The 69448-nt window shown below is 45.4% G+C and overlaps 4 protein-coding genes across 4 annotated transcripts in view; 2 read left to right on the top strand and 2 right to left on the bottom strand.

Annotated features, from left to right (window-relative positions):
* Nucleotides 1-6291: 6291 nt before the first annotated feature.
* On the top strand, nt 6292-43565 carry CMTM4 (CKLF like MARVEL transmembrane domain containing 4). The gene is made up of 4 exons (XM_017832283.1): nt 6292-6477; nt 24495-24671; nt 34196-34294; nt 35196-43565. The coding sequence occupies exons 1-4, from the start codon at nt 6292-6294 to the stop codon at nt 35364-35366; spliced, it is 633 nt and encodes a 210-aa protein (XP_017687772.1). The 3' UTR covers nt 35367-43565.
* A 3630-nt stretch (nt 43566-47195) lies between these two features.
* CMTM3 (CKLF like MARVEL transmembrane domain containing 3) lies at nt 47196-63285 on the bottom strand. Its single transcript, XM_017832269.1, has 5 exons — nt 63177-63285; nt 53750-53905; nt 51966-52061; nt 50628-50745; nt 47196-49066 (listed from the first exon to the last, which is right to left on the bottom strand). Exons 1-5 carry the CDS (start codon nt 63282-63284, stop codon nt 49038-49040), a joined length of 507 nt encoding a protein of 168 aa, XP_017687758.1. The 5' UTR covers nt 63285; the 3' UTR covers nt 47196-49037.
* Nucleotides 63286-63890: 605 nt separating this feature from the next.
* Nucleotides 63891-67264, bottom strand: LOC108505875 (chemokine-like factor). The gene is made up of 4 exons (XM_017832286.1): nt 67156-67264; nt 66796-66954; nt 65897-65992; nt 63891-64282 (listed from the first exon to the last, which is right to left on the bottom strand). Exons 1-4 carry the CDS (start codon nt 67222-67224, stop codon nt 64178-64180), a joined length of 429 nt encoding a protein of 142 aa, XP_017687775.1. The 5' UTR covers nt 67225-67264; the 3' UTR covers nt 63891-64177.
* Nucleotides 67265-67442: 178 nt separating this feature from the next.
* Nucleotides 67443-69448, top strand: part of TK2 (thymidine kinase 2, mitochondrial) — a 12715-nt gene continuing 10709 nt past the window's right edge. The window contains exons 1-3 of the mRNA XM_017832284.1: nt 67443-67563; nt 68623-68660; nt 69224-69298. Coding sequence (XP_017687773.1) covers nt 67443-67563; nt 68623-68660; nt 69224-69298 — 234 coding nt within the window. The remainder of the gene's footprint in view (nt 67564-68622; nt 68661-69223; nt 69299-69448) is intronic.

Consider the following 69448-nt stretch of genomic DNA (forward strand, 5'->3'; position numbering starts at 1 on the left):
CCCTGGGGAGGGTGCTGGGGCAGTGGGCTCAGTGGGAGGGGGGAGCTGGGAAGGTGGGAAGAGAAGACAGAAGTCTGCAAGGAATCAGGATTTATTAGTTCCGCTGCGGATGGCTTTGGAGAGCTGGGGCCATGTGCCTGCCTTGGGTTTATAGCCAGGAATGGAAGACTTGAAATTATTTTTCCTGTTTAAAAAAAAAAAAAAAGGGGGGAAAAAAAGAAAGTCCTTGCATGTAGAAGATCCATGTAACTAAAGAAATACTCTGTGAGAGAATGAGCCAAATTAGCTGAATACAAAGTCCTGTCCTAGGGAGAAATTAAGTGCTGAAAAAGGGAGTATTCTTTGAACTGCTGTTATGTTGGCTGATGGTAGCAATGAACTGCAGTTTAGCTGTAAGGAAAACAAATTCAGGAGGATAATTATGAACTGGCCTTCTCTCACACGTGCAGTTCCTGCAGCAGTGCAGGGCACTGCCTGGCTTGTGTAACAGCTCACACAGGACTCAAACAGTTGAGGTCAGTTGTTTTCGCTGGCCCGTTTCGGCCGTGGAAAGAAAGAATGTAGTGAGTGTACTTCATCTTTTTTTAAAGCCTGCTAAGGGACCTTTAAAACTTTGCTTATAAAACATGGTTTATACAATTTTTTCTTCCTCCCCTCAGTTTCCCACCTCCTCAAAAAAGAAAGACCAGCTCTTTCCCTGCAAAGGCCTGTTGTAGCCTGTGCTCCATCTCCTGCTGTAAAACTCCTGGGTGTTGCAGGGACAGCATCCCCTGCCCAGGCAGAGGGAACCAGTGTTTTCTGGCCTTCTGCTCTAGGCTTGTGTGTTTTCATGGCATTATTAGAAGACCACCACCTTTTTTCTCGGTTCAGGGCTTTTTTCCTCCCTCCCCGTTCCCTGAATAAATGTAGTGCCATGAATAAAATAAACACTGCTGTCAGTCTCTCTGCATATTTTTTCAGTGTACTTCATTATACAGGATTCTTTCAAAAGAAATATAACTCACAGTCTTGGCTGGTTCCCAGCACCATTAAAGGTCTGCTGGCACTTAAGAATCTGAGGTTTTGCTTCTATTTTTCATAGAAATTCGTTTCCCCTCACTGCTCTGTAGAAAGTCTGCTGCCCTTCAGCCCAGCTGTGCCTGCAAGGTAACCCCTCCCTGGCACTTGCAGATTGCAGATGCCCTTAAAAAGTCTTTGAAGGTGAAAGGAGTCAGTGACTACTTCATCAATGATGAAGGCGGGGGGAAAAAAGCCGACAAACTGAACCAGTAGATGATACTGAATGAGATGTCAGTCTTTAATTCTAGAGTAAAAAATTAAAATAAGTTGCTCTGTGAATGGCTCACTGTTAAAAGCACATAAGTCATGGTCATGTGTGCAAGGCAAGGTCTCACTGATTCTGAGACAACAACACTGGCAGTGTTGCCTTTCTTGATTTTGTGGGGTTTGGGTTGTTTTTTTTCTTTTTGGTTTGTTTTTGAAGGGGAAATACTGTTTCCTGATAGTGATAGTGAAGTTCCAGGAGTGACACTTTTGCCTGTGCCCTTAAAGGTGAAGCCAAGCCTGTACAGGTCCTTGGGACAGTCCTGGGGTGAGTTCAGCTCTGCCTGTGGTCCCTGGGAGAGCTGAGGCTGCCCCTGGGGCTGGGGTTGGAACATCAGGGACACGAGTGTCCCAGGCCTGCAGGCCCTTCCAGGGCTGCTCTGTTTCTTTTCCAAGAAGGGCTGGGATACAGGTGAGGGTGTTGACAGTGTGCACGGGTCAGTGCTGTCCTGGAGCTGAGGAGAGGAACAGACTCACTGACAGCTTTGGTCACTGCAGCTGCACTTCTCTGCCCAGAGTCCAGCCCGGGGATCCCTTTCTGTGCTGTGTCAGGTGTGCCCGAGGTGCCCTGGGCAAACCTGCCCCTCTGAGCAGGGCAGTGCTGTGAGCAGGGGCACTGCTGTGAGCAGGGGCACTGCTGCCTGCTCAGTGCAAGAAGCTCTCACAGGTTCCCATCAGTACCTTTCTGTTCCCCTCCGTGGCAGGACGTGTCTGACTCCAGGCTGAGCAGTTCAGGTCTCAGGCTGTTCTGAGGTGCCTTGGGCAGTGCTGTCCTGGGGAGCTGCTGGCACGTGGTGACACAGGAACCCTCTCACTGCCCAGCCACAGTTAGAACTCACTGCTCGACTCCCCACCATTCCCCACAGTGTCCCTTCTTCTTAAAGTCCATGTCACAACTTGCAGCTCATTCTTGTTGTATTAATTCCTAACTCTGACTCAGCAAAATGCTTTGCCCACTTCCCATGGCTGCAGACTCTGAGTGTTCGTGCCACACTCCCACACTGTGGAAAGGGACAATTCACTGCACTGAGGCACTCAAAGCTACCAGATGTTTTCCTAAAGCAAGTTCTTTATTAGCTTTTTAGGGTGGGGTTTGGGGGTTTTTTTTCCCCCATCTGAATAGCTGAGAAAGAGCTTCAGCATTTTTTACATTGAGAAATTCGAGGGGAAAAAAAGCCTCCTGTGTGATGCCAAAGTTAAACTCTAATCACTGCTCAGCTCTCTTGGAATTTGGCAGCAGACCAGTGCTCCTTCCCTTTGGTAGGTCATGTGGAAATACCGGAGCATTTCTTAAAGAACCTCTCAACTCTTTTCAGGTACTTGCACAGATGGAACTTTCCTGTTAGAATTCTAATGCCTTTTACATTCTTAACTACATTGAAACACTATTCCTAATAAGCACCATTCAGATCTACAAAATTTTATGTATAAGCATTAAAATACTTTTAAGTGTGTTAAAACTGCATAAATGCAGCTTTAAAAATCTGGTATTAAGTTGATATTCCTATTCAGCTGGAATAGAATCACACAGTTTTATCTTGGAAATAACACTTAATGAAATGAACCCACAAGTAGTTCAGAAGTTTGTGAGAAGCTGTTTATTAAAGGCTCTAGGAATAGCTGAGATGAAAGTTAAGAGTTCAGGGTTGCTTTGTTCAGTTTGATCAGTGAGAATACTTATGATTCTCTTTCCACTTCTTTTTACACCTGAATCACCACTTGCTTTTCATTTCTGACCACTGTCCTGGAGATTCTTTCTGATGGGGGATTTTTATTTTTGTCAGAGCTGGCCTAACCATTCAGTAAAAACCCAGATCTCAGCTCATTTAATTACAGTGTCTATGAACAGCATCCTTGGATTCCCCCTCTCTGCTGTTTCTGCCTTGTTTTCACTCTTTAGCCCTAATTTAGCTGGATGTGAAGTCCTCTGTGATGAATTCCATGACCTGATTAGCTCGATGTGGTGTCTGGAGTGGTGATCACTGACCTGGTTGCCCACTTTCCTTGTCTCTGTAGGCACACAGTGGAATGCCAGGCTGTGCTTGGAGAGCTCAGGAACTTGTGATAGGATCTGCCTTGGCTGAATGCAGTGACCTTTCCACCGGATCAATACTTTCATTTACATACTAAACACAGAGGTTTTTTCCCTGGGAGTGCTGCAGGGCTGACAAGGTGCCGCATCAGGCAGGAATGTGTATAAAGGATTCTTTTGTTAAATGTTGGCAGGAACCTCTGGAGGCCTTGCCAAGTGTGTCCAGCCCACCCACCCATCCAGGAGGACTCCAGAAGCCCCTGGTTTGGCTCAGGTTGGAGCTGTGTCCTCTCTAGAGGGTCCCTGACTGTGCCCACCTGGTGCCAAGGGGGCACCGTGGCCTCCTCTGGGAGCTGGGACAGTCTCCCAGGTGTCCAAACAACCCCTGAGAGCACAGGGAACACTCACTGTGCTTCCCTGCCGGGGCAGTTGGCTCCCTAAGGAACAGGGGGTTTGGTGTGTCTGCACTTCCCAGAACCCTCAAACTGCTCTGGGGATTTTAAATACATTTGAACTTTGTGTCCTCCATGAGAAAGGAAGAAGAAAACGAAGCTAAGAAAATGAAGAGAAGGAAGAAAACCAAGCTAACAGGAGGTTTGCTGAAGGGTGTGCAGGAGGCAGTGGCTGAGCCAAACCCCAGAATCAAGATCTCTTATCAGCCTGCCTTTTGTTTAAATCACTCAACCCTCTCTCCCTTTGTCCTTCCTTTGCCTCCTGCAACACTGCCTTTTGATTCTCTTTGAACATACTGATATGTTGTGGTTAGAACTGCAAAAGAATCACCAAAATAATATTCACTGCATGTTTAAAAAATGTTTTCTTTATTTTGGTGAGGATAATTTTCTACAAGAGCCACAGCAGTACCTCAAAACAAATGCTAAATGTCTCTAGGTAAATATACCTGTGTTCCTGAAACAGCTGTGCAGCCACAAGTTATAACCCAGAGGTGCTCTCAGAAGTGGCAACCACCTACTAATGATACTTCCTGCAAGAAGAGGAGCTTTGTGGGGCTTCTGATTTCCCCAGAGTTATACAAGAACTGAAATAAGTGACTGTAAAACCTGTTAGTCCATCGTGGCCAGCCCTGTGCCGGTGCAGGATTCCCCCCTCACATTTATGATTTCATCTTGGTAGGCTGGTTTCATGTGACCACCCCTCCTTCTCCATGCCTTCCTCATGCTTTATTTTATTTATCTTTTATTTCCCTGCCACTCACCCTTCACCAAAGGGCAATGGTTTCCCTTTCTTGGGCATGTCTCCTCTTTGTCTTGCTTCAGAATATTGGCCTCTTCCAGCACCAGGGAGGCTGTGAAAGGACTTGTGTTGGCTGCACAGTCAGCTGTGTCTCCAGTTAACCAAGCCATGACTGGGAATGGTGAACAAATCCCCAACTTTTTCCCTGGTGTGCTCTCCCAGGCTGTCCTCTTGCCCCTACTCCTTAGGGGCTTTTTATATAGAGGCCAAAGGAAAGAAGAAACACATACTGAAATTAAAAATCACATGTTTGGGGCAGAACCCATGAAAAGAAGGATTAAAGAAGCTTCAAGAGAACTGAAAGGGAGAGATGAAGTAACACAGAGGTAACTGGAAAGAAAGTTCCAACGTTGATAATCTGAGTGTTCATGGAAAACAGAAGAACCAAAGACAGACTCCTTCTGGGAGGCCAGAGGAAGGTGCTAGAAGAGATAAAGTCTTGTCATGGGGAAGAGAAAACAGTGTAGACTGTGAGGGACATGGACAGGAGCAGGGACCTGGCTGATAACCTGGCAGATCAGAGGACACAACACCGAGCGCTCTCATTTCAGCTCTGTCTGTGGCACAGCTGCATTTCACTCACCTGGATCTGCCAGGTCATGTTGCAATTTCTCCTCATTTGTGGTGACACAGCAAGAGAGAAAGTGCCTCCAAAAAGTGATTTAGAGCCATTAAAGACTGTTTACTTGGAAAACGTCACTATTTAGAAACATTTAAAGGTAACACTGGTGGAAGAATGCTCTGGAGGTTTCCGCTGTTGGAAGTTCTGCGGGTGCGGGTCAGTGTAGGAGAGAGGCAGTGCCGGGCAGGGCAGGGACGGCAGCTCGGGGCTGTGCTGGGGGCAGGGACTGGAGCTCGGCACTGGGACCGGAGCTCAGCCCTGTGCTCAGGACGAGCTGCGGGTGCATTTCGGGTGTGCCAGCAGCGTTGGCTTTCGCAGCCTCGGCACCACCATCAGCGCCTGCAGAGCCCCGGCAGTGCCCGAGGGCCGGGCGGACACCGGGACCGTCCCCAGCCCCGGTCCTGTCGCTGTTCCCGGGTCAGGTGCGGTCCGGAGCGGTGCCGTCGCTGTTCCCGTTCCAGGTGCGGTCCCTGCCCGGTTCTCTGGTCAGGTGCGGTCCCCGCCCGGCCCCGATCCAGGTGCGGTCCCCGCCCGGCCCCGATCCAGGTGCGGTCCCTGCCCGGTTCTCTGGTCAGGTGCGGTCCCTGCCCGGCCCCGATCCAGGTGCGGTCCCCGCGGGGCGGTCGCAGCTCAGGCCCCGCCCGGCCCCGCGCCCTCCGGGCCGGCTCTGCCCGCCCTTTCCGCTCAGCGCAGGGGGAGGAGCGGCCGCGGCGGCGCCGCTCGGAGCGGGGTGTGCTGTGGGGTCGGGACCGGGCTCTGGAGCGGGACCGGCATTAGGAGCGGGACCGGGACCGGCGGAGCCGGGCGCGCCCCCGAGCGGCGGGGCGGGGGCGGCGGGCAGGGCTCCGGGACATCGCTCCGCTCCGGGGCACCCCCGGGCACCGCTCGGCTGCTCTCGCCGCCCCGGGACCCCGCCCCGCCCGGCTCGGGGCACGGCGGCAGCGCCCGGCCCGGCCCCGCTCGGCCCGGCCCGGCCCGGCTCGGGGCGGCCATGCAGCGCCCGCGGCCGTAGCTGAGCGCGGCGCTGGGCCGGGCCCGCGGCCCCGGCGGCCCCGGCACCATGAGGAACGGCGAGGACCTGGAGGGCTTCGACGGCGAGGCGTCCAGCGCCTCCATGATCTCGGCCGCCAGCAGCCCCTACCAGCCCACCACCGAGCCCGTCAGCCAGCGCCGCGGGCTGGGCGGCCTCCGCTGCGACCTGGACTACCTGCGGGGCACCCTGGGCAGGATGAAGGTGGCCGAGGTGGTGAGTACGGCCCTGGCGCCGGGCACCCTGGGCAGGGGGAAGGTGCCCGAGGTGGTGGGTACGGCCCGGGCAGCGGGAGGGCCCCGGGAAGGGGAGATGCGAGAACTCCCCTCAGGGACCCGCCCGGGCGGGTCGGGTCTGCCCGGGGTCTGCCCGGGGTCTGCCCGGGGTCTGCCCGGGGTCGGCCCGGGGTCGGTCCGGGGTCGGTCCGGGGTCGGTCCGGGGTCGGTCCGGGGTCTGCCCGGGGTCGGTCCGGGGTCGGTCCGGGGTCTGCCCGGGGTCTGCCCGGGGTCTGCCCGAGGTCGGTCCGGCCCTGCCGCGGGTCCGGGTGCGGGTCAGGCCCGGGGTGCGGGTCAGGCCCAGCCCCTCGGCCGGGCTGCAGGAACACCCCGCACACCGTGTGTGCCCCTGCTCACGGGCGTGCTACACGGGGGTTGTACAGGGCAGGGAACTGCAGAGGCAACTTCTCGGCAGTAAATACTGACCCTTCTCGCACTGTGGACGGGCGTCGCGGTGTCCGGAGGCACCTCCCGGCCCTGCCCGGGTGAGGGTCCCCGGGTGAGGGTCCCCGGGTCCCCGCGGCGGGCGCGGGTTGTCCCTGGATCCACTTGGAGCTCACACGGCACTCGCTTCCCTGCTGCCGTAACAGGCTGGAGTTCTCTTAAGTGCGCCGAGTAAAAGGAAAGAAACCCTTAAAAAAACCCCGAACATGAGACGTGCGTGTTCGTATTGTGAAATGAGCCGTGAGCCGTGTTCGTTCCTGTCCTTCGGGACACCTGAGCTGGTCAGTTCGAGGGAGCCCCTGCAGGTCTGGCAGCAGCAAAACGTCCAGTGACACCCAAGTGTTTCGGCAGTTTTCGTGGTGCTGATGCTGATGTTTGCCTTTATCTGATCCGCTTTCCGAGTCACTTTGATGTTAATATTTTTCAAATCAACAAAGATGTTGTTCGGGATATTTGAAAACTGGTCTTTCGTGAAAATGGCAGTAAGTTTGAAATAAATTTTTAAGTAACTTCTTGCAGTTTTAACTTAAAATGGATGAGTTCTTTGAGGACTGTGATGGCAGAAACATTTTAATATTTCATGCATGTAACTCCAGCATTTAAAACCACAGCTGGTTAGCACAAGGCAAAGCTTGCACATGCAGGTTTGGTGTAAAACACATTGAAAATATCCTTGCTTCAGCTGTGCCACAAGGTTATAGGGGACTGTGGTGATGAATGTGTGATCAGTTTTTATGAATGCCCAGTCGAATCCAGGATCTGAAAGTGTGATTTGTTTTCTTCTCATCTCCTCAGTGGAGAATAGAATCTATGGTCTGCAAGTGGTAGCAACGAGCGTGTTACCCCAGTAGTCAAACAACAGGGAACAGCAGTGTTTGCATTGTGTGTGTTCAGGACTGGAGCCAAAGGATCTGTCATCACTGTGCAACATCTACCTGTCTTTGAACTGTGAAAAACTGGCCATGTGGTAGAAATCCTGGGGTGGTGCTGCCTAATACACTGAAATAATCTGCCCTGGGGATTTTTGTTTCAGTTCCTACTGCAGATCCTTTTTGTAGTAACACTAATAACTGTGGCAAGTCATGTTGAAAACTTGTCATTAAAATGAGCAATTACTGATTGTAAGTGAATCCTGTATTGTTAAACTCTGACTTGCTTGGAACAAATTCCAAAGATGCACGGAGTAGACCTTATAAGTTTTTAAGTAATGTAAGGAAAGACAAAGGGGAAAGCACAGTGTGCTGGAGTTACAGAGGTTTTCTTCTCTTTGGACAAAGACTTTGCTGCTCCCAGGACGTTGTTAGGAAGATAATGAGTGCACAGCAGTGTCTTCAGGGGAACTGAGTCATGTTTTGTGCCCTGTTATTAAAGTGAGCTGAGCTATTGCACATGGTTCCTGTGGAGCAGACGAGTCCAGAGGGTCAGAAGTTAATGAGAAATTAAATTAGCTACTGTAGGGTGGAAGCCTGTGCACCAACTCAACACCTTTAGTTTCTGCACAGTTGTCCTCAAAAGCAGCCCCATCCAATTCCTGGTAATGACTGGTAGAGCAGCAAACCAATAGAAAACTGAGCAGTGCTGGAAAAGAAAGAAGAGGGAGCACGTTCCACAGTTGCTTATTTGCCAAGTATAATTATTTTAATTATAATGTTTAATAATACCTTTGCAAAAATACTGTGTAGGAACTAAAATGTATCAAAGTCCATTGTGTAGAACTCTATCTCTTAAGAACAAGGAGGAACTCCCTTTGTTGCACACAAAGAAAAAAAGACAAGTATTGGTTGGGATAAAAGGGCTCTAAATATATTCTAGTAAAAAGAATGTTACAGGAAAGATTACAGTGCATGTGCTTCATTTAGCATCAGGATTTGTCTTAAAATACATACATGATTGGCAGGCAAAAGTATCAGCTCGAGGCAAACATTGCAGTTTGTTCTAATCTTGGGTTGAAGGGCTTTCCACAAACTGGCCAGTGGTGCTGTGTGTGAAGGATAACTCTTGGGCATTGTGGCTTGGATGGCTCTTCTTCCAGAGGCCCATGTTTGACTGTCAAAAGTGGAAGGAACAGGGAATGGGGGAAAACCCACGTCATTGAAAATAGGAAAATAGGTGTAGGGTTCTTTTATTTTGTTGTAGATTTTTCTTCATTGGTTCAAATAAAGGAGCTGTTACAAGAGGGAAAGCAGTATGACATTTGAGGTGTATGGAGTAATTTAAGTGCTGCTGGAGGGGACAGTAGTTTAAACTCATTTATTAACATTTCAACAGAACATGCCCTAAAGTGTCCTTTAAAGGGGCACCAGCATAATGGGTTATGATAATGTTTCATGTGTAGTATTGTGCAGGTTATTTCTGAGCCTGGTTTGCCTTGCTTTCCATTGACTCCCAGGAAGGTTGAACAGCATTCTGGTTTTTGTTTAGATTGGGTCTGCAGACTGAGAAAACTATGATTTAGGGCTTCTTACTCCTCTTCATGGCCAAGCTGAACAGTTCATAGTCCTTGGATGTGCCTGCCAGTGGTCAGGAATAGCAATGTGAGGGACACTGAGGGAAAGGGCCATGTGGAACAGCTTAGTGTTGAACCCTTTCCCTCTTTTTGAAAATGTTATATTTAGGTGGGTGAGCTTTTTGAGAAGGAGCTCTCTTGCCTTATCTTGCTGTTGTGTTGAAATAGTTGTGTGTGTGTTTATTGGGATCTACTGGAACTGGGCATGCAGCCTCTTTTAAAGCAGCAGCTTGAAGGAAGATGGTGAGTGTTGGACCATCTCAGAAGAGGAGTGTTCAGGGCCCTGGGGTGGCTGAGACACCTGATGGGGGCCATTGGACAGGTGGGAAGTGAGCAACACAAAGGGAAATGAAGGATGGGGAAGACTTAAAGTAGCTTGGAGCTCTCCTGTTTGTTTTGTGCCTTTTTATTTTAATGAGAGTCTGAACTAGCAATGAAAATCAGGGAGAAGCCAGTCCACTTGTGTGCTGACCAAAGAGGTGTTTTTCCTTTGGGGAAACTGTCTCAGCTGACTTTCCAGCATTTAAATGGAGTAGTACCTTGCCCTGTGGAAGGTGTGAGAGAGCAGACAGCTGCCCTTGGGGAGCAGAGCAGGAATGCTCTTTAGAGTTTATTCTTATTACTCTCTGGCATGAATTTGTTTCTCATGCTTTTGATGGCTTTAATACTTCCCATGGAGACTATTACACAATAATCAAATGGATATCACTGGAACTTTGCTATGAATATTCTCAAATGATTTCTTTTATTTCAGTACTTTTCCCCCATTCCCTTGAACTTCCTAAGGACAGTCTCTCCCTTTCCTTAGTGGTCTTGCTGAAGAAAGGTGTTTGCTGTGTGAGAAATCAGGAGGGGCCCATTGCTGTCATACAAAAGAGAGGCTGGTTGGCAGGTACCTCCTCTTTGCTGGGAATAGTTTCACTTTAGATGAGATTGCCTGCTTTCTTTTTTCCCTCTCTTCATTTTAGTTTTCTCTTCAGCTTTTCTAGATGCATTATTGTTTTTTTTCTTGACTGTTGTAATTCTGCACCTTCAAGGGTCTTAATGTCATTAAAATTGGTTCTAGATGTATTTCCCACTGGAATTCCCATGGTGAGCCATGAGAGTATTCCCTGCTGCCAGTTTCTCTGGGAGCTGTAGCTGCAGGTGGGCTGTTCCTGAGGACACCAGGTGAGTTATGAGGAAACCAGGCAGGATCCTGTTGGGAGCCCCATTGGTTCTCACCAGGATCCTGCCAGGTTTGCACAGACACTTGATTTAAAGTAACATGTATCACCTTTAACAGCTGGGCCAGTTAATGTGGAAGGTTGTCCTGGCCAGTTCCTGCAGTGGTGGGGGTGAGGGGTGGTTCAACTGGAGCAGTGGCATCACAGAGCAACCTCCTGGTGGCAGGAGCAGAAGATGGAAAACCTGTAGCCTGTATGCGGTGGTTAGTGATGGCTGCTGGGGCTCAGACAGCCCCAGACACTGTTGTCTGCAAGTGTTTGCTCCAAATGCTGCAGAAATCCATCTGAGATTCCTTTTAAAGAAGATAATTCTGCAGCCTGGGAGGTCTGTGAGCTGCTGCTGAGTGCCCTGGGAAGGATCACTCTGTGCTTGCTCTCGTCCTGTTGTCTATAGCATATGATACTGCCTGTCAGGGGAGGCAGGAGTCTGAGCTGAGTGAAATCTGGTGGGAATAACAGTTCATATGTTCACAATTTTCAGAATAAAAAGTTCCATCTTCATTGGTGGAGACTTGGAAAAAGTTGTTTTGTGGCTTACTGTCATTATACATTTCCAGATTCAAAAGTTGGTTGCTGAGGCCAGGACTACAGTAAAACTCTTTGCTATCAGGTTCTGTTGCAATGGAGAAAACAAAATTCAAAAGCCAGCAATAGACCTCTACATGGGTTATAAGACTATTGAGAATTCTCATTGTTAATTATATTAGAAAATTAGAGTAATAACATCTATGTTCCAAGGAGTAAGCTAATTGCTAACTGGTAGAATCTGGTTGAAAGCTACTATGAGGTGTTCAGTAATCTCATATTTAATTATCTCTGCCTTCTGGTGCCTTCAGCTCAGCATCTCACTCTGATCACGTGTGGAGGGGAGGGTTAGATGGAGCCCCCAAGCTTGCTCCCATGTCTGATGTGTCACATTGTAGGGCATGTCTGACTTCCTTGCTCCATTCCGCTGGGTCTCCCAGCATTGTGATTCCTGACTGGGAATGGTGGCTGGAGCAGGGAGCTGGGTGCATTCTGTAAATCAGAGAAGTGCCAGCTGGCCACTGAATCGGTGTGAGTAAAGTGAGATTGCTTTTGCACTGGTTGCTGTGAGCTTTGGGTTTGTGTCAGTGGGGTGTTACCTGGGCTGCAGGGGTTTGGTCTGGGTGTGTGACAGAGGGCAGGAGGGGACAGTCTGTGCTCAGTCAGCCCAGGGCAGTCAGTGGGTCCTGGCTGTGAAGCTCTTGGTGCAGGCAGAGCACTGCAGGACGTCTGAGCTTCTAGGGCAGCTTTGGGCCCCAGGCAGCCCTGTACCTGCCCTTTTCATCCACAGGTGTCACCTTACAGTTAGCTTTTGTCCATTTATTCTGCACTTTGGAGGTACAGAAACCTTCCTGGTTTTTGGTGTGAACTTAGTTCTAGCAAATTTATAGATATTTGTTCTTGTGCTGACATTGCCACTTCCATGCCTGCTCCTTACTTCCTTGAGCCTTGGAAGCAGTGTTTGCCCTCAGCCTTCACGTTGCTGCACAAGGCAGGACAGAGTGATTCGGACTCTGCTGTGAGAGGCACTCTGCTCTTGGGACCATCGAGATGCCCTTCCTTGCCCCACCACCTGACTGAGGGGATGGTTTCTCAGCAGGAGGAGACCTTTCAGGTGTGTCTTACCCGTGTGGATGATATTGTCACTTCTCAAGCCTCCTCTTTCATCCTAGGATTGCATTGGTAATTTATAGTCATTCTGTGATTAACTGTGTCATCCTTCTTTTATTCTTTTATAGATTCCAAACAATAAATGTGTGTTTATGTGAGAAATCCTTGTGATTTTTGTGTGTCATATACTGAGCTTTGATTCTCAGTGGTATTTGTAGGTGCCTGTTAAGATGATGCTGAGTGTGACAGCAGATACAGGTGAGCTTTGGCATTTGGCCTTAGAAAAAGGCTGTTATAATATAGGATTAAAAGGATCACATTGGTAATGCACAAATATGCTTAGAAATCCTCTAGAGGTAACCCATGTCCCTTCAGTGTCTCTGAAACTCATGATTTCCCTTCAGAAAGGTTTCTCTTTAAGTGTTGTGGGTCTGCTTTGCTGTGTGGTGGTATTTTTATCCTGCCATTTGCCAAGGAAGAATGAAGAGATTATTCTGTTTGGCTTTGCTTTTTATTGTTTCTGTGTACAACTAAAGAAATGACTGTGGTTGTCTTCCCACAGAAAGGTGATTAGGTTTTGGTTTCTTTCATGATGTCTCTTAACTACCATCTGGCCATGGGCTGGTGTTCTACTGTCAGTAAACTCCAAATTCCTGGTAGAAATTTTTCTCTAAGATGGTGAAATGTTTCAAATTCTGCTTTCAGAAGAAAGTTCTATGATTTCTGTACAAAGTATGCTGTATTTTTTTCCTCCCATTATGAACCAATGTAATGGTAATAGATGCACTACACTAATCTAGTTCTAATGGTGTTAATATTTGGAAAACTTCCTTCATCGCTTGTAATCTTTCTGGTGATGTCCTCTGTTGTTGAGGCTCCCTAGTGGTTTAATTATCGTCTTGAGATAAGTAGACAAGGACTAGAAATCTAAGAGGTTGTGTTTTGCTTGTAATGTTACCAGTATAGGAGGAATCTGTGACTTCTGATGAGAGTTTTGTCAAATCAACTTGCACCCTTTTCAACAGCCATCCATCATCCTGTGCTCAGAATTGCATTTCAGAAACATCTGCCTAGACCTCAGCAGATATTGTTGTACTGAAATTTTGTATACAAAGAGAATGAGGTGCACAATGAAGAGGCATTTTAACAGTGGGTCAGCTGCTGTTCCTCTCTGCCACTTATTAGAGCTGCATTAAAAAAGTGCTTTCTCCTTTAAAACAACAGTCACCTAATTCTCAGATGATCTGTGCAGTCAGTTGCTTCCAAACCATGGAAATAATGTTTAGGTTTCTCTGGAACTTGGACCGTCAGCTCCAGGATGGGGTTAGAAGAGAAGCAAGGGGTGGATAACACCAACTTGTAGAATAGGTGCAAGAACATACAATCATGAGTAGAGAAAAGATGGGTCAGAAATATTACTGACTATGGGCAAAGAGGTGTTAGAGCTGGTGTAGCCCAAACTGTCCCCAAGGTGGGTTCAGGAAAGCAGAGGAACTTCTGCTGTTCTAATCTCACTCAGTGCAAATTAAACTGGAAGCTGTACCTCAGAGTGTCAGATTTCTGACTGTTCTGTTTAATGAATTGTAATTGAGGCTCTGGTGCTTAATGTCTTAGCTTGGGGAAGAAGTGTTTTTACCTAGACAAGTGTTTCAGTTAAACTTTTTTTAATGTGTAACTTGATATTCAGGTGTTGACGCTTGACACATCTTTAAGTTTTCTGTAGCTGGTGTGTACATTGACAGTGTTCAGGTTGAAGGTGAGCTGAACTGGATTGTGGTTGTTTCTTTAATTACAGGACAGTTTGAAAGCCCAGTATCCCCATGGCCAGTGTAGAAACACGTCCTGTGCTGTGTCTGGAGCTGCATATGGTGATGCTTCTGCTGGAACTTCCACTGAAGCCAAACGTTGTTATTTTCAGACTGTAAATGTGCCAGTGATACAGCACTGCTCAGAACAGGTCTGGCAGGTTTTTTCCAAATTACTTTATGAATTGACTACAACCATTTCCATATTAGGAAGTTTCTCTACTTTTGTACATTTTTAAATTGAAATGCTCATGCAGGAAAGCAACGAGCGTGGTTGGGAATGTTATGAAATGCTTAAGCTCTACAAGTCTTTCATAAGCTCGAGTAATTTCTGTCTTAGGAAATTATTTTCATGCTAGAAGCTGAAATTGCCACTTGAATATTGTGAAGAAATTCAGTTATTTGGTTACATGCTCTCCTAAAAGAAATTAATTGTTGCATTTAGAAACTTTTTATCTAATGTAGATTAAACCTTTTATTAAGCACTGCAATACTTAAATTTTATATGCCATTATCGCTTAGTAACATTTTAAAGTTATTTTGGGAGAAGTGCAGTTCCAGGAGTCCTTGGGGTGCTGAGTTCCTGGTGGCTGTGCAGGGGGAGCAGTGATGAGGAGGTGAGGGCAGAGGCTTTTGTGGTGTTAACAACCTTTTACAGCCCCGTGTGCAGCCTGCCCGGTTTGTTTGCAGTCTGCAGAGCTGTTGTGGAGTTATAAAATCCGAGTAGGTGGGTTGGCAGTTATGCAATGAGGGTTTGGGAGCTCTTTCTCCCTTGGTTGGGTTCCTGCTGTATCTCCCTTCTCAGAGTGTGTAAACAGGGCTGGAGGTTTCACTATTCCCCGGGACAGCTGGCAGGGCTGTTTCATGTGCTGGCCTACATCTCTTTTTTTAATGTTCTGTTTTACCAGCATGTCTAGACTCTTTTTGCCTTTTAAGGCATGGCATCTAAGGGGGCCTTCGGATTGCAATCTTGGGAACGTTGGGATTGCAAGGACATTTTGCACCATTTCCTTCCAACAAAAACCTGAAAAACTTCCATGGATTCCTCAGGACTACTTTAGGTTCTTGATTGTTTTCTCATTAAAATTCCTTTCTTGTTTTAGTATTTGTGGGATGTTTGATGTTTACTCATAATTGAGATTAAATGGGGTTTTAAAGGGTATGCACTGATTCTGATAGTGTTAAAATAGAACTTTTGCTTTTTAAAGGAGCCAAATAGGCTTGTTAACTCAGAGGCTGTGCAGATCAAGTACTTGACAAATTGTGTGAGTACACATTTACTTCTTAAAACTAATACATTATTTAATTTGTCTGACTACTTGTTACCAGATTTTCAGTCCTGTATTTTAATATTGTTTTGATTAGCCAGGTTTCCAGCACAGACTGGGCTGTGAACGTGAATGGGAACACAAAGCCAGATCAGAAGTGTTGATTTTTCTCTGTTTTTAAGAGCCGAGTAGAGAATTCTCATGAATGAAGCAATAGCTTTTTTTTATTATTATTTTATTTCAAAATCATCCCCACCCAATCTCAGTGACTTTGTGTGTTCCAGCAGAGAGCACGTGTGTGTCACACAGAACATGTGTCTGCAGCCTCAGGACAAAACAGGGTCACTGTATCTCCCCACTTTGGTTAAATAGCAAAGATATGGTGAGTTATGAGTTCTAACAACTTGATTTAATAGAAGATGCCAGGAAATGGACTGGAGGGGACACTTCACCCTTGCTGGAAGGTTGGGGATGGCAAGTTGGCTGTTGTACAGGGAGGCACCTCTCCTGGACACGAGCATCCCACAGAGTTGTTATCAACCAACTCCGAAGTGCTGATGCAGACCTGGTGACTTCAGTGACATGATTAAATCAGTCTGTAAGAGTAACAAGGCTTGCCAAGGATTTTTAGGGAAGCTGTTTTTTCCCCTGCCTTCATTACCAACTTGAACTCAGTAGTTAAGCAACATTTATTCCCCATTTTGCTGCCTATAGTCAGTGTTTACTCCATGTTACTGTTGTAGTAAAGCACGAGTAGGAATAGCAGCAAATGGGACTAATGGCAAAATGTTTTATTCTCCTTTCTGCCCCCACTACTTGCAGCAGTGGCTGAGGAAGATGCAGATGACTAAATATATACAAAATTATATTCAGTGCAGCACCAAAGGCATGATGGGTTTTTTGCCCTATTTTCCCCTATCTTGTCTAAGAACATGAGCTGCAAATGCTGATCAAATGGTGCTAAAATTGGACTTGAAGAAACTGAGCTGGGTAGTCTTACTGTTTAAGAATTTCCCCTGTTGTGTGACGTGCAGGGTTTAATGATGGTTTTCACCAGCACACCAGGGCACTGTTTGTATGGTGTGACCCCTGGGAGCTGCAGCTGCCTCTGAGGAACCTGCCATGGCTTGCACTGTTGGACAGATGAGCTCGTGGTGTTTGGGAATTAGAGGTGGCTGTAACACACTGTGCCTGCAGATGTCTGTCACAATGACTGAGACAATGGATGGGAGGATTAAGCCTCAAAAATCAGGATGTGGTGAAAAGGGGGGGAAGAACCATCTGCTTCCTATAGTTGTCTGCTGAGCAGTCGCTGTGCCATTGGCACAATTCAGTGTACTGTAGATACAGAGTAAACCTTTCCATTCATGAGCTCTTCATTTCACTGGGTTGCTCAGGAATGAAGTGATTCATGCAGCACATGAATGGGAAAGTTAGAAATGTGGAACTGGGTATGTTGGGATTCTGTTCATTATTGTCTTGAAGGACCTGCTGCTTATGAAAATACTTTGATTTATGCTGCACATGAATTGTAGTTTCTGGGGACTGGAGGCACAGGTTCCTGTGGAGAGGAATTGGTGGGAGAAACCAGTTTTGTTTTGCATGTTTTGCTTGCCTTTGTTTAAAGGATGGCTCTGTATGGTCTTCAGATGAACCTTCCTGTAGGGTGGGGTTGCTAAAAACTAACTGCTGGTGGTCTTTTGTTTATGGAACAGGTGGCATGTTACATTCTTTTTTTGTCTACTCTGGAAGGTATGTTTGAATGACCCTCAGGATTCTGTGAGGAAATGTCATGTGCCTAAAACAAATACCTCCTTGCAATGTGCCTTAGATTCTGTTCTGTAGCTCTTTTGGTCATCTGCTTGTTGGATAAAACCTGAAATACATGTCAATCAGAGTGAGATTTTTGTTTGGATTTTGTTTGTTTGATTGGGCTTTTTTTGTTAGGAAGAACTATGTTTTTTCTGTTAAAACTTACCATGTGTTTAATGATATTTGAAGTGCAATTGGTTTTACATTTATCTAGCAGATAAGAATGTTTGTTGTATAAGTGTGTCCAAGCAATAAGTGAAACTGCACTAGTGCATAGTTGGCAGGAAATAAGTCACCACCTTGTGTCTGTAGCTTTTTTTTTTGCTCTAGATCCTGTGATTAAGCTCACTTTTAGAATTGATGCATTTCTGTTTTAACCAATTGAGAATCTCTTCTGTTCAGTTCAGCCCAGGTAATTATTTTGGTTTTTAGAATAAGCGTGGGTTTTGGTGTCCGTAGTGCTTCAAAACAACTCTCATGCCATTGTGGGAGCTTTGAGTGTTGATTACCCTCATTCCCAAATAGGACCCTTTCTCCCAGTACGCCCTCAAACTGTTTCTGGGCTCAGCAGTATGTTCTGTGTTTAGAATTGGTCTTTTGCCTAAATTGACAGGCAGTAGCTGCATCTTTCAAGGCTTGTAGAAGACTGCTGGAGGTGGCTAAAGATCAGCTAATTTAGTAAGGATTCCACAATATTTAATGTGCCATGTTGCATGTCTTGCCATGTTACAGCCAAATGTGCACTAAGAAATAATGCACACTTTGCAGCTACATATAAGACACCAGAGGTGCAACGAAGAACTGAAATCCAAATTTTTTGCTGTTCCTTCTGCCATCACCACCAAAACTGGATGAGAGTTGGACTGGGAGGCCTGGTTGAATTTCTGTGGGTTTGTTCAGTGTTGTATTTGTGCCATTAGAGCGCAGTTTAGTTTATCCAGGGTGCTGAATCATGGATGGTGCTTAAGCTTCCCTCTCTGGTAAGCCTTGTTTTCCTAAACTTACTATCTTGTAAGGAAAGTTCAATGCTCCTTTGTGATTTAAGGCTCCTTGCAGTCCTATTACCAGAGTTAATAGCACATTTCATTTAGTCCTGAGGATGCAGACTGGGAGCAGGCGGGAAATCAGTCATTCTCCTGCTTGGGGTAAAGGATGGTTTCCTGCAGGAGGAGCAGGACTGTGCTTAAGCCATATGATCCCAAATACTCATATCTGTGCCAGCTGTTTTAGATGTGGGAAATGCGTGTGCTTTGCAAGGAATGAGACCCACTTGGTTTCATGCAGAAAGTTGGGACTGCTGGGCCAAGTAAATGAGAACAATAAATCTCGATTTTAATTCAAGAAAGTCCAATGTCTTCAGATACTTTAAGTGGTGTAAAAGCAATGTATTCCTTCCCTATTTTCTGCATGTGTATTCTGCTGTACCATTAATTTAAACAGTCTGGATGTAAAAATGTCTTGGTAGTGTGACATTCTTCCTAAAATTCTGTGGGTGTTTTTCAGGCAGAAAAAATGCTGACCATTTTGTGGTTTTTTGGAAATCATGCATAATTATGTCATTTAACCACACAATAAGGCTTTCTGTGGTAATGTTTTAGATAAACAGGAAAACTCATTTTTTACTTTGTTTTCATTGCAGAACTGTCTTTTTTTTTTGAGTGCAAAGTTCTTTGATTATTTTCTTCAAAAATATAACACAGCATATTCTGACAGGAAAAATACACCGTTAGCAACCTCCTAAAAGCTCTTTTTTCAGGGTTGGTGCCTGTCACAACACATTTTCTCCATTTTGGGGAGATATGGTGTTTTATGTCTGATGTGCCTGTGTTGCCAAGAAAGTGATGTAAATATGAGCCATTTACAGAGCCCTGGGGCAGATGATTTCTTCATTAAGGGCCCTTCTCCAGGGGAATTTGCAGGAAAGCTTAGATGGATACAGTCATGGTAGGAGTCTAATGTGGCTGACTTTAAGGACATTGGATCCCAGTGTAGAGGCTCTCTTTTAGGAATTCCATGGCCCCAAATTGTGGTCTCTTCCTCCCTTCCAGTGAGGGGCTGTTTCTCTCCTAGTGAGCTGCACTGGGGGCTCAGTGCTGTTTGATACAAGTGCCAGAGCCTTGCACTGTGCCTGAGTTACCTTGGCAGTGCCAGACATCCCAAACATAACACCGAGTGACAATTTGCCAGTTTATTCAAGGCTAAAACCACAGAAAGTCATTATTGGGAAATACATCTCATCCTTATTCCTCCACTTGGAGGTTTTTCCTTCTGCCTTTGGTTCTGTGGTGGTGGGAGGTGGTGGATGAAGGGCAGGATGTGTTTGCTCTGTCCCAGAGCTGGAGCTGCACTCACACACTGGGCACACCCAGCTCAGCTTATCCTGAGCTTACCCTGTTCTTTGGGGTCCTGCTTTGGTGACCACACTCCTGCATCTCTTTGTTCAGGACAAAGGTGACACTGCAGGGAGCCCGGGATGCCTCTGCATGGAGCTGAGCATCCAGTGCAGTGAGCAGATGTTTCCATCACAACAAAGTTGTGTTCTGATGCAATATCCACTGGAGTTACTTCAAGAAGAGTGGAAGTAGAAGAGAAACCAAAAGCAAATGTTAAAGAGAGAAATACAGTAATAAAAGAGTGCTATACAAATCTCAGGGTATTGGAAGAATTGGGGTGAAATAGAAAGCTCTCCAAAGTATTTGGTGTGGAGAAAAACCGATGAAAAGGTTTGTTTCATCCATCAGAGAAAACTAGCTTGGTTGCCTGGGCCCGAGAAAGCTGTAGCTGTGTTATTTGTGGGAGAGAGCAGTAATTCATGTAAGAGGAGACCTCCACCACATTCAACTTCTCGTTTTTCCTTGGTAAACCAACCTTGAAACTTCTGCTTGTGGAAAAACTTGTCAAATCTCGTCACTCTGAACTATGAAAAGACGTGTGATGTGAAAGTGGGGGGTTTGTCTCCTGTGTTGGACAAATGCCAGCGTTCTGTTGGCTGAGGCCTGTGCTCTGATACGATGCTGTTTCTTTGGTTTTCTGATTTTTTTAGCTAGTGTTGGAACTGCAGTGGTGGGAGGCAGACACAGGATCCTGGATCTTGGTTTCTTGAGTGTTCCAAAGCAAGGGCAGAGCTTTAGCAGTGGAGGGGTCTCTCTGGTGTAGCTCTGTGCCTGTCACCCGGGGCAGTGCCACTCTGGATGGAGCGTGGGGGCTTCCCAGGGGCTGGAGGGTCCTGGTCCTCCCTTGCTCTTCCCAGGGCAGTGTGTGTAGCCAGCGTGGCACCAGTTTTATCTTGGATGTGTGGTGTTGCAGAGGGAAGAGCGTAGGAAGCTCTGGAGAAGTGACTTTTTAGTTCTTTGAGCCTTGGTGAGATGTGAGCTGTGTGTAGATGAGTCTGTTTGGTGGGCACTGATGGGTGGTCAGACAGGGAGTGGAGATAAACATAGGGGAGAAAGAAGGTGTTTTCATTATAGTTACAAAGATCTGTGTGAGAACAGGAGAAAATGAGCACTGAATCTGTACTGAAATCCCTCAGAAAACAGAATGGGGGAGCTGAGCCCTAGCCTGAATTTTGGTGTGTCTGCAGTGGGCAACCTCAGTCTGCTGTGGCCGTGTCATAAGGGGTATCTGGGTGGCAGAACTGTGTTAATTCACTGCCTCATCTGTGTACCCTGTCTCATAATTGACTTGTTCCATAAATTTAAAAATACCGAGAAAATAAATGTTAACACATTGTTTTTTTCTTTTTTTTTCTTTTTTTTTTTTTCAATGAACTTGCTCACTGGCTGGGCTGTGACCTTTGACAAGCTGCTTTGGCTCAAGTGGCAGCATTTACACAACACTTCAGTGTTGTAGCTCTCTGAGTAAGCTGTGGGGTTGTAGAATCAACTCCATGTATTTCACTTTCATTTCATGTGTTCAGGGTGATTTACTTCTTTATTAAAAACAAAGTTAGATTCATCTCTGAGGGAATGGTCAGTGAAAGTGGAACTGGTATATTTTAATAGCAGATTCATATTACTTGTAGTTAATTGGAAGGCTGCTGCTGGCAAGTTCATAAATGTGTAGGAGAACAAGATTATCCTGATGTTTCAAAGAGAAAGGATTTTGTATTGAAGACTGGGATTTTTATTGTGATTAGGAAAAGGGAAGTTTCTGTGAGAAGGTGGCTTTTTTCTGATGTAGTGGTTAACTTGAATTTCATTTTTTTTCATAGCTTTTTTGTCAGACAAATAATGGGCAGGTAACAGAAAGCACCGTAGCACTGGCAGGGTGGATAATCTTTGAGAGGGGTGAGATGTATTTTTATTGCAAGAAAAACAGTAACACATTTAGTTGGACTCTTACTTGAAGTACAGAAGTGCTAGAAGCAAACTGTGTGTGTGGGAGTGTTGTCCCCTCCCTGTCCCCCGGCCAGGAGGTGTTCAGGTGCCAGTGCCCTCGGTGATAATGTTCTGTGCAGGGTCAGTCACTGCATATTCCAGAACAACCTCTGTTTGGAGCCAGGATCTCCAGCAGACACTGGAGAGTTGAGGTTTTCTTCCAGCCTCTGCTGAGCAGAGCAACAGACCCCAGACCTCTGTCCCCTGGTGCTGCTGGATGTGGTTAAACTGATGGCACATCTTTACTTCCATCAGAAGTGGTTTAATTAAGTCAAACCTAAGTGTACACAACCAGCAAGGGTGTGTCACAGGTAAATGTGTTTATAGTTTCTTAAGGGATAAAATGAACTCTAAAGGTAGAATTGCTCTGGAGTTTATTAATTCAGAGCCTGGGAATATGTAAATATCACATGATTATTAGAGTTCATTGCTCCAAGTGCCTCTTCAGCACATAATTAGTTTCTAATGCTGGATGCAAGAAACCCTTTGATCTTTTTTGAGCTTTGATAGCCACGATGGGTGTGTTGGCCTTGAAGAAGCAGTGCTGTCTGGGGTGGAGAAGAGTCAGGGTGGGACTTTGATCAGCAGAACACCAGAGACTCCACGTGCCGAGTTCCAGCTGCCCAGCACAGCCACTGGGGTGCCAGAGATTTTGGCCAACACAGCCTCGTGTTGGCAGCACAATTCAGAGCTGTTCATGTTTTGAGATAATGAACCTACTATTGTTGGGTCTTGTCCTACAGTATTTCTAGTGAATATTGCAGAAACATTTCTGCTAAAAGAATAAAAAGTTTACAAGTGTCATAATAGATCCAAAATAGTGGCAAGAAAAATAGAGACTTTATTATATTGGAACATCTGAAAGTTAAAGTTTTGCTGGCTAATATTTAGCATTAATACATGACATTGATCCTGCTTGGAACTGCTAAGATTGATTTTTAGAGCTTTACCTTTTGAAAATTGTATTCAGTGTCATCTTCAGTCATGAGGCTTGTGTTCACAGACATGCTAATTACATGCTAATATTATTACATGCTAATTACATGCTAATATTATTACATGCTAATACTTTAAAATCAGGCTGTGTTCTGAACAGGAGGTTTTTTTGTATGTGTGTCATTGCTGAAATCATACTTTGACTTTGATTCTGCTTTTCTGAATATTCCATTTCACTGCATGATCTTTTTTTCTGGAGCTATTCAGTGTCAAAGATTAAAATCTGAAGTGTTTACTCACTGGGTATACATTCAGAATTTGTTTGATGGGAATTGCCCTGCTCTGTTAGCTGACAGAAATTAGTATGGCATGTGCTCTCCTCATGAGCATGTGCCCAGTGAGCTAGGAGAGACTTTCCAACCAAGTGTGAGGTTTCTTATTAAAATTGTTTTGCTTTGTTTTAATCCATTTTTCAACTTAAATTTGCTACTGTATGTGGCAAATGAAGCAGGAGGGATATTATGCTTTAATTAGAATTACTGTTGGTGTTGGTGACAAAAATTGTAACTTCTTTCAAAATCCATCTTCATTTTGTTAGTTTTGTTGTAGGAATCAAAGACAAACTAATGGATGAAGCATACATTGAAATTGGCCAAGAAGGATTTAGCAGAAATTGATTTTTATTATGGTTTTTATCATCTTTTAAACTTTTATTTGTACAAAACATTTAAATTGCGGAATATTTAGCTCTGAGGAAACCATCTCCTTTTGTTTCACATCCTCAAATTGAAGTGACTTCTCCAGCCTCATTAGAATATTGTGGCAGAGCAAGAAGAGAATTCTTTCTGAAAAATGTAAGTGGGTGGGTGGGAGTGGTTGTCCTGAAACCCAGAGCAAAACAGTCTTAAGGACTTCTTTGCTTGCCCTGGAAAATGAAAAAAAACCCCAAACCCAAACAATAAACCCTAACCATCCATGGCACTGTTTTTGCTTTCCCAGTTGTATTTCAGGACTCTGACCCAGACTGTGTGAGTTGTGTGCTCTGTGGTGCTCTCAGGGGGATCTAATGGTGTCTCTGGGGTGGCTCTCAGTGGTAGCTCATATTGAGGTTTTATTTTTATATAGTTTAGTTTTGTCCACTGGGCAGACTTTTTTAAAGTATAGTGAGTTTGCATTTTATCCTAAATGGTGAATTAAACTCTTGTCTTGTCAAAGTCTGCATGTGTCAACTCTGCCAAGATATCTCCTGAATTTAGTGTCACCAACCATTATCTCAGTTACATGTTTGTGTTTGCAGCCCCAGGAGGTTTTCCTTCCTCTGTGAGCTGCTTGTTTTATTGTTGTATAAGGGAATGATAAAACATGTTTTTATATGAAATACAGCATACTGATGATGATAAACTTGAAAAAGGCAGGCATTTTTGGAGACTGGCGGAGATCCTGAATCTGTTCTATTTGGAATTGATTTAGATCTCAGCTGGTTGTGAATTATAAGTAATGTCTTCATGGAAATGTCTTTCACAATCACATGACATTGATATTATGTAATTGTGCTTGAGGTTGGCCCAGTAGACAAATGCATTCCATCTTCCAGTTCTGGAACAGCATATCACGAGTGGAAAATGGAATAAAATGTTTGAGGTGCTGTTTGCACGTTGAGCCAGTGGCCTGAAGGAGTTTCCTGCTTTTTGGGGTGTCTTGGCCATTTTGATGTTTTGCCTCCTTGTTAATTTTGCTAAAATGCCCTTTGTTGAACGGGACAAACCCACAGAGTCGTGCACTGATTTGCTTTTGTTTCTGCTCCTTAGACAGTGCCCTGTTGTAAACTAAAATCACGCATTCCTGAGTGCAAACTGATCGTGTTCCCAATGGAAATTTCAGGAATACTTGTGGCTACTTTCAAAACGCGGAAATCTATTTATTTTTTTTTCCACTTGTTTTTCTTCCCAGGTTTTGGCGCTGACGGCGTTCATCTGCATCGAGACCATCATGGAATGCTCCCCCTGCGAGGGCCTGTACTTCTTTGAGTTTGTGAGCTGCAGTGCCCTCGTGGTCACCGGGGCTCTCCTGCTTTTGTTCAGCCTAAACCTTCACACGAGGATACCACAGATCAACTGGAATCTCACTGTAAGTTCCTCCACTTCACTCTGTTAAAAATAGCTGCAAGTCTGGCTTGTTTGGTCTTTGAACTTTACTTTTTGCTGTTGCTTAAGGTTGTGTGAGTGTCCTTTGTGCTGAGTAAAGTATGCATTGTACTTAGATTTATTTTGAATCCAACAGCAGCATGAGCTTTGAAATGTAGCAAGATTAAACTACACTAAATAGAACTAAAATTGACTTCTGGTAGATTCTCTTTGGAAGGAAAAACTTCCTGCAACTGCCAGCAATTACCCTTTGTGGATGAAGTGGACAAAAATGCAGCCTGTGGTTATTTAACTTTGACAGATGCTGTATTTACAGTAGCCTGTTGTTCTCTTAACCTAGGGTTTTTTTATATTAGGACAAATGTGCTACATATATTTTCTTACACAGATTAATACAATCATCGGGCAGGAGTGTATAAAATGATGTGCTTTCTGTGAAAATCAGGTGTTTTGAATTGCTTACACACATGACTATTAAACATTGACTGCCAATGCTCTAATGTGTTCTCAGATCTGAGGAGGCTGAGGAGAACTGCTGGCAGTGCACATTCCTGTTGTACAAGTCTCTATTTTCATGCTGTATTAGGAGTTAAACTTTCAGATTGGGTTGCATAAACACAGGTCACAAAATCAACATGTTAAGTCACTCTAGCAAAAGATCTGTCAGCTTCAAGGACAATATATCAACTTCTCTGGACAGTATAGATACAGTTGTGCCAATGTTTTATTTTCTAACAGTAATTATATAAATACTGTTAGCATCTCAGACGTTTTTAGGCTTCTGTGTGATTTTTTTTTTTGGTTAATTTTTTTAATGTAATTTATTAATGTTGCAGTTTGCTTCATTTCTAAGCCTGAATGACTTGTCTAAAATGAGAGTGGAATGTGAAATTAAATGATCCTTTGTGCTCTAGGGCTGCATAATCTATTGATGAACTCCTAAGAGTCTTGGTGTATAGATCAGATGGACTGAGAGCTGTAGCTGGGGCTGTAGGTGGGGCAGATCCAGGTGGCTTGCAAAGCAAAACCAGTGGAACCCCTGGAATGTTCCTGGGTTGTCTTGCCCTTGTTCTTTTGGTTTTCATTCTGCCTCTGTTGGCACCACAGACCTTTGCAGCCAAGCTGAAGAGCAGCAGGGAGGAGGTGCTCTGTGTTTCTGTTGCCAGCCTGGGTGTGCATGAGCATCACAGCAGCTACTGCAGACCATCTTTTATGGCAAAAGTTCTGGACATGCTGGTAGGATTTTCAGGAGCAGAACAAGTGTGTGTGAGTGCAGCAGTGTCCATAAACCCATATTGTTCTTGCTGGTGTGATGGGAGTGGATCCACAGGGAATACATACCTGGCTTATGTGCAAAGTGAGTTTGACCAAGACCTTTTCAGTGCCCTCAGGGGTGGTGTGTGTGGTGTCCCTGCAGGAGCTGGAGCTGTGTCTCTGGATGTGCCCCCAGGGGTGGGGTGTCTGGTGTCCATGCAGGAGCTGGAGCTGTGTCTCTGGATGTGCCCCCAGGGGTGGGGTGTGTGGTGTCCATGCAGGAGCTGGAGCTGTGTCTCTGGATGTTCAGTGACTTCTCACACCCTCGGTTCTGTAGCTGTACCTGTGGCTCTGTTGTGGATCCCTGTGGCACAGTTACTGCCCAGCACATCTGGCAATGTGTGGGACATCCTTGAGTGCAGCAGCCTAAATGCAGCTCTGGGCCTCTCTCCTCAGAGGATGCAGCAGATCCCTTTGTGTCACTGCTAGGTCCTTCCAGCCTCTCTGACTTCTGATGGTACTTGAGAGGCAAGAATTGTCACTTTGAGGTGGTGTTACCTGTTTCTGCATAGCACTCTGTTAGGAGATTTTTAGGGAAAGGAGGGCTTAAAAATCCAACCAGTTGGAGTTTTTCTTTTTCTTTTTTTCCCCCTTTGTTTTAAAAGAGTATTTTGGTTTTTGGGCAGTGGTCATGCTCTGCCTAAGCAGCACAGTCAGAGTTCAACCCAAAGAGCACATGGAACACACTGCAAAGGCCTTTGCTTTAGTTCATATTCCCAGATCCACGGATGTGGAAGGGAATTGTCACAGTCTTGCAGGTCTCAATCTTTTATGAACTAGTGAAGGTGAAATGCTTCTTTCATCATGATACCAAAGCTGTCCACCAGCAGTGAGAAGGGAGCTGGAAGCTTGTGTCTTCCAGTAACTGATGAGAGCATCCTTCTTCCTGTATTTCTTATTGATTTAACAATCACTTGTGTGACAGGACTGTTACTCTGCCAGAGTGAAGGAATATCTTCATTAATCAGAAGGATTAAGGACCATTCTGTGATTCTGCAGCAGCTCTGCTGTTGAACACACGGAATGTGAGCTCAAAGGCTGCTGTGGGAGATCACTTCGGCCAAGTTAGTAGGAAATTTAAGAATGTAGGGTTGTGACTGATTTTTTGTTTGTTTGTTTTTACTTATTTTGGCATTTTATTCTTTACAATTTAGACCTATATTCATACATTTGCTTCTGGCAATATATATTCCTTTCCTGTGTTTGATGGTTACTTTTATAAATTTGCAACCTCTGTCTGTGGCACAGTTACTGCAGGAGTTGCTTTCTGAACAAGACTTTGAATGCTTTAGGAGGAAGTCACTCCTGCTTGTGTATAAATTCATCAACATACATGCTTTTAAAAATATATTTGACTTTGTAATGGAAAGTCTCAAATGTTGCTTTTAGAAGCTGTGTGAGAAGAGGCTGTTACAGTGCCTGAAGGAATTTAATAGTCTTGAATTTAGGAACACTTATTTCTTTTGCAACAGCACTTACTCCTAGGAACCATTTGAAACTATTTGCTTTCAAATGGTCCTACATATTAGAAAGTATGTGGCCATCAACTGCCATTGTCCAACACAGGATTGTTTCCTTTAAAAGCTGAGTAAAATTAGAATTCTTTCTGATGCCTTGTGGATATTGCCTGATGCCCACTGTTGGAATGAAAACATGGATCTGTATATGATCCTCTAATAGACAGGCTATTTTTTTTTAAACACATATTTTTAGCCATTTGGGGAAGAGAGATTGTTTTGATCCTAATTAGAGACTTGCCAGCGATTTTCCTGTTTTCCTGAGGCAAACATGCAAGAAACCTGGAGATGCTGGGGCCAGAAAAGAACCTTGCTTGGGTATGTTGGAAAGAGGCTGGTTTGTTCAGGAAGATGAAAGAACAGTCACTTGTCTGTGTTGTGCAGCACTGTCAATGTTATGCAAAAATGCAAAAGCTGGGGAACCTGTCAGTGGAAATTTCCATTTCCTTGATGCTCAAAGGGAGCCTATTCTGCAGGGAGACAGGGGTCAGGGGAATGGAGAGCACAGCACAGCAGAGGCTCCTGCTTAACCAGTTACTCAGCTAGTAACTAAAAACTGAACGTTTGATGTAATTTTGGCTTTGGCTAAATGATCTGTTCTCTCTAAAATTCACTCTTTGAATCTCATCTGATCTGCAGGGAGAGCTTAAGAAGTGGCAGCCAAGCTGTGTGCCGAGCTGGCCCTGCAGGATCAGCCAGTGCAATGAACTATTTGAGTGTAAGGGGAAAAAAAAACATCTTCCCAGAGATTTCTTACCATTGATTTTTTAATTTTGTTTTTTCATTTTTCTTTTTTTCTGAAGCACTCACTGGAACTCTGGTGGTGTATTTGGTGTGAATGTAGAGAGCATTTCAGCCTAGAGCAGCCTCAAAAGTGAGGCCTAAAGTGGGCACAGCACAAAATCGGAGTTCCACTGGGCTCGTTGGGCTGGACTCAGTGCCAGGGAGGACGCACAGGGACCCAGGTGTGTGTATGGGAACACACAGATCAGTCCTGGTGTTTTGTGCTGCCTCAGAACCCATTTCATCATCTCTGCAGGGTTGTTTTTTGCTGTTGTTGCAGCAGTGAAACCTTGTGTGCAAGCACTGACACTTGAAGGAGTTGGCAGAGAATTCCCCGTGGTGCCAGAATGACAAAGTGTCTCCTGCCAGCCTTGGCTCTGGAAGGTGGAATCACAAAGCTGTAGTTCATGGGCCTTCACAGGACAATCAGGATTTAGATTTTTATTTTTAGTTTATTTTTTTCCCCTTCTGTTTTGAAAAAAACAACTTGCTTTGGCTTGCTTAGCTGTTGAATGAAAAATTAAGTAAGTCACTCTTGACCTCTCTGTTTACTGCTGTCAAAATAGCAATACTTATTGAGGACAAAAATGCATATTTTATAAATTTTAAAAAATTGCCAAAATTAATTTCCTCTGGATTATTGCTCGGGATTACTGTGCTTTAACACAGGCTCCCACAGCTGGGTAAGCCTAAATAAATAAGGAAAAAAGGAGATGGGAATTCATGCTCATACTGTTAATTTGGTTCTTTCTACCTAGGACTTATTTTTGTTCGAGGAACCATGTTTAAATTTTTAATTGAAGTGCAAAATACTCAAAAAGTGTTTAATAATGTGATTTCAGAGCAAAATTGTGAGAGTTTCACCAGAAGTGATTGGTTTAGAGGACTGATTGGTGTGTTTGTGACCTTCAACCTGATAACTTCATATAGAAGCAAGGGGGAAGTTCCCCAACCTTGCAAGTGAGGCAGTGGTTGGAGGAAAAATGAGGGGCATTGTACAAAAAAAAAATATTAAAAATTCATAACCACACTCCCCCTTCCTTCCCCTGCCAACTGAAAAACAAACCACCAAACCCAAAGAGAACTAAAAGGAAATGTTACTTTGGGCTCTCCTGTGGAAGATAACCTGGACACCTTTTGTGGCACAATCAGGCTGCTGAAATGTGCAGGCTTCTTTTCCAGATTACATTGATTTAGCTGCTTTAAACTCCACCTAAATGTACACTTTTGGATTTCAGAAGGCAAATGACAAAAGCAGCCACCAGTTTAAATGACATACTTTTGTGTACAAGTTGTAATATGGCACTTTCTGCCTTTTAAATAGTGCCCAGTTGCTTATTTCACCACGAAATACAGAATACAAAGGCAGAGCATGCATTGTTATTGAATGTTTCTGAAAAGTTTGTGTGTGTGAAGCCATGGGGAGCTGTGGATAAAGGCATGTGGGTATTACTGGAGCCTCTGAGCATCAGAGCCCCTTCCTGGTGAAGCACCAACCTGGAAGGCTGAGCAGAAGCTTTCAAAGCTGAGGTGCCTTGGGTTTCATAAGTTACCTAATGAGGCTCTTCAGGTCTGTTAAGTTCTTAGCACCAATTCCTCTTTTCCATCCTCATTGATCAGGAACCAAAGCTGTCCAGATCCCTAAAAATGAAAGAATGTAGGATGGCCACAGACTCACAGAATGGAGTTTTCCCCCTTTACAGCAGAACAAAAGCATCCTGTTTTTTAGCATAAAACACTTACCTTGGCATCAGCCCATCTTCATCCACAAGTGATGACATCTCCTCTCCTTGTGCTCCTTCTGAGGGGGACAGACACCAGATATAGGGCCGAGGATCCCTCCTTTGGCCTGACAGGACCTTGGTGAGTGGACAGAATGACTCAGATGGGACTCGATGATCTCCAGCTCTTTTCCAGCCTCGGTGATTCTGTGATTCTGGGACTTGCAAGTGAGTTGTTCCTTTGAGATCATTTGGGACAGGAGAAAGGGAGCAGGAGCAGCCTGGAGTGGCTTTGATTCAGCTCCTGGGTCTGATTGTGTTGTGGCTGGCAGCTCTGCTCAGTGTTCCATGGCACAGCACACTGTCTCATGAGGTTGCTGCAATTTCAGCAGAAATTCTTCTACCTCTGTGATGTGGTTTTACTTTGTCTATAAATATAATAGCAAGAACTTCAGCTACATCGTGGCCAGATTTGAAACAGCTCATCTTTTTTCAATTAGTTTATTCTTCTTATTGTCACGATTGTTCATTTTCTCTTACGTGGAAAAAAGGAGTGTCCTTTACTTCTTGAATTCTTGCTGTAGTTTGTTTTCTTTTGTTTCTGCTCTGACTTTGTCCAAAACCATTGTGGGTTTTTTTTTAACTTTTCTTATCTTTCTGCTCAAATTTTGGATTAAAAACCTCCCCTGAAATTTGCATCTGTGATGTTCCCATTATATATCTGTAGGATAGTGTTGCTGGTAAGTGTCATTGCTCCTCAAGCTCTAAACAATCTGATCTGTGGATATAAAAGATCGTAGTGGTTTGAGCTTTTTAAGAAACCAGCCTTATTGTGCAAATGTGAATCAGTTGTTAATTGCATTAAAAAGGTTTGACCTTAATAGGAAAAATGGAGTTGCAGATATGAATAAATTGGAGCCTCAAGATCAGTTCTTTAGATTTGCATTGTTGAATTTTTTGCAAGGACAAACTTTATTCTTATGTAAAAAGTACCATCAAACACAATGCCAGTGATGATGACAAGTTTCTAATGTACTTATATCAAAGTACATTAGAAAAAGCATTTTATATTCAGTATTTTATATATTTTATATTCTGCAGTATCTCAGACTTCTCAGAGAAGCCTTCAGGTCAGTTTGTAGCCTGGAGATGGGTCACAATGTGTGTTGTGTTGTGGGGAGGCCTGATCATCTTGCTCATGCTTTGGAAAGGTGATCAGGCCGACAGACTCAAAAAGTTAGAGGTCATTAGGGTTAATTAATAAACATATCTGAGCTCATAAATCATGCAGCATTATGTGTCATCCACTTGGCCTTTAAATATGATACTAAGGAAGTCCAAAATGTGGCTCTGAAAAAGCACAGTCTGGATTAGAAGTGAAAAGATAGAATATTAAGCACGTCTTTGGCTACTTGTTCTGTTGGTTTGCTCCCTTAAATTAAAACTCACTTCATTTTGAACATGACTTGTGCCTTAACTTTGCAGCTCTTAATTTTTTTATGCTGTTAATTTTGTTGTGCTGTTTGATGTTAAGCTTTGAAAACAACTCGTATTTTTTGATTATTTGAACACTGGATTCTTCCTTTAACATTCAAATACTCAACATTCACATATTTTCTTTTGAAATTGTGAGAAATTTTCTCCTCCTTTCGAATAACTTCTGTGGCTTTTCTCTGCACTCTGTCCAATTTTTCAACATTCTTTTAAAACTGTGGATACTGGAGCAGGACTCAGTATTCCAGTATCCCTTGCAAAGGGGAGATTACCACTGTACACTCCTCGTGTCATGAGGAGTGTCTGATCATGTCACTCCAAAGGAGTGGACAAAGTGCTTTTTTCCCCCTTTTTTGGTCATGGCAACACATCTCAAGATGCTTGCCTACTGTAATTACTAAGTTCTGAGGTATTTTTTCGTAGGATTTTATTCTGTAGGTCCTTCCTGCAGATGCCAAATGTACTTTGGTTGTAAAATACACAGCCTGACTGAATTGAACTAATTAATTATTTTTAATTATCGAAGAGCACAGCTGCCCTCTCCTCAGTATTTAGTTTCAGAATTCTTGGTGACATACATAGAGACTTGATGGAAACGTTGAATACTGTTGAGTCTGAATCTGTTGTGTATAGTGAGACTTTCCCTCTAGTGGAAAAAAGGTTTGTGAGATGAGAACCACAGCTCTTGTTGGCAGCTGCAGGAGCACAGTTAGAGCCATCAGCTCAGAGCTGGAGAGGGGATACTTGGAGAAACTGTGAAATGACATTTGTTTTCTAATGCCTCTGTTTATGTAAAGGTTTTATCTCTGCAAACAAGAAGTTATATAATTAAAAGTGCCATAACCAGTTGATAGGATTCTAATTTGGTTTGGTGTCTTCAGTGCTAGATAACATCTGTCTCAGTGAGCTTGAACAGGGATAAAAGGTTGGTTGGAGTTTCTGAGACCCTCAGTTTGCTTTTGTTTCTTTACTGTTTGATAAGACAGGTTGGGTCTTGCTGGGCTCATGACATCTGGACATGTGAGTTGGAATAGCAATGAGCAGGGATTCCTCTCTGATTCCTTGGGAAAGTCCCCCTTTTAGTGAGGATCAGGCCCCAGTGATGCCTCACACATTCCCCAGGTACACTGAATTTTGATAACCAGCAGTTGCTGAGCCAGTACCCTCAAATAGTGGTTTTCTCTGTGAATAACACAGCACCAGGAACTTGCAGGTTTTGCACTTACTTTCTAAAGCATTGTCTGATCATGGCTGGAAAAACAGGTGTTTTGGGAGTGGATGGTTGACACTGGGCTTTTCCAAGGCTTTGTGCTGTGTAACTGGAACACAGCCATGGGATTCATAGCCAGGGAGTAAGTTTAGATTTCTGTCTTCAGTCTTCTGGCCTGACTTCTAAAATGATAAAAAACCATGAGTAAGTGAAGGAGCAGGATCAGGAAGTGAACCTACCTTGCATGTGTGAGAAGGGAGTCAAGTAGAACAGTTTGTCTTTGGATTGTAATTAATGTGATTTTTTTCATTTTATGGTGGGAGTTGGCATGTTCAGTGTGGTTTTGTTGTGTGTTTGGGTTTTTTCTTTAACTCAGGCCTGTAAGTTGCCCAGCAATCTTGTGTACAGGTTCTCTTTCCATCCCTTTTGGCTCTGATAATATTCACTTCTCCCTGATTTCGTGTTCCTCCAGGATGTTTGTGCTGAACTGCCATTTCTTGGTTCCTCCACCCCGACCTCACCTGTTATTCCATTCCCATGGTAGTCCTGTGTTGTGGTTTGGGAGTGGTATTCCCAGTTTAATGGCAGTGTGCAGATAGTGCAGTGTCCATCCAGACCAAATGTTTTAAACTTGTGAAGGATGCCCTGAGTAACACACTGAACATTCCCTAATGGATCTCCACTGTGTTTCTGCTATTATCTTAAACCCTTGATTTTTTTTTTCTCAAATCTGATCAGGTAAGTCTTGTATGATATAATTATTACTGTGCTAAGAGCTGCCATTCAGAATTCTTCCTTCTGTTAATGAGCCTGTTTTATGTAAGGCATGGTGGCATAATCACCTGAGCACCAGTGACATGTGCAGCACGTGGAGCACTGAATTGTGTGTAGCAAGTTGTTCTTCTCTGCTTGGAGCAAAACAAGAGTTTTCTGAATGTGTTGCTGTGCATATGTTCTAAAGTGTCTGCTTGAAACATCAGTTTTAGGCAGTGAATAGTAAAGATCTGTGTATTCTTACAATACAGGCAGCTGTTACTCATAGAAATGGCACAGGGTGTGCAGGTTTGTACAGTGAAGGGCTCAAAAATTTGTAGAAAAGCCCCTGAGTGCTGATGTGAGAGAGAACCAGGAGTTCCTGGAGTGCTCAAGTTTGACATTCAGGTTACTTCAGTGCCAGCTGAGGTAGAACAGCTTTAGTCAGTCTTTATGCTGCCAGTCCTTTAGTATGAACCCAGCAGAGATGGAATGATGTGTGCAGAGGCTGCCCTGCTGCTTTGTGTCTCAGGTCACAGCCCAGTGCACACTGATCCTGGGCAGTAATCTTGCCCTTCTTTTGTACAAGTGATCAACTCCATAGAAAGTGGGGAGGCATTGCTCTGGTTCTTGTTCTACCCTTCTGTGTTGTCACTTCTAATAAAAGGAAGCCAAGAATCATCATTTAGTAATGCTAATGATTTTATTTTTTTAGGATCTGGTCAACACTGGACTCAGCACTTTCTTCTTTTTCATTGCCTCTGTAGTACTTGCTGCTTTAAACCATAAAACTGGAGCAGAAATTGCTGCTGTGGTAAGAGTTTGAACTTCTTTATATCTAACTCATATCAAAACTAAAGATTAACTTTTACTCATTAATTGAATACACCTGTTGCCTTTGCCATCACAATTTACTTCTAATTTTACAGTTTGCTATAAGATAATTCTTATTTTAAGAGTATTAACGTCCTTTGAGCTGTTTATCTTAAGGCTTGAGGCAAGAACAAACAGAACAGTGGCTTGCAGAGAACACTTTACAGTTGAACTGGCCTTGCTTCTTTCTCTATAGCCAGCTTAGATGATCCTGCTCTGTTTTTTAAGCCTATGGAAAAGATAGACCCAAAAATTCAGAAGAAGTTGCAGTTGTTTACGCATAATTTGCTGAGTATTTGCTCACTACAGATGATTTTTTGTTTTGTGGAGTGAGTATAGAAGCCCTTCAAGGTTTTAAATCTACAGCAGTCAGTTCAAGCAAGTTAATTTTGTGCTTGAGATGGCAAGCTTTTTAATTTCCTTTTCAAACCTGGTTTTGAAAATCATACATCAGCTCTGCAGAAGCATAAAGGAAGAACTGCAGAGTAGCTCCTTCTCCAGGCCAGTGGCCTGGACTGGTCACCTCCTGTCGTTCCCTCACTGTTGTGCACCCTCAGGAATGAGCTGTTGGATGAAGAGCTGCTTCCTTTACAAGAGGGTCTTCCTCCAGGATTTAATTGTCATGTTGGTAGTCAGGGAACTTTGTTTCCTGGGATCCTTGATCTTAGTCACTTTGGCAGATTCTCTAGTTCACTGACGAAGAAAAGCATCAATTTTGCAGGCCGTGATGATTTGTCAGTGCAAATAATGCAGAAAACTAAACTTCTGAGGACTTGGTTGGGAAACTGCTTTTCTTCTTGTTCTCAAAAACCGTCTTTGACAAGTCTTTGTCCTTGCTGTAGGTGTTTGGTTTCCTGGCAATGGCAGTGTATGCTGTGAACACGTTCCTGGCTGTTAGGAAGTGGCGAGTGAACAGGCAGCAGAGCAGCCGACAGACCAGCGACTACATCCGTGCTCGGACAGAGTCCAGGGAGGTCGTTCATCGCCCGGAGATCCAGCGCCTGGACGCGTGACAGACCTTCCAGGGGGGCTGCAAAGGGAAAACAAGTGCTTGACTCCCTCATGGAATAAGGGTTTTTTCTGTATTTACGGAGGAAAAGGAAGATCAGAGGGTGGCAGAGGATGCCCAGCCCTGTGTGTGTGCCGTCGGGTCAGGAGCTGTTGGCTGGAGGCAGGAAATGGTCATTCAAAAGGAAGATCCGTTCAAGATCTCTACATATGTATATGCATATATTATATAGCTTATATAATATATTTTATATATATGTTTTGAAGTATGTTACTGTTCTGGATTGACTGCACAGTGGTTTCCTTCCCTCTCTGGAGCTCCGTGTTCTTCGTCTGCCGCAAACACTCGGGACCAGCACCCCCAGCACGCCTGGCTTGGCTCACACGGGAGAGGAACCCACCAGAAGTGATTTCATACCCCCAGGAGGAGGTGAGGGGCAAACAGCAATAACTTCAGCCACGTCCCCTGTCCAGCAAACTGTGTCTGCCCATCCCCACAGAGCCCCATCCGCAGGAGCTCCCGTGGCACACTCGGCTGGAGGAGCTGGAAAGCATTCCTGGTGTTTGGGGTGGGTCCTGTGCCCACTGCAGTTCCTGTGTGTTTGGGGTGGGTCCTGTGCCCACTGCAGTTCCTGTGTGCCCCTGGCCAGCTCTGAACTCGTGTGCAGTTGCTGGGGGTCCTTGGGATGCACCAGTGCAAGGAGGTGGTTCTGTGCTAATGGTGGGATATGTTCTCTTTTTCATTCCAAAATGGGAGACAGGTGGAGAAAAGGGGTTTGAAGGACACAGTAGAGAAAGAAAGGGTTGTCATCCAATAGACTTAATTCCAGCTATGGCTTTTTTTTTTTTTTTTCCCCCTTTTTTTTTTTTTATTTTAAGGTTCAACATTTCTAGAAGTTCTTGCTAGAGAACTTGCTTTCTCTTCAAGCCCAGGGTAAGCAAGAACTAGCAAAAAATTATGTGCTTATAAAGTGTTTCTAAGGTTGCAAAGTCGTGATTCATGTAAGAGAAATATTTCTTTTTGGAAGGATGGTGGTTCTAAAATTAAAACCATTGGTAGTAGGTAAACCTGATTTCATTTTTTTTGAAGTAGATGTTTCTGCAGATTTTTCCCCAAAATGTTTCTTTGGAAAATGAATTTAGCTAATTGGAAGATAATATGGTTGTATTGATTTGTTTAGAAATAGTTTTACCTAACTGAAATTTTCTTATTTTGATTGTACTTCCAGTGAATGAATTACATTTTTCTTTACTTAAACCTCAAATTCTGTTCCTAATAATACTGTAATATTATTAGGAAGACGTCTCTTGATATTTTTCTGTTTCTTTGCTTGGTGTTTTTGTCTGTGTAATTCATTATTTGGCATTTGCCTGCCTGCATGTCACATGAAGACATTGTGGGGGAGGAGATGTCTGGAGCTGAATTCCTTTCTGGTGTGAGGAATATGAAAATCCATGGGATTAGTGGGACTGAGTGACTGTCTGCCATGTATGCCTGAATCTGTGTTCTGATGTAGCTGTACTCTGCAGGTACCTGGAGCCTTAAGAAATAGGTTGTGTTTTAACCATGAAAACCAGGTTACACCAACCAGGAGATCAGTAGAGGTGCCTGGGATTTTTAATGCTGGAGGGAACTGGGGTAGGGACAGGTGTGACCCTAATTCTGCAGTGTTCAAATTGAGAGCAGAGATTTATCTTGATGTGTGGGGAAAAAAGGTGACAGAGGTGATGTCTTTGAATTTTCAGTGCACTGACATCTGCAATACATTTCACTTGGGTGGCTAAGATGGAGATTAAAATTCAGAGTTACTGATGGTTTTAAAGAAAATTTGTATTTTCTTAGTGAGCAGTGGTTTATCAGTTCTGTAGTAACATTTTATTGTGCTTTGTTGGAAGTTAATGCCAAAGGGGTCAGTTCAAAAGAAGATTGAATCCTGTAAGCCTGGTGCTGGGTTTAGAACAGAGGCATTTTATTGTGGGGGTGTCTCACCAGGGTTGCTGTGCATTCCTTGAGCAGGAAATGACAGTTCCATGTTCAGTGGTAAGAGTTTGTTATTGCCAGTGGAGTTGTTCCAGCCCTGTGTTTGTCAGCACTGCCTGGCACAGTTTGCAAGGAGAGCTTGGAGATACTTTTGTAGAGAGTTTGTGTGTAGAGATTTGGTCAATTTTTAATAACTGGCAGTAAAAAACCTAAAGAACCTTTTTAAAAGTAGCACAAGCATACCTGGACTGGAATTGTAAACTGGCATTAAAGCAGTTTGTATAAGGACTGTAAAAAACCCCAAACAAAACAAAAAAAAACAACCCAAAACATCCCCCACCAAATCCAAAAGTGAACCCAAACCACCTACTAAATACAAAATATCGTTCTCCAGAAAATCCATGTGTTTGGAGTGGAACTCCCACCTGAAATCAAGGAACACAAGTTGGGGGATGTGTGGCAAAGGCTTTTTGTCCCTTTGCTGGCTGATGGCAGTGATGGGATGGAGGATTCCTGGGTCCCCCCCTGTGCTCCCTGGGCTCATCCTGGTTGTGGCAGAGCTGTGGGAGGCCTTGTCCCTCTATAAATTTAGGAATTTGGTGTCTTTCAAATCCCTGCACGTTTCCTTGCCTAGAAAAGGGATGACTTCACTGAGTTTTCCTTGGAGTGAGGTCACAGTTACCTTTTAGCTGCAGTGACAAGTGCAGGAGTGGTACAGTTACACTTCCAATAAAGTGTAATCCTTGGGCACCTATTATAATATACTGGAATGGCTTTGAGGGCTTTTACATGTTTTCTTCAGCTGAAAATGCCATTATTTCCATCATGACTTGAGCTTAGCAGAGCATTAATTTTAAAATTACTGATTCACTTTGTAAAACAAAAGCAACTGTAAATCTGTAATTTCTTTATATTTGGGACCAAAGATGATTTTAGTATTGTACAGAATATACTTTCTAGAAGATCTTAAGCACTTATTACTCTGCAGAGACATTATTTTCTATTTGGATTATATAGAAGGGAAATAAAATAGCTGTGAGAGACAACTAAATTTGAAATATTAGGATCATTTGATGTATACATGGTTCATTCCTCCCTGACTTAATTTTACACAGAGGTACTATTTTAAGACTGTTGTCCAAACTGCAGTCATCACAAAAAATCTTATGAGAAGAAAATAGGATAGAAAGTTTTAATTTTTTTTTAACTTGTTTAGAAAAGTGACATTAAATTGCTTCTCTCAGCCAGTTAGTCTTGCTTATAATTGCTAGCACAGAGGGATAGATTTTTTTAATCCTTAAAAGTGCTGTTTATCTCCATAAAGGGACTCAAAACCCACTGTAAATAGAACTAAATCAGAGCTAAACAGTTGAACCTTGTAGGAACGGGCTGCTTGAGACTGTAGCGGTTCAGATCAGTCCTCTTTGGTCCAACCCAGCCCTCAGACAGGGAATCTCTGTATTTCTGGGTGTAGAACTGACTGGGAATTTTGCCACCTATGCACAGATATCAGAATATTAAACAATAGGATCTGACTGGAGCAAGAGCCTAGGAATGGTTGTACAGCATTGCAGGAATCTGTACTTTCCTGCTCTGTGTTCAGCTCAGCTCTGTCAGGCTCAGCTGTGTGTCACACGTCCTTGTGCTGTGCAAAGGCTGCACCAGGAATTCCTGAACCACAGGCAGGAGCTGAGGGAAGAGTCTCAGCAAAGCTGATTCCTTCCTCCTGCCCCCGTGTTCCCTGGATTTGTACATTGGTGCCTCATGGATCCAATGCTTTCATAACAATTCCTGTTCAGCCTTGTCGTTGCTCTGGGCAGGGTCTGTGTCAGGAGGAGCAGCACCCAGTGTCCCCATCCCTGTGACTCTGGGGCTCTTTCCTTTCCTGCTGGTTTGTGAGGCTGGCTGTGCTGGGGAAGTGTTCTCCATTCCCGTGGGATTGTGGAAGGGAGCTGGTGTTCTCCATGTGTTTAGGACTTCTGGTAGAAGCCACACACTTAGAGGTTGAGAGAATTAAAGATTCTCTCTCTGCCTTTTTTGTGAGACAAGGTCCCAGCTCCAGAGCTCCCATGTCTGTGTTTCATCCTGGGCTCTGTGTTGGGAAGCACAGCAGCAGCAGTGCTCTGTGCCTTGGAAGCAACTCCTCATCCTTCACCTGTAAGATGCCTCTTCCAAAGCATTTCAGTGAAAGGATCAGTGTGTGGTGCTGCTTCCCAGGCTCTGTCCCCTGTGTTGCCCTGTGCATCTCAGAGTTCTTCCCTTTGTCTGTGTTTCGTTGTTGATTCCACAGAGGAAGGGAAAGTTTCCACTCTTCCCTAAGATAATTGTTTAGTTTTCTTTCTTTCATGACTGTTGTCCCTTCCTAACACTTGGGGTTCTTGCCATGCTGTGGATCCCAGCAGCAGAACTGAAGAGCTCCAGGCTGCATTGGGACTGTTAGGAGGGAATGAACCACTAGTTTTTCATGAACTTTAATGTCCCTACATGAATTTGGTATTTGTCACCTCTGTGCTATTTAGGGCATGTGCAGGCACAGCAAATGCTTACCCAATATGTGGTTTTATTGATGCAACCTTTTCCCCCTCTTCCTTAGTCTTGTTCTATGTCTGTTGTTTTCTTGTCTCATGAGAACTTTGTAAACATTTCTTCTTGTTTTCTTTTGTGAGGAAAAACTCTCACCAAAAATCTAAAATAAGGAAGTTTTTAGGGCATAATTAAAAACCAAACCCAAACTTAATAGCAATTCAGATAGTGTAGAAAATAATATCCTGTGTCCTGCTCAGCTGAGACACTGAACAGCTTTGTGCATGAAAGAGTATAAAGAACAGTTCTTGTGCTGGAAGCTCTGGAGCCAAACATCCTCAGCAGGTATTTAGGGTAAATGAAAAGGTAGGGACCATCTGATTGGGAATATGAGATATGAGAATGACTCTTAGCAATCCAGTCCTTTCAAAGTGATATTTGAACAATAAAAATCCCAGCAGCAGAAGGAAAGATGCTTCTGCAGTTCTTAAAGGAGAGGCAGACCTTGGATCAGAGGTGTTTGCTCAGGAGGGCTCTGTCTGAGCAGACAGAGGTGTCCTGGGCATGGATTTTAATTTAAAAATGGTACTGAAATCAGTACAAAAATCAGAGGGATGTTTGAAAGTACTTTGTAGAAATGATGCCGTATTCCTCTCTGTGGTTTTGTATAAATTCATTTTAACCAAATACTCAGGAAATCTCTGAGTTTTTTCCTGGTATATCATTTTCCCTCTTAGCATCTTGGCCACCTTGATAGATCTGTTTGACCAAGTCAGAGTGGTGCTGCCAACCTGAAAGGGTTTCCTTGTTTTGGTTCTTTTTTTTTTTTGTGTTGTCTTTTTTAAATCTGTCTATAATTTAACCATTGTATGGTAAAAATAATCTTTAAAAAATCTGCTTACACTGTGATTTCTGATAGCCTTTAATCAACACAATCTCATTTTCTTTTGGGATATGCAGGTTTCAAAAGTGTTCTTATATATGCCCAGAAATTAAAGTTGTCTATTTATCATAGGAATGTGATTAGGTAAATCCAGAATCCCAGTACAGCTCTTTCATATGTGCTGGATAGATGAGTTAGTTAAATTGCCTTTTAATCTCTATGGGTTAATAAATATTTTTTTATAACTAGCCACAGATAGTCCTTTTTAAATTATACTTGGCAAACAGAAGATATTTAATTTTATATACAATATACATAGTTACCATGATTGACATATTTATAACGTAGAGCTTTGTGTTTACAATGAAGGTTTTATGGGGGTTTTTTTGGTTTTTTTTTTTTTTTTTTTTACCCATGGACTTCATGGGTGAAACTTTAAAAAGCCAGTTAGCATATATGGGAGGATATGGAAACTATTTCTTGGATTCAGGATGAGGACATAGGAGCATTTCAAAAAGCAGTGGCCAGATTGTAGTAACAGAGTATGTGGGGGGTTTCTTATTTTTTGGTTGGGGCTGGTCCCTACAGCTGTTTTAATAACATCTGGATGTGAGTAACAGAATGGAATATGACCATCTGCCTCTTCTGACTGTCCCAGGCTATTGTGTGGAGTACAGGAAATTTCAGGGTATTGTATTGTTTTGGACAAATGTCTCAATAGACATATTTAATTAAAACCTTCATGTGTTTGAAAGAAAACACCCTCTCTGAACTAGGCTGATTTACCACTTTTGGTAACCTTTTAATCCCAAAAGTAGTACTGTCTAAATACTTTTAGTAATGTTACATCTGTCCTGATGTCTACTGGTTTAAGTGGTTCTGGCACCCTTTTATTACAACAATTGCTACCTTCATTTTTCTACTGTTTATACTTTAATCTTGAATGTTTACTGGTTTCTACTTGTTGGATATTGTGGAGGGAGAGTGTACCTTAGCACTACAGATCATCCAGCTTTAACTCATTCATCACAGTTCTGGAGTAAGGAAATATTTTGATTTATATATTGTGGCCAATCGATTGCATTTTAAAATGATTTCTGTACTTTAGGCACAACATTTATGACATAACGAATGACTTAGCTGATCATTATATCTGTCTAGACTTACTCTCTTCTGTGTTAGTGTCATTTTGAAACTATTTGTATATGTTGAAGTTTGTAAGGGTTCAGGAACCCACAATAAAATAGTAAAGTATGTATTTATTTCTCATTATAACGCTCGATTTTGATTTGAAAGTTGACACTTTGTACGTCTTTTCACAGAATTGTAAACAAATACCGAAAAACTGCTTCACCTGGGGTGCCTTCCGTGTCTGGTGTGAACACTTGTCACTCACAGAAATAGAGATGTAAATTTATTAAACCAGTCAGCACTATTTTTGTACCATGGGTCCCTGATGCATCTCTGCCTTCCCTGTGCTTTGTTCCCACCACCCCCAGTCCGTGGCTGCTGCTCGTCCCTTCCCCGTGGGCACTCCCAGGGAATCTGATCCCAGGGTGTCCCTTTGCCCTGCCCTGCCCTCAGCTGCACTGGGGATGGAGATCAAGCACGTGGCTGCTGGAGGTGGAAGGTGCTCCAAATTCTGTCCTTGAGGCTTGGGAGAGATGCTCGGTGTGGGAAGTCTCCGTCCCTGGGACTGATTCTGGGTCCTCTGCAGAAACACTGCAGGCCCAGCCTAAACATTCTCCTTCTGCTATCAAGTCATGGTTTATGGCACCTGAGGAGCATCCAGGCCTGACCAAAAGGTTATGCCAGGGCTGTAGGTCCTGTCCTGACAGATCTGTAATTGCAAACAGCTCGGAAGGATTAGCTGAGACAGCAGGTTCCACTTTCTGGCCTGAGCAAAGGGGATGCAGTTCCTGTTCCCATGTGAGCACGATGTGCTGTGTAACACCCTTGGTGCTTTGCTGTGGCAGTAAAACCTGTCCTGTGGAGTCCCAGCAGCTCTCCCTGCACATCTGGGTGCACGTGCAGCACTGCCTGGTGTCTGGCCCTGGGCAGGTCCCCTTGGCCTCGGGGGCTGCAGCTCAGGGGTCCCTTTCTCACCAAGTCCTGAGCGAGGACTTCAGGATATCACAGGTTAGCACATGTTCACACAGGGACAATTTACAGCCCTGGGGGGTTTCCCACTGCTTTGGTGAGTTCTGGAGGTTCTCCAGGAGCACTTGGCCAGTTGGTGAAGCAGCTGTTTGTCACAGTGGTGCCTCCAGCTGTGCCCTCTGTGCCCAGTGGAAGTGCAGCATCTTCCAGCTCTGTGTGTGAAAGTTGTTCTCTTGATGCTTGACCAATCTCAATACAGGAAAACAGAACCTCCACCTTGTTCCTATGCCAGTAACAATTTTTCAGTCTGTTGGTGTTTCTTTCTGTTGGTGTCTGCTAATGAAAAACACGAGCTGGAGAATTGTAATGTCTTGCAATACAGAAAGCAGTCCTGTTTTTAAAATCCATTCTGTTATAGCATAATTTAAATGGTGTATTTATCAGTTTTAAATGTCATTTTGGTTTCCCAGTCTTTTGTATATGGGCACAATACTTTTTGTAAATTTTTTTTTTTAGTTGTCTTTCTGTCTTTTCTTTCTGGTCTTGGAAGATTTGGGTTTTCACGGTACTCTTCTGATCATTCTTCATAGTGGTAAAAGTCTGTATTTTTGTATGTAGGGAAAATGGTAGTTTTCTAACACTTAGCCCAATCAATATAGTATGGAATCATTTGTGAAGGACTTCCTGTTTAATAAATGGACATATTAAAGTACTAAAGCATTGTCTGCATCTGTAAAGGTGTGCTGGGCTGGGCTGGAGGTTCTTTTCTTCCCAGTGGCTGGTGTGGGGCTGTGTTTGGGTTTGTGTTGATGATATAGAGGTGTTCTTGTTATTCCTGAGCAGAGCCAAGGCCTTTCCTGCCCCGTGTAGGGCCCTGCTGGGGAGGGGTGGGGTGTGTGGGAGGCTGAGAGGGGACACAGCCAGGACAGGGGGCCCCAGCTGACCACAGGGATATTCCAGACCATGGGACATCGTGCTCAGTGTGTGAAGTGGGGGAAGGAGGAGGAAGGGAGGAAGTTTGGAGTGATGGAGTTTGTCTTCCCAAGTCACTGTTCCATGGGATGGGGCCCTGCTCTCCTGGAGGTGCTGAAACACCTGCCCAACCATGGAAAGCAGGGAATGAATTCCTTGTTTTGCTTTGCTTGTGCACACAGCTTTTGCTCCACATTAAATTGTCTTTATCCCAAGCCACAAGTTTTCCGGCTTTTCAGCCTTGCAATTCTCTCCTGATCCCAGTGAGTGAGAGAATGGCTGTGAGGGCTTGGGGGCTGCTGGGGTTAAACCACCCCAAAAGGCACCACAGTGCAGCCAGTGTTGTGGTTGATGGGCTGATAATGCACTTTGGGCAGCTGCTGAATGCACTTTCCATCCAGGAGAGTGGCACAGGGGTTAAACCTCCAGCACAGGGGTTAAACATCCAGCACAGCTACCCCAGCTGAGGGGGTTGGGACTGGGGCATGAAAACCTCATGGATGCAGGAGGTCATGAAAAAACATGGATGAGAGCCCTTGATGAGATGTCAGATGTAAGAGAAAGCACACGGACTCCTTTGTTGCTCAAGTGGTTGTGGTGGGGTTGCTCTGGGAGCATTTCTCTGTCTGGGACATTGCAATGGGCTGGAATGCTCTGTCTTGTGCTTTGCAGCATGTTTGGGACTGGAGAGGAATTTTAGGGCTGAAATGCCCCAGTGAGTGGGGAATATCTGACACCTCATGGGCTCTGGGTTTCAAGTTCTGCCTTGATGCTGATGGAATTTTTGGTCTTCATGGGCTTTGGAGGTGAGGGTGGAAACACACAGGTGGTTGAGTATCGTGAGAGGATTTGGGAATATGGATGATGCAATCAAAACACTGATTAGGGATAGGTCCTGTACTGACAGATCTGTAATTGCAAACAGCTCTGAAGGATTAGTTGAAATAGCAGGTTCCACTGTGGGGAGAGTATCTCAGTATAACAATATTACTTAGAGATATATGTAACAATATAACTTAGAAATTAAGAAACTTCAGGTGGAAGTGTGGAAAAGAACAGGCATCACCCTGGGGGTCCTTGGTCCAGAGCAGCTCTGCCAGTTGTCAGATTTTAAAAAGTTTATTCTCTCTAACTTTTGAATACTTCAGTCTCCTGGGAAGACTAATGGATTTCTTATTCATGGATCAGGCTAACACAGCGTGCTGGACAGAATATATAAAATGTCCAAAATATATAAAATAAAAGCACAGGTGTTTCCTGGACAGAATTTATGCTGGAATCGGTATTTTCCTCTTCAAGGAAATAGATTTAAAAATTGACTTATTTAAAAAACACCAAACTAAAACCCCAAACAAAACCACACATAAATTGTAAATATTCTGGGTAGCATTGTTTTACCATCCGACCCAGAAGTTTTACAACACATTGAGTCCTATGAATTCTTCCAGTAAGGAGGAATCTCTGTTGCTGTGAGGATTTTTTGATGCAGTCCTCTTTATATGAGCGGTGACTTTTAAAGATCCTGACTTTGAAACCAATATTCTCTGCAAAAAGGTATCTTGAGCATCTTGTTACAAGATTCACCTTCTCAGTGCTTACCTAAATGTCTTCTGCTTCCTTGATCCATTCTCCTCCCTCTCCGGAGAACAAAGCATGGCCAGGCGGAGCTGCTGTGCACTTTGCTGATACAGATCTTGCATTTGCTCTTGCAGGGCAGTTTGTATCCCGGTCCCGATGTGGAATGAAGCCTGACTGTATTATTTTTAACCTGCAGGCTGCCTGCTCTGGGCTCAGCTCAGCAGCAGTGTGGGTGTTTGCTCAGTGGTGTTTTGGAGGTGCAGGAACACACTGTCGGTCTGTGGTCACCAGTCCATGGTCACTGGGTGGCACAGGCTGTGCTCCCTGAGCAGGGTGAGTATTTCTCTCAAACACTGCTTTTCACTGGGTGTCCTGGGAGTGGCTGTGTCCCTGGGAAATGGAAGACTTGGAGAACTTTGGACAGGATCAGGTGAAAAGCAAAACAAAGTGAGGTGATGGACAGAGTGCTCAAAGCACAACAGAGCCTCTTAGTTCAGGCAGAATTTAAAAAAGCTGCTTGGAAAGGTCTTGAATTCCTTAATGTCACCTGTCCAAAAACCACCACACAAGACTGAACAAGTCCACAGATAAATATAAAAGGTTTTTGAGAGGAGAAGGAGGGTGAGAGCCCTTCAGCCAGTGTGACTGTCTGAACCACTCCTCTGTGGGGCCAGCCGGGCGTTGTCCCCCGTGAGTGGCTTTGTCTCAGTGTTCAGACCATAAAACGTCTGGCACTGATTCTCCCCCGATTTTTCCACAGTTGGTGTTGGAAGCTCTGAGCACTGCTGAGAGCTGGTCAGGAATTCCAAGGGGCAGCTGTAAGGAAGGCAGGGACTGGGCTGTGTGGGTTTGGGAAGCGGCTCCCACGTGGAACTCTGGAAAGAGATGTTTGATGAGGCCACTGCTGGCACACTGCAGTAAGGCTTTAATGAAGGGCTGCACACCGCAGGGGCAGCTTGTGTTTGTCTCAGGACACCCAAACTGCAGAGAAATCAGTGCTCCCAGAGCTGTTTGGACCTTGTCAGTTGAGGAAAACAAGCAAACAAACATAAAAGCCAAAAAAGCCAAGGTGATTTGTCCTCTGCTCTGCACAGACTCTGGTCTTGGTGCAATATTGCTGGCAGAAAATGGGCAATAGACTGACTCAGTCCCCACCTCCCCCCATCAAAATTGCCTTTAAAGTAATTATTTTTAATTTAATTTTATGAAACGATATTTGGAAAACACAGAACTGTGTTTTACTTCAGTCATGGGAACAGATCTTTTTAAATAAAAGGCTGGAATCCTACACAAGTGCTTGACCCTGGGAGCAAACTGCTTAGAAATGAATGAAATCATCAAGTACTTAAAAGCCAATAACGAGTTCTCTGGGCAGGCATTTCACTGGTAAAGCAATCCTGAAGGAACGAATGAGCCACTTTGTTTGCTGCCTCTGTTGACTTTAGGAGTGATCCAAGGTGAAAAAATGACCAGAAAACCTCAGTATATTTTGGGTTATAGTGAGTGTGAAGGGTGAACCCAAGGGGACTGTTTTTACAGTGTTATTAGTTGCCAGGTGAGAGCTCTGTATCCCCAAGGTCTCAATATGTAGAAACTAATTCTTGGTTCAGTTCTTTCATGGTTATGCCCCGAAGATGATGTTTTCCTCAGGAGCTGTGGGAGCAGCTCGGGTTGGTCCCCCTGTGCTCTGCCACCTCCCCAGCACACAGTGATGGAGTTCCTTAAATCACTGATCCCTCTGCTGGGCAGAGGCAAGGCAGTAAAATCAGGTCTTAAAATAAGTAAAGACACTCAACATTTCTATGAAAAGAGGTTTAATCCAGGGTGGTTTCTAAATATTAACCATGTACTAGTTTCCAGATGTGACATGCAGTACATTTTGTTTTAATTAAAAAAAAAGAGAAATACAAAATGAGTATAAAAACAAGCCCAGGTCCCCTGATGTCACAGTGTGTGTCAGTCAAATATGACAACAAGAGAAAGAAACACAGGATTTCATACAGGAAAAGGTCCAGAGAGGTCTTTCTTATAAAAGTAGAGGTGATTTGTCACATTTAGAATTAACCACTTGTTTTGCTTTTATTCTCAGTGGTCAGGAAACAGGAGATGGAGGAGCTGCCTGAGGACAACTCCAATCTGACCAGCACCTTCCCAAGCCCCTGCTCCCTGTGAGGTCCCGTGTGCTGCTGGCAGCAGCCAGCTGCTGCCAGGGAACTGGAATCCAAGTGGTGATTTTATTCCAGAGGAAATCTGCTGTCATTGTTTTATCCCTGTTTTTCATTTACTCTGTTAGTACCATCTGCTCTCATTTTAGTTTTTGTAAAGGCCACCTGTTCTGGTACTATATTAATTTTTTAAAAATATATACATATTTCTTTGGCACAGAGCTGTCTGCTGCCATCTGTAAGGAGATGCCATGCTCTTCCCGAGCACCATGTGTCTGTAGGTGGATACAAACATTTCAAGGTAGGCTGTGCTACTTGTGAAAATACCTTGTAAATTCAGAAGGCTTTTTCCCTGGATTACAGCACCACAATAAATCCTGGCCTTCCAGGGGAAAAAGCCCAACCCAACCCCCCCCTTCCCACTGAGGAAAGGGGTCTGGGAAAATGAACTCATTGCAGACTTTCTGTATTTGGGGCTTGGTTTCTTTGCCTTCTCACAGAGGGGGGGATGCCCTGCCCTCCTGGGGCTCAGGTTTCCCAAGTGTGGCAGAACCAGTTCCCTGTTTTGCAAAGCCATGGCCCAAGTGCAGTGCTGGTGTTGGGGGAGCAGCAGTGCCCCCGGCACAGAGCAGAGCTCTGTCTGTGCACAGACACCTGCAGGCTCCACTGGGCAGATCCTGCTGGGTTGGCAAGGCTGCCTTCCCTGGCTGTGCAAACACAGCCAGCAGGAAAGGGGCTGGGAAGAGGCTGGGAAGAGGCTGGCTCCCCTGTCCTGCCTCGTCTCGCTGGTGAAATGGCAGCAGATGGGATGTGACTCCATCCAAGCAGCTTAAAGAGAGTGATTGTGAATGTTTGATGAGCCAGCTGCCTGCAGCAGTCAGACTGAGGTTTGCTCTTGCTGCAGATTTCCAGTTGTCACTTCTGGTCACAGATAGGCAGCAGATATAAATGTACTGAGTTAACTGTAATCCAGGCCTTCAGTGCTTCTGAGTGGAATACTCAGACTTCAGAGAAAGAAATACTGTTAGTTAAAAGGAAAAATACAAATAGAGGCATTCAAACCTCTCTTCTTTGGTACGTCAAGAAGTACAAAAGCTGTAAGTGTTAAGGATTTGGAAGTAAGAAAGCGGGTTAAAAGCTCTGATTACACATTTAAAATGCTGCTCCCATTTACTCAGGACATTGTAGGGCTGAGGAAGGAGGGGCAAAGGAGAACTGAGCTGTGTTTGGACACACTCCTCTGTGAAAGGCTGAGCTACTGCAGAATCTCTAGTTCTGACAGAGTCTCTAATGGCTTTGGGAATAGTCTCCTTTTCCACATCACTGCCCTGTCCATGCCTTGGTGATTCCACGAACAGTGAGGTGGAAAGAGGATCCGGAGGCTGCAGTAAGGGAGATATTTCACTTGGCAGTGCATTCAGCAGAGGAAAGTGCTTGATCATCTTCCCTTCACGCTTGGTTGGTGTTTGGCTCTTCAGTCTGAGTCAGAGTCAGAGTTCTCATCTGAGGGGTAAAACAAGGAATGAGAGTGAGATGAGAGCTGGAACCCCCCACCTGCTGCAGCTCTGGCTGGGAGAGACGCTGCTGCTCCCGGCAGGAGCTGCTCCAGAGGAAGGGCTGGGGGAGTGACACTCCTGTGACATTCCTGCTGACAGGATGGAACCCTGAGGGTGCTTCAAAGGAGCTGGGGGATGCTGCTGAGGGGCACTGGAGCCCCCCGAGCAGGGGCTGGCTCAGAGAAGGGGGTGGCTGTTGGTGTGACAGGAGGAGCCTGTGCTGCCCCTGCTGCCTCCAGAGCCGTGGGTGGGTCCTGCTCTGCCAGCAGAGCCTCAGAGCAGCAGCTCTGGCGTGGTGGGGACCCCAACAGAGATACATCCTGCTGGCCTCAGCCCCAGCTTGGTGCTGGGGGAACAGTCAGGGCAGAGCCCTCCTTGCACAGTCACACCATCCCCCCAGAGCTGCCTGGCTGCACAGCTGTGGGTTTATGTGGCTTTATGTATTTCTGCCTCCATCTCCAGGGAAATTAGATCTAATCTGTACCCTAATTTTGTGCCCTTGTCACTTGATCATCTTCTGAGGTCAGTTCAGTTTTTAGTCTTAACAGTCTATTTCCTGTGATCTGTTCCACTTAATTCTTCTTTTTTGGTCTCTCTTTTTGACCTAAAGCTTGCAAAACATTTAACAGTCTACTAAAATCCCTAGAAAAGGCTGTTAGTGCAACTGTACACCTTCTAGGAATCTATACACATCTTGGGTGTTTGGTTTTGAGGAGGTTTGTGGGTTTTGGTTTTGTGTGGGTTGTTGTTTTGGGTTTGGGGATTTATTTTCTTTTTTTTTTTAAAGCATGGAACAGTCTTTTTCCTCTGTGTCAGTGGAATGAGCAGTGTCACAGGGACATGATGCCCAATTTGGGCTGCTGGGTACTGTAAAACTGCTATCTCTGGCCTGACTTGACCTGAATTGGATTTAAACACCCAACAGTGGGTCCCTCTTTTTATCTTTGTCTAAGTGGATCTGTCTGAAGTAGACAGAGAAAACAAATTCATAATAATCTTGTTGATTTTATGCTGTTTGGCCCTGGGATTTCAAGGCCATTTGCCCACAGATGGTCAAAGCTGGTCATAACAGGCAATCATGATAAGGAGATGATAAAGAGAAGAGCACTATTGGACATAAAAGACTGTGGACAAATGGATGTTAATTATTAAGTTACCAAGGAAAAAAGGCAGATGTTTGCTTGTTTTTACAGTAAGATATTTTGATGGGGGAAGAAAGTCTGTGCTGCTGATAATTTCTATAACTGGATTTAGGGCCTTTCAAATTTAGATGTCGTGAAACTCTGAGAAACTTCACATTCTGGCTTGCTCCTTATCTTTGTAAGTCCCTGAAATTCCAGTTGTTGTATTCAAGGACTGAGCAGCTTCATAACTGAGCACAGTTGGGGCACAGAAAACCAAGGCAGCCAGGAATAGAAACTAAGTGCTCTTGCTCCCCTACAAAGGTGAAATGGAGAAGAAAGTCTCACATTACCTGCTCGTGTGACAAACCAGGGAATTTTACCCACCTTCTGACTTGTGCCCCTCGGGGGCATCGGAGCTGCCCTGCTTGAGGAAGCTGACCAGGTCATTGAAGGTGATGTAGAAATCAATGGCAAACACGATGGTGGCCACAAACCCAAACACCTACAAGGGCAAAAGAACACTCTCTTTAACAACGGGCCACATCCATCAATGACAAAGCAAAATGAGCTGAGCCAACACAAGAAAAACTCAAAGCTTGAGCTTGGTGGGTTTGGCCTGTGCCTTTCCATGAAGACAGGGAAGGGAAATGGCTTGTGACCCATTGGCCTCAGCTAAATTACAGCTAGTTTGGGAGCCTGAGAAGTCATCAGATGTGTCCTTAGCCCTTCCCCGGGTCCCTCTGGGCATGTTCTGAGCATTAGCTCTGCTGGGAGTTGCAGGAGAACAAAACCTGCACCTCCACCATCCCAGGGCATCTCTGTGCCACCAAGACATCACCTTGATTTCTCTGGAAATAATTTCTCCTTTGCAAGGAGACCTGTCTATTGCTGAGTGAACTAGACTGAGATTAAAATGATTCTGGAGTTCCCCCTTCAGAGCCAGAGCAGCAGCAGTGCCAAGAACAGGCTGGGTTTCACTCTGGGGTAAATGCACTTGTACTCCTCCACCTCTAAATTGAGGGGCAAAGATTAAAACAAGGTCTGTGTTGGAGCTGTGTGTGACTGGGGATGGTTTGGTAAGGGCTCCTGGTCAGCACTACTGGGTATTGTTCTTCCCTATCTTTAAAAATTATGATGCAGATTTTATTTATGTTGCATCCATTATTGATGCCTAGAGTCAGGTTGCAGATGCAGAGGCTGGATTGTATTTCTGAACACAAAATGCTGATGGCAAAGGCTCTCTCCTGGGCAGCCCTTGTACTGGAGGGTAAAATGACACTGCTCTTGTTTCAACTCATCCCAAGTAAAATTGAGAGGTGGAGGCAGGAGGTTGAAATGACTTAATTTAGACTGGCCTTAGCAGTTACAGGTTTGATTCCTTTTTAAAATCATTAGTATTATTCCCTCCATTCAAGGATCTCGATACTTTTTGCAGGAACAGTTTCTCTTCCCTGTACATCTGGGGAAATTAAAAAGCAGAACAGGTGCCTTCCCTAAGGAGCACAGTTAACACTGAGCAGCACTGTCACAATGAAAAAACTATTGATTCAAAACATATTTTTCTGAATAACTGACCATTTCCTCTTTGCTTTGGGCAAAGGAATTCTCAGTTAATTGTAGAAACTTCTGTTACTTGCAATGGGGTCAAAATTGAACTGTTTCTGAACTATATCTACAGGCAGTTCACCAAAATACTTGAGTGGAAAGCTCATGTCTACTCACCCCTGCTGCTTTAGATGCTCCATCATTGTACTTGGAGACAGCAGCAATGGAAATGGCAAAGTAAATAATGGCAGCAGTGACACAGCGCAAGAAATCCTGTGAAAGAAGCAGTGGTGCATTCCCAGATTAGTCATGGAGCTCCAACATGCAAACCCCTCTGGAAATGCTTTGGGAAATGACCCCTCAAACCCTCTGTTCCTGCAGCAGTGACCACCCTGGGGCTGCTGTGTGAGCACAGCCCTGTGCTGCAGGAACTGCTCCTCTGGGGAATGAATGTTCTAAAGGGATGATTGGAATCTTGGCATGAGCTTCTGCTCTTGGAGCTGCTGTGTGACTCCTGCTTTTAGCTTGTGTGGGGCAGACCCCTCGGGCTGGGAAGGGCTGTCCTGTGGCATTTGCCTGGAGCACAGCAAGGAAAGAACCATCTGAAATGCCTGGAAGTCCCATCTTTAAGCAGAACTCCTGTGGTACCAGGGGCTCAGGAGGAGGCTACAGCTCCTGTGGGAACAGGTGGGTGCTTGTCCCTACATGGATATAGGGCTATATGATGATCTGTCTGTAGGAACTCCTCAGTCAGGAATTAACCACTTTGTTTAGTGAAATGGTTTATGCTCAGCATGTTGTTGTGACTCCAGCAGCCTGCCCAAGTGCCTGTTGTGATCACTGGGATAGGTGCTGCTGTGGCTCTGCAGGGCAGGGCCATGCCCTGGGACACCAGCAGGGATGTCTCTGAAGTGGGTGTTAAATAGAGCTGTGATTCCCAGGGATGTGCAAATCGTGGGAGCTGCACTTGAGCTCTGTTCACAATTAGCTCTTCTGCCCTTTCAGAACAGATGGATGATGTCTCAGAACACAAATCCTACAAGCAACTTGACTCTTCTGAAGTCAGGACAGGGTCAATTATCTACATTCTGTGGCTGCAGTATATTAAGGTAACGGCCACAATAAACACACGAGTGCCTTTTTTGTCTTAGTTCTGGAATCAGATGGGTGTAGAAAATGAGAAAATGATGGAACTGAGATTACCAAGTGAAAACTGTGCAGTGTCAAAGCCACTGATGCCGCTTTACCCACAAGGGCCTCACTCACATCGTTTTTATGCACTGAGAGCTCTAGTTTAGATCTCACTGTGATGAACTATTGCTGGTACCAAGAGAGACTCCAGATTGATTAGATTAGCAGGGTTTTTGGCAGTATTTGTACTGCTAGACAGCTGCTCCCCGTGCAGTGTCTGAGGCAGCAGGGACATCCAGTGGCCAGGATTGCCTGCAGCCCCAGCACTGGGCTCCTGTGTGGGCAGGAATGGGCAGGAGCTGCAGGGCTCCCCCTTTCCAGAAGCAGCTGTGTTTGTGGTATGACTCTGCCCCTCTGCAGCACTTGCTGAGAATTTAAAACCATCCCAGTAAAGTCTGTCCCTCACTAACAGCACAGCTGTGTCCCTGCTGGTCAGGGTGGCAATGGTGAGGAGCCCCCAGCAGTGGTCAGGCTGACTTAGGCTGATGCTGCCTCTGAAGATCCAGCCCTAAGCCACGTGCCTGGAATCAGGTATAAATTCTGTGCTTTGATAAAGCCAAGCTTTGTGTCAGCACCAGAACAAGCTATAGTGTACAGTACAGCACGGTTCAAAGAGTGCTGGGGGACCTGCTGGACGAGAGGCAACACAGACAAGTTTCTAATAAGGGGGTGAACTTGTTAACAGTGACCCTAAACTCCTGTGCAGTCCCTTTTCCTCCTGCAACCCTGCCCAGTTCAGTCTGGGGGTTTGTGCTGCACATTCCACTTACCGTCAAAGGCCAGTAGAGTCCTTTAAACTTCTCATTGAGCTTGGAGGCGTAGGCATAAAAAAGAAACAGTGCCAGCAGAAACTCTAGGAGTGGTGCCATCATGAAAGAAGCTGCTAGAGATGCAATATAGCAGATAAAGATGATAAATGACAGCACCTGGAGTAGAGGGAAAACTCGTCGTTATTGGCCTGGAATAGCAGAGCTGTGGGTGGCTGAGCAGCTCAGAAGGGTTGTTTTCCCTGTGTGTTTCTGTCAGTGCTGCTGCTGAAGGCATTGCTTTGCTTCTTACTGGTTTGGTTTTTTTTTTATATTGGGCCAAATGAATTTTCTTGTTCAGCATGGAATAAATCTCAAGTAATGGTGTTTATTTCCAGGCGTGTGAAATCGGTTTTCCGGAGCGCTGGGCGGATCTGCACCTCTCTGAGTCAGTGATTTGCTCTGGATTGTAAACAGTTCTGACAACATAATTCTGAAAAGAGAGTGGGGCTCTGCCAAGCAAGCAGAGCTTTAAGCTTTCAGCTATGACAGGTCTCATTTCAAACCCAAATCATTGCTCAGACAGCCCAAAGTAACTCGGCATTTATAATCTCCTTAGAGTGGAAAGAAAAAAGTCTGCTGATGATGGATAGAGAAGAGCCAAGAATTAATTGTTTTGTGGTGTCTGGAAGTCTCTGGTTCTAGTTTTCCAGTGTAGAAAGCTGTTTTAGATAGGATAGATAACTCCCATAAATTTGTTTCCATGATGTTTCCTAACTCTACAAAATAATAAAAATGGCATTTCTTTTCCCATTCAATTAAAATACCTTTGGAACACAGTTTATGGTTCAAGACAGAAAGTGTCACAATGGGAAAATGGCTAAAAAAATGATTTTTTACCTAAACCAGGTAGTACCAGTGCTGTCCTACACTTCTGGACTTTGAGCTGCTGTTGGTGAAGGTGGGAGGGGAGGGAACCAGGGAGAAACTTCAGAACATCTCGATGTACTGGGAGTTGGTCACCTGCAGGAAGAGGCTCCAGCCCTGCTGTTTTACTGCCTTGCAGGGAAACTGGTTGCTGTTGTCATCAAATCAGCTTAAAGTAACAAAACCAGGATACTGAATTACACATTTTGTGTATTATGTGCCAGTTTGCACCTGGGCTGCTCTTCCCTCGTGGAGACAAATCCCTACCTTCCCAGTGCTCAGAGATGCTTTGGGTACTGTCTGAGCATCCCATCACAAGGATTTTTTGAACTTCTAAATTCTAAATTGTGACACTGACCTTCCCACTTACACAAGACTGAAAATAAATGTATTATTTTCTCCCAGGTGGCATATCTGAAGGCAGGTGTGGCTTCCTGCAAAGCCAGTCAATGTATTTGCCTTGTTAAATTTCAGCTCAATGGATTTCTTTGCTTGTGTTCACCTGGACCTCAGAAAAAAATCATTATTATACTTGACTGATAAGGCTCCTATAAATAATTATTAATTAATAATTATGCCTAGGAGAGGTCAGCCAACACTCAAATACATGTACCAAAAGAGCCTGTTTAAGTTTAGGGGGCAACTAAGCAGTTCAATCCCATGAAATAATTTTTTAATGTAATTAATTAAGAAGCCTTTATTCTAAGCCTGTTTTTTGGGGAAAGCAGTCAGTTCTTCAGCAGGCTGCTGAGAGCTGGAGAATATTGTTTTGATCCATTAGGAGTGGGTGGTGAAGTTAGGGAGGATGTGCCATTTTTAGTAAGAGACTATATTTATCTTAAACCGCCTATGCATTGTTCTTGTTTCACTAAGAAGCTGATCTGGTGCAGTATAGGCCTCTTACCTCTTCATATTTACACTATTTGTTGCTGTTTATGCTATTATTTTTTGGTTATTGCTTACACAGCCTCTTGGCAGGTTTTTCTGGTTTTCCTACAGCAGAGGGAACTCATTCACTGTATCTCATCCTCAGCTGGTATTTTCTGTCAGTGAGTGGAGAGTGGTGAGTGGTCTTTGAAGAGAAGTGGATCTAACAGAGCTTGAAAACTACTCAGAGGAGGGAGGATTTCTTCCTCCTTCCTATCACACCTGCTCTCTTCCCCCCGCTTCCCCAAGAACAAAGACTGGACTTTGTGAATCTGCTTCACCTGCATTTGTGGAACATAATTTAGGCATGGTTTAATGTGTTCTTGGATTAAAAAGAAATCACCATGTACACAGGACATTTTTTCTTGTTCTGGTGTTGAAAAAATATCTCCCTTTTGTGGCTGAAGAGAAGTGTGTGATGGGGAGGAACAGCAGCAGGGAGGAGGTGTTCAGGACAGGTCCCACCTACCAAAGTCCTTTCAATGGCAGAACGTTAGACCTGAACTAAACCTGGTAATCTCTTATGAAAGGATTAAATGCAGTGTTAAATAATCCATCACACTGCAGCAGCAAGGGGAGGCAGAGAGGCAAATCTGAGATATGTAAGTTGATGGTGCACAGCTGAGATCCCTTTGATCTCGATTCTGTTTGATACAGTAAGTCCTGTGCTCTGCCTGCCTTTGTACAGAGAAAGGAGTTTTCCTGTCAGAAAGTGGGGAGGTGAAAGGCAGAGCCTTTGAGCTCTTTTATCATCAGCTTTATGGGAATTTGTGCAAGTCAAGGTTCCCACTGTCTCCCCCTCACCCGGACGTGGGTTGGAACAGGAGCCCAAGTCCTGCTGTAACACAGCTCAGGGTGCAAACAGAAGCTTCTTTTGTGGCAAGAAAAAGCCAAGGAGCTCCTGCTCCAGTGTGCTGTGTGCCAGTGGGATTCCTGCCTCTGTGCCAGGTAAGCTGCTGAAGACACAGAAAGATCAGTCATTTCAACTTTCTGATTTGGTCTGATCCAGAGAAGCTGGGGAAATATTGTTCATTTTAAAATCTGGTTATCAGGCAGTTACTTGTTCAAACAAACCCCTCCATCACTGGTAGGTCACAGCAGTGTCCTGCTGCCTGTTCCTCAGCCCTGAAGGACAGTTTCTGTATTCCCACCATCCCCTGAGAGGGGGATGTCCAGCCCGTCCCGTTGTGCAGGGGAGGTGCACGTCAAGGCACAGTAAAAAAAGGCACCCTGGATTCACAAGAAGTCCCTTGATTGCAACAGATTATTGATTCTATTAGTAAAGGGGAAAGACTCTGACCTGAAGTCATAACTGCTCTCCAGTTAAGCGTCAGTCCTCATTTTGGGGGCACTCAGGGACTGAGGAGGCCCAAGGAGGATTTTATGTGAAAAACCCATCTATAAAATAGTGAACCAGATTTTGAGGATGAAGGTTTGAAGGGTGGTGTTTTTAGATGCTACAGCCTTCCTTGGGGGAAGTGTAGAAGGTGCAGGAAGGGGAGAGAGGCAAAGAAAGAGCAAGAGAAACAAAGGGAAGGAGGTGCCCAAGGGCTCTGCCAGGTGATAGCTACAGGGATGGTTCTTTCTTGCCTCTCTTTGCAGCCCTGACATGGATTTCAGTGCCAAACCTACTCAGTAGCTTGGGGACAGCCCTATGTAATGCAAGAGCCCACAAATTGTAGGGTTTTGATGGTTTCTCATTTCTTTTTTGTGTAGAGCTCCTTTGCCCTTCTGACATGTGGAGTGCATGGACTCCTGGAGCAATACTGGCTATCATCTACTACTGTCTTTTCTGAATTATAAAACTGAGTAGTTATCTTGTTACCTTGTGTGACCATTTAATTGCACTGCCACTAATTCAAGCATTTGATGTTACCTTAAAAGTTGGAAATCTAAAAAATATACCTCTCCTCCCACAATACACACACTGAAGTGCCAGTGTGTATCCAGAAATAATGATACCTACCTACTTACTTTTCCAGACTTCAAGTCTTTGAGACAAACATCTGTCAATGTGAAAGTTGCTTTAAAACTCAAAAGCAACCTTCAGAATACAACCTGACCCCTCTGAAGACTGTAAAACGTTCCACTGCACATCACACTTGTTCTGCACCTCTTTTCCTGCAGCTGTGTGTTTAAGGGTGATTTCAGAGAAAGGTCAAGCAAAGGGACCTTGTTGTTTTTCTAATACTCTGTGTCTATGCTAAAAAACAGGCAGCTAAGAGAGGAAGTTTGTGAAGGCTCAATGCAGTTGCAAGTTCATTTCTAGCACTTTCAGAAAGCACTGCAGCTTCTGGGAGAAACTAAAAGTTAATAGTGTTTTATAAGTTCTATCCATTTGTGTTTACACAGGGTGTTTTTCTTCCCCCCACTGGGGTTACATCCTCGGCACTGACAGCAGCTCAGAGTCTGAGTTGTTCCCGTGCTGCTGATGAGAGGTTGGTGTGACTGTTGCCAGCTTTACTATGGAGGAATATCTGGGTGCAGAAAGCTCTAATGCAGCAAAGAGCAGGACAGGATCCTTTCATAGCTTGGCAATGGTACAGGTAAAAAAAGATCCTGGCTAAAAGAAGCCTGACTTTTCATTGAGTACTTTTTATGTACATTCCCATTCCCACAAAATAAAAAAAGAGAAATATTACATAGTACTTTTTTAAAGGAACTTCTTTGGCATTGTGTTTCAGAAAGTAATTTTGTCCCATGTAATTATTACTTAATATTGTGTTGCTGAGCTTCTTAAACTGGCCAGGCATTACAAAGTTATACTTCATTGTATAATCAGCTTGCAATTTAAGGTCTAAAATATGAGTTACACTGGTTAGAGAGCAGAGTGTCCCTTAAGGGAGGGGGGACTGCTGGAGTCTGAGGTCATGGCAGCTCAGAAGGTGTTTGTCTCCTCTGTGAAGGGAACAGCCCCAGTGCCTCCCATGGGCACAGGCAGATATTGGGATGCAGCTGAACCACTGCAGGCTGCTCCTCATCTCCCCTCCACAGAAAAGAACAGCTTTGCTCAAAGTTCTCAGAGTGGCTAGTGGTGACATCTTTTGGACAAGAGTGCATTTTGTTATTATTTTTTGGCAGAGGGAAAAAGTACATCACTTGGTGAGCTCTGCTATTCAATTATTTCTCCATTGTACTTGTGCAGGTGAAGTTCCTGGTCCCCAGAATTATCTGCAGGGGTGGCCTCCTGCCTACAGACCCTGAAAAAGGTGCAGGAGTCTTCTTTGAAGGAGATTTTACACCAAGCAGTGGAAGTTTCAGTTATGGTCAGTTCAGAGAAAAATGAAAAGACAGAAGAAAGACAGGAAAAGAGAGGAACAGGCACAATGATTTCTACATCCTTTATGTCACCACAAAGGTGGCACAACTTTACATATTCATACTGCATTTTTATAGAAAAATAAAGTGTAGTGCCACTGCATACTGGCTTGAGGAGACTAAGGAGATGCCAATTTAGTCACCAGGACAAACACAAAAGCCAGACTGAAGCAGTAGGGGTGAGCAGCTGAATGCAGACATGGGGATCTTGCCTGGACAAGCTCTGGTGGCAGGTATGAGAGTGGCTGTTAAATGGTTCCAACACAGGACAGAGGGAACTGAAAACTGCACTGAAGGGTAGAAAGAGCATGGATGAGATGCTGACCTTCGAGAGAGCAGCTTGAGTATTTGGGAAAAATTAGTAGCTCAAGAAGAGTGTTAAAATATATAGAAGAAATAATGGCATGGGGGGGAATAGAAAGAAAAAAATTATCTTGGGAGATGAAGAATGGTGATTAGAAAATGGAGCAAGGCAGTGAAAATAAATAGGATCAGGAAAGAGCAAAGCTTATTCATGTACTTGATGTTGCTGCTTCTTTCTGGCTCTGTAGGTATCCCAGATGGAATAAAAAATTAATAAGGCAGGTTAACAGGGGGTGCACTAGATGTTCCCCAGAGGTCCCTTCCAACCCCACCTGTTGTGAGATTCTGTGGAGATCAAAAGAAAAAGAAGCAGGTGTGTGTGTGTGGGGAGGATAACTTCCTTATCTGAATAAAATTTGACATTATAGTTACAGTTCTAGCAGTAATCAGCTCCATCTCCAGCCTGACTTGTTCTGGGGAAACACCAAGATACCCAGACCTGATAGCCCACAGAGCAGTTTACAGAGCAATGTGAAAATTACACCTGAACATGGTAAAGATCCCTCCTCCATGCAGAAATGTGTGAATGTTATTTAAAAAGTGGCTGCAGCAGTTTCCTGCCGCCTGAACAAAGCAGTCCTGGCGGGCAGTGTGGAGCTCCCGGTGCAGCTGCCCTGGGACACCACTGCCAGGCCCTGCAGCCTCCAGCACTGCAAGGGAAGGGAATGTGTCACTTGTCTCAATCTGCAGAGTCTGGGGCAGCCAGTGACAGCTGAACTGGTCACCTGCCAGCCCCTTCTGCTGGTCAAAGCAAGGCTTTTCACTGGCTCCCCCAGCGTGGTGCTGGGCCACGGGGGCGCTGAGCCCACTCGTGATCGCTGTCACAGCCCACAGAGGAGAAGTGAAACCCTCTGCTCAGTCAGGGTTTGCCCAGAGTCACTGCTGGGCTTTGGTGGCAACGCACTGTGCAGGTTCTGGTGGTTTTTGAAGGCTGCAAACCTGACCTGGCGTTTCCTGCAGCGAGGCAGCAGCTCCCACCGATCCGCCTGCAGCAGAGCTGCTGCTTGCACAGCTGGAAAGCCAAGAAATAAAGTGCATTTCTGGTGAACTGCCCAGCTGCTGAATAATAATGTGACATTTGATAACAGTAATGAGGACCCCACTTTGTTTCTGAACAAAAGACACTGTATATCCCATGAATATTATTTACAAAGGTCTTTGCAGAACCCCATCCCGCATCAGCACTGTGTCAAAGAGGGAAAATGAAACATTCAAGACCTGAAATACAAAGCTAAAGATGAAACACAGATTTAAACTGTGAGAGATTGAACTTGGACTTGTCTTCAATTATTTGGCACTGCACTTCTCTAATTGTATACAGACTGCATTTATTCTGGGGCTTGTGTTGTCCTCAAGGGTTTCTTCTGGCAAGGCTTAGACAACTGGAGAGAAACTACTGCTGCCTCCCCTCTGCCAGGAAACCACGTCCTAAGCACATGGGCTGGCCTGCAACAGCACACAGAGATTTCAGCAGATGGGCTTTCAGAGCTGCTTTCAGCCAGCCAAACCCTTGGGAAGCCCTGAGTGGCCTTATAGAGGATAAATCCCTGTTTTGGCAAGACAGAGCAGTTTTTATTACTCCAAGGAGGCATAATCAGCACTTCTCTATGACAACAAAAGGGTGAGTCTGATCCCATGACCAAAACAGTATTCCTCAAATATGTCATCATTCAGAGATGCTAAAAGCCAGTCTGTCTGAAAGCCATCATTAACTGGCTGTAAGCTTGTAAAGGAAATTCCAGTGTAGGTTATAGTATGTAACAAAAATACGTGCCAAGAGAGCCAAGTTAGTTGGGTTTTGGTATCTTCTAAATGTGTGTTTTTGTAAACTATGCTGTACAAGTGATGGGGTACCTGGAATTTTTTTAGTGGAGCTGATACAGCTCATGGCCTGCTGCTGCTCAGCCCAAGCTTTCCCCACCACAGAAGCCATCCTCACCTCCTGAATGAAAGCCTTTTCCTCTCAAAGCCAGCCTCACATCTCCCTGTGCTCTCTGCCACAGGGCAGTGCTCACAGCCTCACACTCTTAGGGCTGGTCCTCCCCAGCTGGCCATGGACAGTTCTGCCTCTTCCTTCCCTTTCTCTTGCTTGAATTTCCTTGTTTCCTTCCCTGAGCTCACACAGTGAATACCCAGAGTCGCCTTGCACATGTAAACAGCACTCCACAGACTTGACTACTCTTTTGGGCTGCCCAAGCTCTAGGTAAGATCATACAAAACTTAGTGTTTAAATTTATCATTATTTCTGACAAAAATTATGTTGAAGGTCTGATTTCAATCAACTAGCTTTCTACTCAAAAGTTAAATTTTTTTGTGAAATACCCACTTCCCTTGGGTTAAGTGATCTCTTTCCCTATCATGTGGGTACTGTTTCAGCTGCCAGGCTTTAAGCCTTTACAAATAAAATTCCAGAAAGTGTCACACTGAAACCCAAAGGCCTATAATTACCACCAGCCCTGACCTCAGAACCTGTACCTAAAGGAAAACCCTGGTGTATTTTTGGGGGAGCACTGTTTCCATTGCCAGGCCATGCTTGTTTCTAATGATCATTATTTGCTCATTATTTGGCACTTTCCCAGTAAGGATCACAGAATCATTAAGGCTGGAAAAGACCTCCAAGACTGTGGAGTCCCCCCTGTGCCTGATGCCCCCCTTGTCCCCAGCCCAGAGCACTCTGTGCCATGGCCAGGCCTTCCTGGGACACCTCCAGGGATGGGGACTCCAAACCTCCCTGGGCAGCCCCTGCCAAGGCCTCACCACCCTTTCCAGGGAGAAATTCCTCCTGATGTCCAACCTGACCCTCCCCTGGCACAGCTGGAGGCCGTTCCCTCTCCTCCTGTCCCTTGTTCCCTGGGAGCAGAGCCCGACCCCCCCCCGGCCCCCCCCTCCTGTCAGGGGGTTGCAGAGCCAGAAGGTCCCCCCTGAGCCTCCTTTTCTCCAGGCTGAGCCCCCCCAGCTCCCTCAGCTGCTCCTGCTGCTCCAGCCCCTTCCCAGCTCCGTTCCCTTCCCTGCACACACTCCAGCCCCTCCGGGTCTCTCCTGTTGAGGGCCCACAACTGGGCACAGCCCTCGACGTCCCACAGCAGGGCCAGCACAGGGACGGGCACTGCCCTGGGGCTGTGGGCACAGTGCTGGCACAGCCCAGAGGCCATTGGCCCCTTGCCCCCCTGGGCACACCTGGCTCATGTCCAGCCCTGTCACCAGCACCCTCAGGGTCTTTCCCGCTGGGCACTTTCCAGCCATCAGCTCCACAGCAGTGAGCAAGCGCATCCCTCTGTGATCAGGGACAAACACAGCTCTGGAGGGCTCGGCACAAACGTTGAGTATCCTGATGCCCTCCCTACCTAATGGCACATGTCACACATTAATGGGTAGGGCCTTTCCTGACACACTCCGAACAGGCTCTCTGGTAACCCGTGTGTCCCCTGGCACCAGGAGATAACACAAATGGGGCTGCAGCGGTCACTGGAGTCACGCTGCAAACAGGCTAAAACGAAATCAAAGCCCTTTGTCACCGAAAACGGGTTCCTGATAAAGGAACCGACTTGAAGCACTGGAAGCTTAACGTGACAAGACTTTTGGTTTCTTTAACTCAATCAATTACGCTTTCAGCCCTGCAGTTCCCCCACCCCGGTAAGGTAGTGCGCTCGTTTCCCTCGAGGTTCTTGTCCCCCCTTTCCCCCCGGGTTGTTTTCCCCACGCTTCCCCCTCGGTTGTTCTCCCCTCGGTTGTCTTCCCCCCGGTTGTTTCCCCCTCGGTTCGTGTCCCCCCCTTTCCCCCCGGTTGTTTCCCCCCGCTCCAGCTCGACCCCGCGGACGGTCGGTCCATCCCCCCCGCTCCGTCCGCACCGCCCCGTCGGCGGGACCCGGTGCTTTCAGGGGTCTCTCCCCGCGATCCCCCTCGCCCCCGGCCTTACCGACTCTGCGAGGAGCAGCTGCCCTTTGCGGGAGCCCAGGAACTCCCGCGGCGGCAGCAGCGAGCGCAGCCCGGGCTGCGCGGCCCCCGCGGGCTCGGGCTCCTCCATGGCTGGGCTGGGCTGGGCTGGGGCTCAGCTGGGCTGGGCTCGAGGTGGGGGCTTGGCCGGGACTTTTTTTTCCCCTTTTTTTTTTTTCTGAAGGAGGGAAGCGGAAATCGTGACACTGCGGAAACGTGAAAAAAGTTTCAGCATCCCCAGATGTGGGGGGCGGCCCCGGCGCCCGCCCCCGGCCCCGCAGGCACCGCCCGGCCGGTCCCGAGACACTGATCGTACCGATTTGATTCAGTCTGCTCTCTCCGCTGCAGCGCTGTCCTGCCAGGGAGGCTGTGAGGTTCTTTGCCGTGCTATTCTGAACAGATAAATCACAGAATCACGGAGCGGTTCGGCTTGGAAGGGGCTGCTGGAAGCCATCGAGTCCAACCCCACTGTAAAGCCTCGAATTCGAAGGATCGAAATGCCTCGGCCAACGCTCTAACAAGAATTCCCATGGCAGCAGCCAGCCAGCGGCCACGAGAATGAGCTAGGGAATGAAGCAACACAAGGGTGGAAAAAATTCCATTCTAAGGATGTTCCATTCTAAAGGTACATGACACCTTTAAGTACACTTAGTAAATAAATAATATTAAATAAATAATATTAAATAATGCACTTAAGCCCGTTTATATTTTCTTTTTATTACAGAAAGAAGACAACCATGAAGTTCATTTTCATACGGGTAAAAATGTAATTAAGTTCAGAAAAACAAGACCATTTTCTGTGAAGCTTTAACTGCACCACTGAAACTACATTTGGAAATGTCTGAAAACCGTATAAACAATACTTGCAAAAACATACATCAATGCACAGGAAATTCTAAGGTGAACATGTGAAAACACAAATTCTTTAAAAGAGAGTGGTGAAACAATCATCAATGGAGAAATCCTTTTACTAACATGGCAATCTTATCTGGTAGGAGCATTCCTTCCTCTTGGTCTAGCAAGGCTAATCTTCTTGCAAAGAAGAACCGTGTCGACAACGCAGAGAACAAGCAATATAAGACCCAACACCTACAAAAATAACCGTAATGTTAGTTCCCCCAACAGTCTCTATCTTTTGCTGTACAGACTCAGCTACTGTTCCTCAAAGCAGCAGTAAACACATCTTCCTAACTTGGTTCTGCCTTTGAAACACGTGTGTGATTTGAGAGAGTTGATAAATTAAATAACACCCATATTTACATCCCATCAGCCTCTCACAGAGCCGTCTACACCCTGCTGTGTTTGATGTTTGTGTGAAGCCTTGGAGTTGGTGTGGTGCTCTCCTTGAAAGCTAAGCTAATGCTGCATTATGCCAGACAATGCTTTTATCCTAAATGAAAGGCCTCCTGTCCCTGTAAGGATGGCTTAATTACTGGAACTGGCCCAGAGAGAAGTCAGGGAGAAAAGTCAAAATTTATGAAACAAGCCTAGCAGGAAAAAAAAGTACTGCTCTCCTCTGAAGCTTTGAATGGGAAACATATCCCAAATTGGAGAAAATGTACAGAAGTATTTAAAAAAATAGACAACCTCAGGCAGGCAACTGGAAAAATGTGTTTGCAGAATGGCCTTGCTGAGTTAATTTGCTCAGCTCCCACCCTTCAGCCTCATCCCACATGCACACCAGGGTTTTTTATGCAAGCACTAAATTATCTGATCAGAGGGAATAATGCTAAGGAGAGCCCAGCTCAAGGCAGTTTGTGCCCCAGGAGTACAGACTGTGGGCAATTCTGTTCCTCCCAGAATTGAAGATGTCATATGTTCTGCCCAAACTTGTTTTCCCAGCTACCTGCTTAGTCTGCTGCTCCCACCTTTAATTTCTATTAACTTCCCAACCAAGAATATAAATTCTATTCTAGCACAGCCAGTCACTTGACCAGGAAGTCTCCTTTTTGCTTAGGATGTTGTTGCCAGTGAAGACATCAGCTTCCCATCTTACCATCTCCTAATCAGACTTTGAAAAACCCCTGTGGCAGGTTTTAGGTTTCTTTTGGTTGCTTTTCACATTTCAGCTCCTCTTGTACTTCTGGAGACTTTAAAAAAGACTTTCCCTCCTTCTTGTTTGTTAATTACATTAGTTTCCATTTGAATTAAAAATACCAGTTGCTTAAACTATTAAACTGGTTTGATCTTAAGAACACAAAAGTCTTACAATCACAGTATGAACAAAACCCCTTTTCAACTGGCGTAATTCCTCAGTCTGTGTCAGCAAGCATAATGTACATGTCAGGAGGGAGGTACCAGCATGTCTGCTAAAAAGTTTCAACTCTTTCAACTAGTTAGGCATTTCCTCCTAAACAGTGTAACCAAACTGGATAGTCCTAAAAGAGCTATGGATTCTCCCACCTAGGACTTCAACCTGTGGAAGTAAATCCAAGTTACCCAAATTAGTTAAACTCTAGGAGTTTTCAGTGTTGGAACTTCTCTGTAGTAACTCCTAAGTCTTGTAATATTTTTAAATTACTAGTGATTTTAGGATTATTCTTAGTAAGATACACTGAATGTGTATTCACTTTTGTTTGTGATTGCTGAATGTGTTCTTCCACGACAGTTGTTTTCATGGTCCTGCCATGATGTAACTGTACCAAGAGGTTCAAATCACGTGCACTTTAAGAACTGAAATTCATTAACAATGTTCCTACTTACTCCTCCAGCCAATGTCCCCTTGTTGCTCTTGACTATTACTGCAAACAAGCACACAACGAGGAGGAACAACGCTGCAATCACCGAGTTGAAAATATCCTGAAACAGCCAGTGGAAGCAAAATATTTATTCTGAACACACCTGGAGAAGAACGTGTATAGCTCCCAACACCGTAAGGGTCTTTAAAAACGGCTGGTTTGCTATGGAAACAAGTTACAGCAATATCCGAGCGAGATCGACACTGACACCCAGTGGTTTGGTGGTAAAAGGAGCGTTTGAGATAAAACTTCCTCATTTTCCCTTTTTCTTTTTTTTTTTCTTTGCAGTCAAATTTATGCAACTTGGCTACACTTGTCAGACTGCAGGAAATAGATGTGCAAAAGAGAGGTAAGAGAACTCGTTAATATTTGAGTGAAAGCGTATGTCTAATTTGTGATGTGCAGGATGCAGAGCACAGGGTTACACAGGGAAGTGACCAATGCCCGTTAGGGAGGGGCTGTCACCAGATCTATCCAGCTATCCAGGAACTGAGGGAGCAGAACACTCGGGGAGGAAAACCTGCTTCAGCATCCATGGAACACTGGCCTTGCTTTAACTGGGTAGAAACAGTCACTGAGCTGACTGACAGTGACCCTTCTGACAGGTGACCCCTTCAGATCCAGGCCAGCCAGTGCTCACAGCCAGGGCACCAGCACCCACAGCACATCAGTGCTCACATCCTGCACATCAGCACCCACAGCCAGGGCACAGCAGCACCCACAGCCAGGGCACGGCAGTACTCACAGCACATGGGTACTCACAGCACATGGGTACTCACAGCCTGCTCACCGGCACTCACGGCCAGGGCACATCTCACAGCTGGGGCACACAGGTCCCCTCAGCCGGGGCCCCTCGGTACTCACAGCCAGCGGCCAGAACAGCCACCGCATCTTTGCGTCGAGCTTGAGCAGGTAGAGCAGGAGGAACAGGAGGGTGATGCCCATCTCCAGCCCGGCCAGCGCTGCGTAGGCCTCGTGGGCATTCGAGGCCACGAAGCAGAGGAAGGTGGCCAGCGCCAGGAGCTGCGGGACGGGAGGGGACGGCGGTCAGCGCTGCGCCGGGCCGGGACCCCGCGGCCCCTCGGCGACCCCGGCCCCTCCCGGCCGTTCCGAGGGCACCCCCCGGGATCCCGGCCCCTCCCCGTTCCGAGGGCACCCCCCGGGACCCCGGCCCCTCCCCGTTCCGAGGGCACCCCCCGGGACCCCGGCCCCTCCCGGCCGTACCACACGGGCGATCTTCAGCGCGCCCCGCGGGGAGCGGGCGAAGGCTCGGTCCAGCTCCAGACGCGCCATGGCGGCGGCACGGCCCGGGCTGCGCGGGGCGACACCGGCACCGGCACCGCACCCGCGGGACGCCGCTGGGGACCGGGGCGGTGCCCGGGGAGGTGCCGGGGGAGGTGCCGGGAGGTGCCGGGGGAGGTGCCAGGCCGTCCCCGGCCCCGCCTCAGAGCGCGGGCGGAGGAAGTGCTCTCCGGGCGGCGGAAGGCCGGGCCGGCCGGCGGGGATGGGCCATGTGGCGGCGGGGCGCGGCCTGGGCGCGGGGCTACCGGAGTGCGGGCGGCGCTGCCCCCGGGCCCTCGGCGGGCGGGATCGGGCCCCGCGCCCCGCCCGGGCCCCGCGGCACTGCCGGCCGTGAGTGCGGGGCGGGGGTGCGGGGCTGTCCGGGCAGGGCCGGTACCCCTCGGGAAAGGGACGGGCGGCTGCCCGGGATGCGCTGGAGCGGCTCTGAGGGAGCAGGAGCGAGGTTTGGCCTTCTGAGGGAACAGGAGCCGGATTAGAACCTCTGGAGCGGCTTTGGGGGAGCAGGATCAGTGTCAGACCCTCTGGGGCAGCAGGATCAGTGTCAGACCCTTTGGGGCAGCAGGATCAGTGTCAGACCCTCTGGGACAGCAGGATCAGGGTCAGACTTTGGGGCAGCAGGATCAGTGTCAGACCCTCTGGAGCAGCAGGGTCAGGGTCAGACCCTCTGGGGCAGCAGGGTCAGGGTCAGACCCTCTGGGACAGCAGGATCAGGGTCAGACTTTGGGGCAGCAGGATCAGTGTCAGACCCTCTGGGGCAGCAGGATCAGGGTCAGACTTTGGGGCAGCCGGGTCAGGGTCAGACTCTGGGGTAGCAGGGTCAGGGTCAGACCCTGGCACTCGGGCCCCTGGTGCCCGTGGGGAGCAGCCGCCCGGCCCCTCTGCCCCCCCTCACCGCCTTCCCGTGCTCTGTGGGGTGAGGGGTCCCGTAAGCCCAGCACGGCTTGCACGGGTTTTACAGCGCAGTTCTGAGGTGTAAGGCGCCTGAACTGCTTGTCTTGGAGCCTTCACCCTTCCCCTGCCTTGTAACTGGGCCTGTGACCCAGCAGGGACTGCTCCCTGACTGACCTTCCCGAAATTCACTTTTCCCCAGTGCCAGCCGAGGAGCAGCAGGAGCAACAAAAACCTGGTGGGAATGTGGGCACTCACCGTTCCACTCTCAGTAGTGTTAGCAATGGTGAACTTCAGCTAGAACTGTGTCATTCTGTGCCAAAACGTGTCTAGTGCATGGCCCAATAATGACCTAAAACCTTTGAGGTTGGTAATTTAGCAAATAGGCATATTAAGCAACAGAGAACCTAAAAACTTCATGGAGGGGCTCACTTAAGAGGCTCAGTATAACTAAGTTATGAAGACCTCCTTGATTGTAACTGTTGTTTATTTCCATTCTAGATAAACTTCTGATAAAGAAAGATGATAGAAAGAGAGTTGTAAGTATTTGCATTTTGTTCAGAAAATGAAGTAAAACGTGCAGCCTCTTTCATTATAATTTTATTATAATTTGAGCATATGCAGCTGTTGGCTGTGCCTGTGTCACTGTGTGGTGCTGGGTCTGGCACTGGGTCATAGTCAGTGCAAGGCTACGCTTGTCTGGTTCTGTAAATTCCAATAAAATTGTGAGGGATTTGTGCAAAAATTGTGAGGGATAAAACGGTGAGGGATTGTGTTGGGACAGGTGACAGTTTGGGGTCAGTGTTGCATGTGCAGCCTTGCCATTGCCCTATGCATCCCTCCCTGGCAGGTGATGGTTTTTTTTTTTTTGTTTGGAACTTAATCACTTGAAGCTATAAATTATTTTAAGACAGCTGAAAAAAAATTCTCTTAGTTTATTTTAGTCGTTCAAGTTTCTGAAAATAAAAATGTAGTGCCTCTTAAGGTTTAAGCAATCCTTCCTGGGAAATAATCTCATCACAGTGTAAGGAACCAGCCTGGTGCCATGGGAAGGGTACATTTTCACACACACTGTTCTCACAATGACTCTGTTTTTCATCAGATATGCATCGAGGGGAACATTGCAAGTGGGAAAACAACGTGCCTGGATTATTTTGCACAAACTACCAGCATTGAGGTACTGGATCTACAGTTCTTTATCTTTATTTCCAACATTCAGCAGTTGCTTGTCCTGACAGAACTGACACTTTGGAAATGTTCTCCTCAGGCACACAGAATGGAGCAGCAGGTTGTGAGCCAGGGGCTTGCTGAGGTACCTCCCCATCTC

This window comes from Lepidothrix coronata, unplaced genomic scaffold (genome assembly GCF_001604755.1).
Source record: "Lepidothrix coronata isolate B3197 unplaced genomic scaffold, Lepidothrix_coronata-1.0 Scaffold200, whole genome shotgun sequence".
NCBI lineage: Eukaryota > Metazoa > Chordata > Aves > Passeriformes > Pipridae > Lepidothrix > Lepidothrix coronata.

What these genes read in the sequence shown, in the direction of transcription:
- CMTM4 (XM_017832283.1), top strand. Translation starts at nt 6,292, where the DNA reads ATGAGGAACGGCGAGGACCTGGAGGGCTTCGACGGCGAGGCGTCCAGC. An exon ending in GGATGAAGGTGGCCGAGGTG is followed by an intron (nt 6,478 to 24,494) that starts GTGAGTACGGCC and finishes TTTTCTTCCCAG; the next exon opens with GTTTTGGCGCTGACGGCGTT. An exon ending in GAGCAGAAATTGCTGCTGTG is followed by an intron (nt 34,295 to 35,195) that starts GTAAGAGTTTGA and finishes TCCTTGCTGTAG; the next exon opens with GTGTTTGGTTTCCTGGCAAT.
- CMTM3 (XM_017832269.1), bottom strand. Translation starts at nt 63,284, where the DNA reads ATGGAGGAGCCCGAGCCCGCGGGGGCCGCGCAGCCCGGGCTGCGCTCG. An exon ending in GAGCATCTAAAGCAGCAGGG is followed by an intron (nt 50,746 to 51,965) that starts GTGAGTAGACAT and finishes TTGCCCTTGTAG; the next exon opens with GTGTTTGGGTTTGTGGCCAC. An exon ending in CGAGGGGCACAAGTCAGAAG is followed by an intron (nt 49,067 to 50,627) that starts GTGGGTAAAATT and finishes TTTACCCCTCAG; the next exon opens with ATGAGAACTCTGACTCTGAC.
- LOC108505875 (XM_017832286.1), bottom strand. Translation starts at nt 67,224, where the DNA reads ATGGCGCGTCTGGAGCTGGACCGAGCCTTCGCCCGCTCCCCGCGGGGC. An exon ending in GGCTGTTCTGGCCGCTGGCT is followed by an intron (nt 65,993 to 66,795) that starts GTGAGTACCGAG and finishes TGGCTGTTTCAG; the next exon opens with GATATTTTCAACTCGGTGAT. An exon ending in AGGGGACATTGGCTGGAGGA is followed by an intron (nt 64,283 to 65,896) that starts GTAAGTAGGAAC and finishes TTATTTTTGTAG; the next exon opens with GTGTTGGGTCTTATATTGCT.